A 72,089-nucleotide genomic window follows, 5' to 3' on the forward strand; every position below is an offset into this window, starting at 1 on the left:
AATCACAAAGGAAGTCAAGTCCAGCATGTCCCCTCTTAGTGGAAAGAGGAAACAGCAGGAGAAAGGTAGCAAATTCAGAAAAAGGATGACTAGCAACATCAGCAGAGTGCGTTGAGCCTTCTGAGACCTAACTGGGAGTAGGAAAACGTGGGAGAGAATGATGAGTTTGGTGACTAAAAGGAACTCCAAACTTCACTTGGTTATCCCCCAAAATACTCACTTAGGGTTATCACATGCAAACCATCACAAAAATCCATGCCTGGTGCATAACATCATAATCCTTACTAATATGCTTGATATCTCACAGTTATGATGGCTGTGACAGAAACTTCTTGTGGCTGAGTCTCAGTCTCCTGCTCATGAATGAAATATGTGCATTGTCTTCCAATTGCCCAGGCTCACACATCTTACCTGCCAAGCTTTAGACATGAATACTGTCTCATGACCAAAATAGCTTACAAACCCATGTCTCTTGCTTTCATCTCACTATTTCTTCCCCAACGTAACAGCGCTGTGGATAATGCCTCTAATCCCAGCACCTTGGGAGGCTAAGGCAGGCAGATCATGAGGTCAGGAGTCTGAGACCAGCCTGGCCAATATGGTGAAACCATGTCTCTGCTAAAAATACAAAAACTAGCCAGATGGGTGGTGCCTGCCTGCAGTCTCAGCTACTGGGGAGACTGAGGCAGGAGAATTGCTTGAACCCGGGAGGCGGAGGGTGCAGTGAGCCAAAATCCTACCACCACACTCCAGCCTGAGTGACAGAGCAAGTCTCCACCTCAAAAAAATAAAATAAATAAAAATAGAGATTTTGACATCATCTCTTAGCCTGAAATCCTTCAGTAGCTTCCCATTATCTTCAAGATCAAGTTCATATTCATTAGCATGTCAAACTAAGCCTTCCTTTAAGTCTAATCCCCACTCCCATCATCTCTGCTCCTTTTCTCTCAGGGAGAACAGGGTGCTTATAAACAGTATGGAATGATTTGCACTTTCTCAAACATTCCACAAGCCTATACCTTGACATGTCCTATTACATTTAGAATGCCCTTTAGAACTTCACTTTCAATGTCTTTTCACCCTGGAAACACTTCTTCACATCTTTCCACTGATGGCTGGGACATCTCTGTTAAACTCTCTTTGACACCTTTGGACTCCAAAAGCCATACCTTATTCGGATTTCTGATGCATGCTTTCGAAAGTCTTTTCCTCTCTCCCAGGTACTCTCCCCTTTACATGTCTGTCTTCCCTAGACACTCAATTTTCTTGAAGTTAGAGATTATATTCATAATCAAAATAAGATGCTTGACGCGTCATGTTAGTGTAGGCCTGGATGGTGTCCACGGTTTCCTGAAGGTGGGGTAACATTGGCTGGAATCGTGCAATTCTTAGTGGGGTCCAAGCTGTCAGCCCGGGCAGATGGGGAGCTTGCAGAGGCCATGGGAAAGGAAAGAATGGTGATGAGAAGTTAATACCAGGACAGGAAATATGGGGTGAGGACAGCAGGTTCAAAGGAAGGTTTTATGGCCTTTGGCTACACAGTGTTTAATGAAAAACATTTCTGTATTTTCTGATGACATTTTCAGTAAAATAGGCACTTCTTTTAAATGTGTGATAAGTTGGCTCTTCTCGGGAGAATGTGATAAGTATTTTGATATGGCTCCAAGGTCTACCTCAGGGTGCTCACTGGATCTCTATTGTTCTTATGACAATGGCCACGGTCCTGAGTGAGCTTTCGTGAGCATTCCCCATGTGCCGGGACATGCTAGGCACTAACTTTCCCTGTTTCACTTCCTACCTGCAGTAGCTCCTGGGAAGAGGTATTATTACTAATAAACCTTTGTGGTGAAGAACGTGAGAGAAAGACAGAATAAGAGATGTTCCCAGAGCCACATGCTAGGTGGGAAACTAGGCCTTGAACCAGGTCAGTATAGGAGGTGAACCCATGCTTGAAGCTATTCTGCCAGATCTCGCACTGGGACAGGACCCTGGTGCCTGGGCTTTTCTTAACGTCAGCAGGCCAGGGCTGGCAGGACAAGTGTTTATGGATTGTCTGGGGTGGGGCAGAGAGCAGGAGGCTGGGTTGAGTGTCTGGGTAGCTTCAGAATGCCTTAGAGGTATGCTCCTGCTTCCTGGTGGAGGACAGTGACTTAACAAAGCTCCCACTGAGATTTCTGATGCTGCAATAACAACCCGCCTAGTGTTTAATATTTTTCCTCATTTCCTCTTTTTGGAAAATGTGACGAAAATGACAGGGAGCTTTCCCTGCGAATGCCCAGGAGCCCAAATCAACCTAAGTATAAGAAAGAGATGGAGGAAATAAGCTATGTTTGAAATGTGCTTTTGTTTCAACCTAAGTAAGAAAGATGAAAGGCAGGCTGCAAAGGTTTTAATTGAAAGGGCAGGAGGTACCACAGAACGGAGGCCATCTACCTGGTGATGTAGCCATTCGCATCAATTCAGCAAATAACATCTGTTATGCATAGGAACAATTCAGAGTTCCAACATCTTTTCCTAGAATAACAAGCAAAGTGCCCTTACCTATTAGCCACAAGCCAGGGGATTGACTCACAGGTATGGGCTCCCATCTTGGCTCTGGGGCTTGCTGTGAATGTGAACTTCAATGTCATACCCAACATATGAGAACCACTGTGACTTTTGAGTCTGATTTCTAGCTCTGGAGTGGTTGTCCAGGTTGGAGATGACACATGCAGATACTTTTAAGAGACTATCATCATCTAGTCCAAACTATTATTTTGTAGGTGTTGATGCTCATCGTTCAAGAAGGGAAGGAGCTCCTCTATGACCACATAGCATCTCTTACGCTGGTCTCAGGACCACCAAAGCAGAGGTCTTATCCCCGTGACCTGTGGCCCTCCTCAAGGTCTGACTCTTGTCATGAAAAGCCCTTGTCCATATTTCCTCAAAGTCACTTACATACTAGACACAGGGACGTTGTAAAGACAGTGCTCAGGGTCCTGTGCTCTCCAGGACCAGGGTGACCAGCCCTGGCTATGGAGCACTGTCACTTGTCAACCTGAGTTGAGATAGGCCATGGGTGGAAAACAAAACTCAAGGTCCCATACTCAGCCTGTCATAACAAAGTAAAAGGTCTCATTGACAATTTTGTACAGTTTACTGATTGAAATAATATTTTGAATGAATTGGGTTAAGTCAAATACATCATTTAACTTAATTTCACCAGTTTCATTTTTTTTTCTTTTAAAGTGTGGCTAACAGAACATTTAAAATTACACTTGAGTCTCTCACTACGTTTTATTAGGCAGCACCATGGTGGTCCAGAATTTTTTTTTTCTCTGATTACTCTACTATCAGGAAATGTAATCCATCGCCCATTTCTTCTTCTGTGACAGAGCCTGTGCTTGCCTTGTCATTTTTATTCTGTGCACGGTTTCCTGTAGTAACAGTGGTAACTGTTCTCATAATGATGAAGGTTGTAAAACCCCACATCCTCGATGGTTTCTCCTTTACAAAACATGCCTATAGAGATTCGTGCTTCACCATGTCTTAGCCTATGTGGCCGAGGTGACTTGGCCCCACACAGGAGTTCCTCCAGAGCACATCACCTTCCCTAGGTCTAATTCAGTGGGGTGAACGGTCACATCCTCAGCCTCCTGCTCCCTCTGATCCTTCTAAAGAAGGAAGTGCCTGCCTCTGTCTCCTACCTTTCACCTGAGGTGATGTAGACACTGTTGGTTCAAGGAGGGGTTACTTCTTCTTGTTCTGTTCCCTCCAACCGTCCCACACTGTTTTCTTCTTTGTGACTCACTAAGCCCATATAACCGACGGAGGTCCTGGTTAACTTATGCGCTCCTTCGTGTGGCAAACATTCATTCTGCATCTCCTAAACATCGGATGCTGATCTGGTGGCTAGAGATGGAAAGATGAGCTTGAACATGGCCTTTGGTTGGCCTCAAGGAATCATAGGCAAGTTGATAAAACACAGTATTACAATATATAGAGGCATCAGCTGGGGTCACAAAGTGGGTTCCCTCACTCACCTGATGATGAAAGAGAAGACTCTCTAAAGATATGTTCAGGTGAGTGGAAAGGATGAATATAGCTTCCCTAGGGCTTATTGTATTATTAGAATCAGTATTGTTATTTTTGCTATCATCATCATTATTTTAAAGTTAACTGTGAAGGAATGGGTTTAAGGAAGAACGTGTAAAGTTTAGGGAACTGTTAATGCAAGAGATAGAGAACGAGGAAGCTGCTCCTGGAAGCCCCAAAATCTGAGTTTAGGGATTCAGGTTTAATCCTAAACTCGGTGAGAAGTCCCACGTGGTACTCAAAAAGATAAGTGAAACAGTCAGCCTAGCATTAGGAGTCCGTCACTTTGGTACCCGTGAGGTAAGGAATGGAATTGTTCTTACCCTATGTGTGGAGAGGAGAACAGCAATGAATCCAAAGAGTCCAACTGTTTTGTCTTAGAAGACACAGGCACAAGGTATTTGCAATTGTGTCTGCCTTCCTGTCATCTGAGGAAGGCCCCTCCTGGGGGTCCAGTGTTTGAGATAATATTTCCCACAGTCCCACCAAGCATAAAGGATTACATCGATGTTTCCTCCCATTGATGATGGGGGCAAAGGTGCTAGGTCCAGCAGGCGCCTTGAGGAACTGCAGCAGATTTGGGGATCTGTCCTTCCTGGCCCCAGAGAGACTGGTTTGGTTCAGGGACCCCTGCGGCCCTGTCTGAAAAGTGGCTTTTCTCATTTCCCTTTGATCAGGCAGTTCATGGCATATTTGGAAGGACAAGGAGTGATTTGTCTTCCACATGTGTTTTCATTTATTCCTTAAAGGCAGAGCTAAAGCATTAAGCAAGAATACAATAAAGTCCAGTGGGCAGACAAGCTTCAACCAGTCTCAAAGGGTGTATCTAAGATAAGCTCATTTGTTTATAATCCATGTGTTTTTAGTAGTTTATGAAAAATACAGATGATAAAATTACATGTGAGTGAATAGGGGTAGAGGTAAAATACAATGATGCCAGGCATAATGTCAATCCCGAAAAACTTTCATAAATTCCTGTGTAATTCACCAGTGGGAGCCATCATTTAGGCAGGAGCTTCCTAGTAGCCAATAAAATAAGGAACAGTGTTTCCTAGGTAGGGGATAAAAGAACACTTACTTCTGATACATAGAGCTAAGAGATATCACACTGGTAGTTCTTCACAAAGGGCACATTTTCTAATTAAGTAAATAATGTCTTTAGTAATATCCTGACTGCCATCAGACTATGGGTTTCAGAAAAATATTTAAAACGATGTAAATTGACTTGATTTTCTAGCATTTGTTGACAGCCTAATGTACAAGGATGGTAAACTGTGTTCAAATATTTGCCGCCCCTCTCTGGTGATGCTACACCCCTGCCTGTTGCCATGGGGTATATGGTGTAACATCCCCTGAAAGCATCTACTTCCCCTACCCCAGTGGCACCAAGTTTAACCACATCACGTGACACACACCGCTTCCCAGCGGAGAGTCTAAGAACCACTGCACCATTCTGCCATTAACTCCTTTCCCTCTGCCTCAGGAAGGTCAAGTGCAAGAGAGGAGCTATACATTTTCAGCCCGGATCTCAGTACAAAGGAGACACAAGGAGGAGAGCTGCCATTGACCCACGATTGACATACATGCAAGCAAACAAGAAACCTTTGTTGTAGTAAGCTCCTGAGATTTGAGAGCTGTTTGTTACTTCAGCATGACCTAGTAAAAGATCTCATCATACTGCTTTATCATGATGGATACAGCTTTATCAGTGCCTTGGGGAAACAGATATAAAAGACGCATTCTTACCCTCTGCAAACCTGCGATTTAGTAGAGTATACTATATGTTTAAAAATAGGCTGAAGGCTAAAAGTGCCACCTTAGATTCTCAAAAAGTATCATGGGAATCAAGTCCGGGTGTAAGAAGAAAATATACCTAAAAAGAAAATTACTTTCTTAAAGAGCAGATACTGAGAGAATGAGCAAGGTTGGAATGGAACAGGTAAACTTCTGGGGGTAGCACAGCAGGGTCTTTTGGGGGAAGACTGGATTTAGCAGTGTGTCCTGGGAATGGAGAGAGAAACATCTCAAATGGAGTACTCAATGAGAGGAAGACTATGGTAGGAAATAAGTTTGGAGATTAGAGAGCTGAGAGAGAAGAGAATTATTTTTAGTGCAGTTTGCACTTAGGGTAACAAAGTTTACTGAGTGCCTGCTTTGTGCTAGGCATCATCCTCAGTATTTTACCAGTCTCACTTTATTTAATCCTCACAATAGCCCTGGGAGACTATTAGAGGTTCTAATAGCCATTTTATGTAGAGATGGGAAAACTGAGGCTCAGTCGTAAAGCAAAGTAATTAGCAAATTGCAGAAATAAAATTTGAACTTCAGTCTTCCAGGCTCCAAAGCCCACCTGTCTTCGTTCTGCAGGCATACAGACGGACGACTGAGGGTCTTCCATATCACGTTAGTAATCGTATGCTTCTTTTAGTGTGCAGTGGAAATCTACTGAAGCCTTCTGAGGTTGGCAAAAGGGTGAAACAGATCTGGCCTGTGTTTCAGGAAGCGAATTTTGTCAGCCATGTTAAGGCCAGCCTGGATGTGGTTACCAGGAGCAAGTAACAGGTAAAATGCAGCAACAATAATTGCATATATTGGTCATCAATTGTCCATTTAGCTATCATATGGGGGAAGTTGACTTTGATAGGTCTTACACAGGCCTTCATAGAGAGTTCACAGGCCCTATGTCCCAAGAGATTTTTCAATTTTTGAGGTGTTTTAAAGAACAAAAACAGTAACAGTCAGTTTCACTAACCACCTTTCCTTCCTGTTCAGTGGAGTTTGTATGTATGTCTGAGACAGAGGGCTGAATTCTACAGACTCACAAGGCCCTTTATATCTTGTAGCCAACACCTCTTCACCTTCATTAGTCAAATAGGTAAAGCCTAGTTAATTTTCTTTCTCCAGATCTCTGAGCACCTACATACCAAGGGAAAAATGTTGGAATTACAATGAGAAATGTGAGTCTTAGCATTTAGTGGCTTTCTTTGGTATGCTTTTAAGACTTTTTCAAGGGAAGAAGAAATAAGCCTCCTATACCCTGTTCTGGGAATCTGAACTGTAACGAGCCCTCATAAGGGTACTAGCAGGGCAGAAAGTTTACCATAGTAACATAAGCAAGGGAGAGAAGATGGGGGAAAAGGGACATCTGGGCATTTGTAGGGAAGCATTTAGTGAAGCACAATAGAATAGGATAAAGCGAAGATTCCATTAGTTGATGGGCTTTGATAATGAATTATATAACTGATCTGCTACTGTTCCAGCAAAGACAGATTCTTTGGTTGGCATGGCCATGGCAGGAAGGATAAATGGCTTTTTCTAGCTTTAGGCAGAAATGATCCCTTGAATAAAGGGTTTTAAACACAGCCCCCTTGAAAGAACAGTGTGCTTGACACACAGCCAATACTTAATAAATCTTTGTTGTTGAATGAATAAATGATCTGGGCTCTAGAAGCCAACTTATTGCAAGAGGGTGATGCTATCCAGTGGCATTTTAAAGACCATCTCTTCAGGGCCACTCTGGACACTCTAAGGCAGCAACTCAATATTTCAAGAGCACCATTTCTCAAGGAAGCCAATTAGACTTCCCTTTGAACTTGGCTCAATTTCACCTTCAGGCACTTTCACAGCAAAAGGTCAAGCTTCTGACCTCTGAAACATATAATCACTCCTTCTACCAACACCCTCTTTGACTGTACAATTTGAACTTTAGCTAGAAAAGGAATTAGAAAAAGTAGAAAATACCACACACATGAAGACACCAACTAATTATGCCTTCTTCCATCTTCTTCTGTCTACGAACATCAAAGAGATGCTTATGGCTGTCAATGATTGATCTGGAAAGAAAATTGGCTTGTTATTTCAGATGTCTTACTTAGTTCAGGCTAAGGGATCAGTAATGGCAGAGATATTTGGCCAAGGACACATGAAAAGGGTACCCAGAGGGAGAAGGACACAGGTAGCCTCAAGGACTCATGCTTGATGACTCTTAGGAGACAAGAGTAGATCAGAATGAAAATCTTTAGGAATTTCTCTACATCTAGTCACTTGTGTGGGGCATTCTGAGAGATAAATGATATTTCTATTAGTAGAATGGGAAGAAAGCATCAGTGCTATTTTTGTGTGTAAATTTTGAATATTCTAAGGACAAATTTGCTCTATAATATTTTAAGAAGCTCTATTTTTGTGGAATAGATAATAAGTATTGCTGTTGGTGAAAAATCATCAATTCCTGCATTCTAGCCTCAGTGCCCATGTCAGGGAAGCTTCAGCACTTTACCAGACAGAGTAATGACACTTATCAGAGTTTTGACCATTCCACTTAGTGTAGCACTGGCTTTTTTTTCAGCATGAATTATTCCAAGGCACTGGACAGATGTAAGTGCTGAGACTTCATGAGATAAATAGTAACAGTCAAACGTTTTATAATTTAGAGAAACAACTAGCCTGGCACGACATTCAAGTGGACACATTCAGTGTATTTTCCCTACAAGACGCTGATTAACTCGGGATGACAGCAAAACAAACACGAATGCTCATGGGTTATAATTGGATTCTTTGTGTTGTGGCAAATAAGTATACTTTTGGTGTCTTCTTTAAAGATAAAACTGTCTCCTTTTGCCTCCTTTACATTCTGTAGAGTGTTTTCTGAACAATTCAGTATTTCCACAATTCAAAATGATTGCAAAAAAAATTTTATGCTAAAAAACAAAATTTTTCAATAAAGGCAGGAACTATAGGGAACATTATTGCGAAGCCAGGGAAGTGAGACAGGTGCAGGACTCCATCCTGACCTTATTTAAAATTTTGATTCTTTGTTTATCTAGATGTTCATTAATTTTAATTTTTAAAATATTATATTAAAATGCACTGATTTTGGCTCCGGAGTCTTTTTCATCCCTAAAGCCTGTTTCTTTGGAGGGTGCCTCACCTGAGTTCCACCTGCTGGATATGCCTTTTCAAGTGACTTTACTCAGGAGAACAAGTGATGATGTACTTGAAGCCCCACATTCTTTTGCTATTTGAACTCAAAGTCGTTTGCTGCATCAGTTAAAAGAACTCTGTGGGTCAGAGACGTCTGCCAATCAGATCCTTGGGTCTCTGGCTTGAGTTCTACCACTTTTCAGCATGGGGTTCTCACAGACGGAAAAGGAAAGAGGTGTCCTATTTGGTCTGTTGATGAGATGTGAAAGGTGTGTGCCCAGAATCCTCTTGGAGTCTTGTATGCCTCAGAGAACAACCTGGCAGTTGCTTGCCCTGGCTTGCAAAGGTGTTTTTGTCATCAGTTAATCCAGAAATGTGTTTTCTATTTACTAGATGCCCAGCTATTTACAGGGGGGAGATAGAGAACTGAAGGAGGTCCCGTGCACTGGACAGAAACCTGGAGGACCAGAAGATGTGGGCTGTTGATGGAGCATGGCCATGATTTCAGCATCTGAATTTCCTCTTCCATTTTCCTGCTGTTTAAAGGTGAAAGAAAGGTGCTCTTAGATCAGGGCTCTGCAAACTGCAGCCTGCATGGCAAATTCAGCCATCTCCTATTTTTGTATGGCCCCTGAGCTAAGAATAAACTTAAAAAAAAAAAGCAAAAGAAGAATAATATTTCATGACACATGGCAGAAACGATATGAAATTCAAATTTCATTGTCCATAAATTAAGTTTTATTGGAACACAGGCATGGTCATTCATTTGCATATTGTCTATGACTATTGCTGCTGTACAGCAATAAGATTTAGTAGTTATGATGAAGACCGTTTAAGGCCCACAAAGCCTGAAATACTTACTATCTGCCCCATTACAAAAAAAATAAAAAAAGGAAAAAGTTGTCGATGTCTGGCCAAAATTATTCTGAACCTTGTTTCAGCTTCAAAATATAGAATCCAGCACTGTTTGTTGGCATCCGTGTCGGGACCCATTACTCAAGTGCTTTCCTAATCATCCCCAACTGGCCATGCCTTTGGAGCAAGATTTCAGGCGTCTCTCTTTCTTAATTGTGAAAGAGATTTTGCTAAACTGTAAAAACAAAAACAAAACAACCCAGCAAAATTTTCTACTGTAAAGGATAGTAAATGATAAAAACATGATTGATTAATTGAGCAATTGATTGATTCTTATCTTTTCTCCTTCTAAGAGGAAGTCAATATAGCTGGTAGAAACACATATGCAACACATATAAGATTAAAATGACAAGGAAATGGCTAAATGTATGCCCTTGTATATGTCTCTGCATCCAAGGAGAAAACTCTCTGGCAGTTATCAAATTAATAATTCGGCCCACACATATTTATTAACTGCTTATTATGGCTAAAGCACAGCTCCATTCCCTGTATGTATGCAAGGAGGGTGGAAGACACTCTTTGTCCTCAGGAAGCTTACTGCCCCGATGAGAAGATTACATTTAATTGCCAAAATCATTAGGGATCCACTAGACAGTTATATGGCATGAAGGTGACTATTTGACTGGAGGCCAGTGGTCTGGGATCCAGGGCACAGCCACCAGCACAGAGCACTGTGACTCTGGGCAAGCCACACCCCTCTCCAGGCCTCAGTTTCAGCACATACGATGATGGTTTGAAGAGATGGTGTCTACTACATTAACATGAGAGGGATAGAGTATTGACAACATAAGCTATGGAAAATCTGATAAGCTAGCCCAGGGAGCACTGTTCTCTACACAAGGACCATGGAGATGAGTGAGCTCTAGTCAAGGACCTCAAGGAACAAAGGTCTCCTAAGGGGAATTGTGACACAGACAATCACAGTCCCGAGGAGCAAGTCTGCCAATAAATAACCAAACACAGGGCGCTGTGGACTCTCAGAGAAGAGACAGCTGAAGAGGTGGTTAGGAGGCCTTCTGAATCAGGCACCACCTGCTGTCTAATTCAAAGTTCAAAATGAGGGAGACAGGGAGGCACAGAAGAAGGAGGTTTTTGTTTGTTTTTTTTTTTTTTTTTTGGCAGAGGGTAATGATTTGAACAAATGCAAAGCAAGGAAGCAACAACAACAACACACAAAGGTAAAAAGACAAAATACAGCGTAGTCGATGTGAGGAGGTATTCATTGATTCCTATATTTCTGCACTCATTTATTGGAGGTCACAGTGTGCCAGGCCTGGTCCCACTCTCTGGGGGCACTGTGAAGTTCCTGACCTCTGGGAACTCATATTCTAGTAAAGAAGACAGCCAACAATTAGCATAATTTCAGGTACAAATAACTGTAGAGGAGAAAACTAAAGAATGTGATGGGGCAGAGTGTGGTCTGCTGTTTTAGATAAATGTCCAGAAAAATGGGAGGCCAAGGCAGATGGATCACCTGAGCTCAGGAGTTCAAGACCAGCCTAACCAATATGGTGAAACCCCGTCTCTACTGAAAATCCAAAAATTAGTCAGGTATGGTGGCGGGCGTCTGTAGTCCAAGCTACTTGGGAAGCTGAGACAGGAGAATCACTTGAACCTAAGAGGTGGAGGTTGCAGTGAGCTGAGATTGTGTGCCACTGTACTTCAACCTGGGCAACAGAGTGAGGCTCCGTCTCATAAAAAAACAAAAAATAAGAACAAAAACAAAGGCCTCTTCAGGAAGGCGAATTGTTATATATGAATTCAAACTCCAAAATAACAATTCGCAGCAAATGCCAGTTGCTGAAAGACAGAGGGAGAAGCCAGGAGTGGCCAGTGGAGCAGATCACAGAGGGTGTTGGTCCTGGAGTCGATTGGATGCTCATCACGTGGGTGTTCCATGGCTGGTTTTGAATGTTGAGAGCAGGGCTTGAGTAGCCACCTGGAAGATGGAAGAAGGGTTGTGTTTCAGTGGTACAGGAAGTCCATGCTGATCCCTGAACAGGAAAGGGAAAGGATGATGGGGAACAGCACAGACATATACTGTTCCTTAGAGGGTGAATCATCCCCTTGAGGTGGGATAATAGGAGAAATTGTCATCAAGGGCACACAGACTCACAGAAAAAGTTGAAAGCAAGACCCAGGGGGTGTGCAGTAGGCAATGAGTCTGGCAAAAGAGCTTGTGTCGGACGGAGCTTGAGGAAAGTAGACATAAATTGTAGAATCAAACTTGATGTCCCCAAGGACACGATCGTTTGGTTTCATTGACAGGATATAGTAGGACTTTTTGCAGAATCCTTTGGGGTCTAGCTAGCCTTGGCAAATCGTGGGGTCACCACCTGCTCTGGCTTACAAAGGCCAAAAATGGCAAAGATGTTGCTGGAAATGCTGACAGTCACCAGGCATCTCCAAAGACCGGTGAAGCCCTTCAGGGTTTTGCCACCTAAGCTTCTCATTTCCTAAGAATTCACTTCAAAGAGCATTTGCTGAGCACCTACTGAATACCACTGGCTATGCCTTAGATATTGAAATGGCTAAGATGGTGGTCTATATGTAGCTAGCCATTGGATTCATTAATGAATTCATTGCCCAGTCAATTTGTCTAGAATATTCTTTTATATATACCATCCATTTGTCTGCTTTCCAAATTGTGTAGATTTTCCAACAGTTAGGAACACAGCTTACCATTTATCTAGGTTCCCACAAGAAGGCATAATCTCAGATCATCTACTTTCCAGCTTTTACCAAAACCCATGTTTAGAGAAATGATAAAGAAGACTGTGAGGAGCACATGCTATTTATCTGCTTATATCAGTTACTATGTCTAGTTAAGTTCTTTCATCTTGATAGATACCTGGAAAGCTATAGACTTGGACCATCTCATGTAGCTCCTTGCCAAATCACCTCTTTGGAAGTAATGTTTTCTTACATTTTGGAGTTTTATTCTGAGTCATTGTGAAAAGCAATCCTACGAAATTAGGTGTGCATATATTCTAAAAGCGGGTGTTTTGGACTTTGTCCATGATGCTAACTAGATCTCCCAGAGGCTTTGTTTTGTGTCCCCTTTCTTAAAAACAAAACAGAAATAAAGGCGAACATTTGCAATTGACCGTATTTTTCCTTTGCTTTGGCTGCCAGGGAGCTCAAAAGCAAATTGGGGCTCAGACAGAGTAAGTGCGAAAAACCTGGTGGTTAGCTGATGCTGTGTGGTCTTCTTTTTATGATATTGAACTTCTATTCCTGCCCATTCGCTGTTTAAACGTATTGCATGTGAGTTTCTTAAACCCTTTCCCAAAAGGAGTCCAAGGAGATGAACTCTGTTTAAAATGAAAATAAATCAATCAATATTTTTGTATCTCCTTTGTAATTTCTGCACAAGTGGTAATCCCGTCTTTTGAGCTACAGTCTAAATTCTGGAGAGGAGCAGCAAGACTTTGTATTTTGTTCCTACTCCCTGCATTTTCTAGGACAATGTTGAGCATGTAGAAGAAGCATAAAGAACGTGGTACTATTAACTGCTGTTCATTTAATAGGTACCTCAATGGCAGGATGCTCTGGCCGTATTTCCATTGGGTATTTCCCATCCTTTACCCTCACACCACAGACGGAAACAGGACCCATCTTCCTTTCCCTCTGTTTGGGCAAAAACAATGAGGGTTTGGGATGCAGGCATCTTGCTTGTTTCAGTGTTGGCTCCTGCATCTGGTTTAGTGCTTGGCACAGAGTAGAAACTATAAATGTTGTTCATTAAACACTTTATTCTGGCTAAAGGTGAAGACAATTGATAATCTTATTGCCTTCTACCAATGTTAGAGAGAATCTATTTTTAATCCTGAAGTTTGTTTAGGGCTTTTTCCTTGTTATTTTATTTTTTCTTTTCCCCCACTTATCTCTTGTTTTATCCCTTGGCCTAAAGGGGTAAGACAAATTAATTTTCAGTCATTGTATGTATGATCGTCTTCCTTGGGTACCTAGTCATTGCCCATGTCTACAGCTTGCTTATGCTTTTAGACGGTGTCCAGAGGGCAGGGCTGTAGCGAAGTTTCTGGCTGCTATAGCACCAGTGGGGGAAATGAAAATAGCTTGCTCTGGAAATGCCAGCTAGTTTCTTGGCAAATCCCTTTGGTGCAGTTTTAAAGTCTGCACTAAGAAAGCCTAAGTGCCCTGGAATTTTGTTGCTCTGCATTCATTTAGCCCCAACTTCAAGACCCGCCTGGAGAAAAAAAAAAAAATGGGACAGTGATGTGTCATCAAGATGGCCCCGCCACTGAAAACAAACTCTCTGTTGGAAACTGATAGCTACACGATTGCTATGAGGCTTGCAGTGTTTCTGTGATAACTATGTCATTTTTACAGGTGAAAAGTTCAGAGAAATTAGCGACTGGCCCAAGATTTTATATGTGTTTTTGAAAGAGCTGATATTAAAACTCCTATATCTGCTTAATTCGAAATTACACGGTCTTCTCTGCACACCATACAATGGGCACAGATTTTCTCCTGTGGCCTCTCAGCCCCTTGCACCTCTGCAGAACACCCATCCTTCCTTATACCATTGCTCTTACTTGACGCTTTCCACCCTGTGGAAGGCAAGCAGATCAACAGTTGATTCACTTGTCTATACTCCACCTGTCTGTACCTCCTTGCAACCCCACCATTCCATCTTCATCACTGGAGTGATTCTAATAACACAGAGGATTTCTATTCTGCTACACTACTTGACATTTGGCCATATTTTCATTGGATATTTCCCATCTTGGCTTTCATTTCCACAGATGAGGAATGATCCAGGACTGCAAAGAATAGAGTTAAACAAAATATTATATTTGCGCATATGGGTTTTATTATCTGTAGGTTGAACTGTATGAAATTGCCAACCCTTGGTTATTTCTGACAATTCTATAAGATTCAAGCTAATAGTAAAACGAGAAGAGAGTAATCATTTAGTGGGTGCATGCTGTAAATCACAGGCCCTGTGTAGGCTGATTTCCATACACCCAGTAGTTTATTTTTCACAGCAGCACCACAAGCATCCCCACTAAAGACCTGAGGTTCAGGAGGTCATGTTGTTGCCCAGGGTCACACTTTTGGGAAGCATCAGAGATGTCATTTAAACTCCTATCTCCTTCACCCTGAAACCTGTATCCACATCACAATTCCAGCAGTGCTGGGACCCTGTCCTGAGAATTTTGAGGGTTCTGAGGGGAAGTTCATTGGTGCTGGTATTGGAGGCCCTAGGAAGTTGGCTGGTATTGCTATAGAAACTGACAGTCCAGGGTGATAGTCAAGATATTTTAAAGGGCACTGATCAAGCAAAATGGAAACTTGACGAGTCAGAATGGATGCTGGCTATCATCTGCTAGAGATGCCCTAACGCGAATTAGCATTCTGCTGATAAACAAGGTAAGGGGGTCGCTGCTATGCTGGTTTTCTGTATGCTGTTGTGTGCAGGGTATTCAATTGTTTTGTGTTATTTTTCAGCTATACTTCACTCCCATCTTCCTCAATAATACTGTGTAGAGTTTCCTTCTCCATTTCCTGAGATTGGGCTTGGCCACGTGGCTTGACCTAACCATTGGCATGCGTGTGCACAAGATGTAGACCTTAGATGTGCTTGCTCTTCTCTGCATTTAGACTGTAATGTGCCTGAGGTAGCTGCCACACCTTAGGCTGGGAACCCAGAACAAGCACACATTAAGTGGTTGAGAACCCAATCTATAGCTTAAAACCATGCCCAGGAGACATGCAACCTGCAGCAGAGCCAATCAGCTGAGCCAAGTCTAGCTCAACAGAACCACAGTAAACCTAGAGACCAATGAGCATGAGAAGAAGTACTTAGTGTTTCACGCATCTGAGCTGGGATGATTTGTTATGCAGCATTATTGTTGCAATTGCTGACTCAGGCAGGATTGTGAAGCTCAGGGTATGGCCTTTGGAACTGCCTAATTCCAATCCTTGGTTCCCTCAACTTTAGGCTCCCCAAGTGTAATGAATGTAGCTGTTTATTTTTTCCTGCATGACTTTTGCTTTAACCAAGAGCTTCAAGCCTGATTGTCATGACTGTGTTAAATGCATAATGTTATCAACAATTAATGCAAAATCCCCTAAAAATGAAGTGATACGAATAGTTATAGTCACTTCTCTGGAAGTGAGCCTGTCTGTTTCCTCTGGACCCCATGGAAGGTACTATTGCATATGGTCACACTCCCTGTGATCTTCATTGACTCGTGTCAGCATTGATGGTAAAGAGATGCAAACAGCAGTACAGAGAACATTGGCGATGCAAAGCTCTAAGCCAGCATTTTAGGCAACACTGTCTGGGTGGTATTAACAAATAATAATATCAAATAATAAATAATGGTATCACCCACCACTATGGCTATTGCGTTTTTTGAGTGCCTCTCTTGGCAAGGTACTGTGTGCACATTACCTAACCTATTATTTAGAATCACACACTAGGGAAAGCATTTTTAACCCCCATTTTTCAAATGTAGAAAATAACACTCAGAGTGGTTAAGAGATTTATACAAAGCCACATAGCTACTGGGTGGCAGAGTGAGTAGAATTTCCATCTGACTCCTTCTCCTTCCAAAAGTACGAAAATGCTTTTATTATGGATTGAAATTTCTATCCCTTCAAATGTATACACTGAAGCTCTAACCCCCAGTATGGCTATATTTTGAGATGGGTGCTCTAAGGAAGTAAGACTGACTGCGGTCATAAAAGTAGATTCTGGTATGATAGAATGAGTGTCTTTATAAGAGACACCAGAATGCTATCTTCTCAGGCACACACACCAAGGGAGGGCCATGTGGCTGTCTACAAGCCAGGAGGTGAGCCCTCACCAGAAACCAAGCAAGCCAGAAATCATCTTGGACTTGCCAGCCTCCAGAATACTGAGAAAATACATTTCTGGGATTTAAGTCACTCAGTCTGTGGTATTTTGTTATAGCAGCTCAAGCAGACTAATACATTTCAGTCCTGAGTTAGTAAAACTTCCCAGAAAGTGTCAGAGCACTATCAGGGAATGTCTTTAAATACATAAGGTGCATGTATTCATTCCCAGCCCACCTCCTTCATCTTCCATAAAATGCAGGAAGGGCCAGGGAGTCACAGGGCCCATTTCTTTCAATGTGTCTATGGGGAGGCCACATACAGGCAGCCCACGACGGCTCAGAGAATGGGACTGGTTTCAGCATGACCCTTTTTGCTCTAGGAGAGCATGACATGGATCATACCTACTTTACTCTCATAGAAATGTGCTGCTTCCTCTCGTATACATAACTAATAATGAGTGGCAGTGCGCTCCCCGTCGTCAGAGCCTGATCAGGACCAGGGAGGTAGGTGGGACTCAGCCTGGGTCTTCGTGGCTGTGGGAGCCATCACTGCTCTCTCTATTCTGGGTGGAACAGTCCTGGTGTAAGCGTCCTGCTTCAGTGTCTGTGAGCACAAATGGGTGTGTGTGTGTGTGCCCATGTGCATAAGAAGCTTGTATCCTTTCTTCTCCTAGTGAAAGGCAATTCCCTGTACCTGGGGTTTGGGGAAGAAAGTGAGGTGTCGGGGAGCAAAAGGAACTACAGGAAAAGATGAGGATGCCTAAGCCCGCCAATCTGTTTGTCCTCAGCCTCTCCATCTGCTGAAAGATGCTCATTGGGGGTAGAATTGTCTCAGCCCATTTCATTGGAACAGGTCAGCCCAGTTAGCCTGACTGTCCTGTTTGCAGGTCAAGCTCAGAGGGAATTTTGCCACGGTAAAACATGCCCTACTTTCAAGTCATATGTGGGAAAAAAAAATAAATGAAGGAAGAATGGGGAAAAGGCCAAATGCTGCCAAAGTGTCCATGACAAACTCTGGGTTTCTGCAGGGGCAACTGGAGGGTGTACAACAAGTTCACCATAAGCCAAGGACACAAGTGTGTGTGTGTGTGTGTGTGTGTACACGTGTGTGTGTGAGTGTGTGTGTGTGCGTGTGCGTGTGTGTGTGTGTGCACAGCTCGTGTCTGATGCTTCTGATGGTTCTATTTATAAACTTTGTGCTCTCAGATGGGACAACCAGAGACACTTCTTTCCTGCATTTCAAGTGTTTCATTTCCTTTTTAACATGTCTTTAAAATTAAGGGCATGTACACCAATGCATGGGTTCACTTTCATCTTATAGCAAATTGATCAGACTAGGGTGAGTGGTCTGAGAAGCATGGGTGGTCTTTGTCACAAACAAGAGGATAAGCAGGACAGAGAAGAATACTAAAAACTAACGCTGTTGTTTTGGTGGCATTGTTTGTTAGCTGACTGTGCAAAAGGCACATGTTCTGTCATGTGCATTCCCAATAGTAATAATAAGCAGGCGTTGGGTGCTGACTGTGTTATGAGCCTTGTGCATATGAAATAAACCTCAGAGCCACTGTATGAGGCCAGAACTGCTTTGGGATCTTTCAGATGAAGGAACCAATGTGATGGCTTTGAAATCCTATGTCCAAAGCCACACAGTGAAACCAGAGCGAAGCCCGGGATTATTTGAATCAAGATTTGAATCTTCTTTCCTCCCCGGTGGGAGAATCACCCAGGGGCTGAGTGCAGATGAATGGCTGACTCTGGCACGGGGACAAGAAGCAGAGCATATTGTGGCACAGGACTTAGAAACATTCAGAAGCATCGGCAATTGTTTTCCAGGGGAGACACCCCAAAAACAAACCAGAGAAGGAAATACAACAAGGAAAATAGTAAAGCAACATGGAACATACAAGTTGCTGCATTTAGGGCGAAGCAGAGAACATCGCTGCTCCGTGGCAGTGCTGTCCCCAAGAAAGGGAGCTGGGAGTGGCCTGAGGGATGACTCCTCCAGCTCTGCGCCCTGCGAGCTCAGGGCTGCACAGGGCTGAGCCGGTGCCAAGAATGCCCTCTTCTGGCGATATTCTCAAAGCCCAGGATGAAAGCAAGGCAGCCGAGACCTGTGTTTTCCCAATCCAAGGTAGATTCCCTTGTCAGACATGGTTCTACTTAAGCAAATATCACTACCCTTTCTTTTTCCTCCTCAGCCCTCAAACTAGTGATAGGGAAATTATTTCAATAAGGTAAGCTGTACCTTGGTAGAGTTTGCTTCCTTTTTTTTTTTTTAACCCCGAATAATACTCTCTATGTCATCTGTATATTTATGATAGCTCAAAGACATGGGTGTGTGGATCTAATTAAAAATGTGAAAGGGTTTAGCAGCCTGCTGCTTCCCTGCAACTCTCTGGTTGCCAAATCTTGGCAGCCGCGTTGAACTTGAGCCAAGCATTTAGTCCTCAGCTGAACTGCTGCCAGCCTGCGCACGGCATTGTGGGGCAAGAGCTGGAGGGGCTGCACTGCACCAAGCTTGCACAGGGCGAGGCGGGGGCAGGACACGGGACCCCGCCACCCCAGAGGAAACTGGAGAGGAAGCCAGTTCAGTCTTGCTCTCTGCCTGGGCCCAATCCCCAGCTCTTACCAAATGCAGGTAGGACCAGCTAGGCCAATTTGGTGGCCAGGTAGGGCTCCAAGCTACTGGGTGGGAAACTGTCCTCACAGTTCTGCTTCCATTTGATTGAAATCAGGCCTGCCCAGAGAAGAAACAGTTCTCCATGCTCTTGCAGTAGCTAGGGCCTGAGCTGACAGCAGTTGGATGGTGCATTTCTACTGCGTTCTCTGCTGTCAGTCCAAGCTTTCCTTGATAACTTGGCAATTGTTCTGTGTCTTCCCTCTGAAGCAGCTGAGTCCATCACAGGGTTTCTCAAACCCTGTTGTGCACACATGTCACTTGGGGAATCTTGTGAAAATGCAGGTTTCTGAGTCTCCCTGGGGAAAGGGGAGAATTCACATTGCCAAGATCAGAACTGACAAGAACTGCTTACGTTCTACAATATAACTCCAGCCTGGAACTTTGGTGAGTTCATGGATGTTAGGCGCTGGAAAGGTACATCTTGGTGATTTGCTGTCGGAGAGAAAAGGGGAAGAACGATCCAAATAACTCAGCATTTTCCACAATATGTTGACAAAAATAAAGGAAAATAAAAAACATCAAAGACAAGGGTCACTTTTTTTTCGAAATGTACCAGCTACAAACAAATGGAAGAAAGGGTCGTATTCTTCGTGTGCTAAACACCCTCCTGCAGAGTGAAAATTCAACTCTGAAAAGATCTTCTAACATACTTGAGGGGCCGAGAGAGGGGATGAGGGGGGACTTTGCCTTTTAACTTTATGTCTTGTGTATGGTTGGTTTTCATGATGATGCATTTTTTTTTTTTTTTTTTTGTAATTAAAAGAAGAAGAGGCAGCAGCAGTAAGACAGCCCTGGAGCCTTCTTGGCTGTGACCTTCCCCAGAGCAGGCTGCCGTGATGCGGAAAGTATGGACTTTGAAGCCACTTCATCCCGAAGTGGAAGTGGGCTCTGGCATTAAGCTTGGGGAAGTCGCTTGGCATTGCTGGGCCTCTGCAGCTTCATCTGTGGAATGGAGCAATGGGGCCTTCATTGCAGCACAATTGTGGGTGCTGGAGACGTGTTTGTGGGGGGTTCATAACCAGGGGTCCTTAACAGGTGTTTTACAAATCCAGAGCCTCTCTCTGATGGGGCCAGGGCACCATTCCAGATAGAATTTCATCCCAACAGACTGCTTCCAAGCACAGATATATTCCAAAACCTAGTCACTTCAGAAGTCACAAAGCCTCTGTTCGTGATATGAGAGGAGCCCCCCAAAAATGAGGCCTTGGAGAATAGCAGTGAATTTTCTCTTTCTTTTCAAATGGAAAATTGATACATATGAAAAGTTTAAAATGACATGCCAAATAAATCACAAGTAGTCATAATTCAGCCGGCCACTTTTCTTATGAAACGATAAAATGGATGCAGTCAGGGCGACGGAGGGAGGTGCAGGCTGTGTGGCCCCGGTGCAATTAGGGGGCTGGTATTTCCTTCATATCCTAAGTTGGGGTGGCATGCCTCTTGCTTTGTGGTTTGGAATAATGCAGAACTGGCTGTTTCTATCACAGAAAGAGGGAGAGGGCATGTGCTGCTAAGAATCAGGATATTTCCAGGAAAATTTCACTCCAAGAGGCTTTCTCGAATCTCACTCCTAACATGTGGGCAGATGATTGTCTAAATCACTGAGGGATGATGCTGGAGGTAAACATCTAATTAATTAAAGAAAACCTCCCTCTGCACCCCAACTCTGAAAATGCCCTGCAGTTGAGAAACACCGACACACACACACCCACACTCACCCACACTCTCTCTTACACGTGTATTTGTTTAAAAAAAAAGCTTCCTGGGGACTGAGCCCTTCAGTCCACCTGCCTTTGTTAATTCCAGGTCACAAACACCTTAATCCCCATCACCCTTCCTTCCAAGTCTGTGTGACCACAACCCCTTCGCTCTTCCAAGTAACATTTGCTCCAAATTAATATTCTGGTGCTTTCGGGAACAACATTTAAAAATAAACCATTTTGGCACCTTGTCAAAGCCTTGTCTAAATTCCTTCATGACAACCACCCTCAGTGAGATTTTCAAAACCAAAGGGAATTAGGGGCAGGGGAGAAAAGGAGTCCGCTGTTTAGAGTCCTAATTTCAAACAATATCAAATAAGAATGTGTTTATTTCTCCTACCCCCTCTCTAATTCCCTCGTGGGCCCACAGGGTATCCTCAGCCCACCTCTATCTTTTAGTCCACATCTCTTTTGTCCCCTCCATGGGGTCTGGTCACCTGGGTCAGTGGGGAAGGGGCACTGGCCACTAGACAAAGAAGGGCTGGGCAGAGATGGGGCCTCGGGCAGGTGTTGAAATGTAGTTCCTGGTCTTTGGTAGTAATCACTGCAAAACAATCCTGTCTGCTCCATTTCAATCAACAACCTGCTCTCGTTGGTCTGTTGCTAAGAGACCAGCCTGTTGTTTACAAGATCCTTGGTGGCGTAGACTTCCATAATTTATAATTTATTATCTTAGTGTCAAAACTTGTGTTGGTTTTTATTTTATTTCACCATAGATCCAATTATGGTTAGATACAACAAAGGTCATGCACCTGTCAGTGGTAGAGTGGCTGCACCAGCAGTACCCCTCACCACCCCTAAGTTAAGGTGCTGCAGAAGAAAATGCTATTATAAACTGAAGATGAATATCATTTTTTGTCCAGTAACTTCATGCATTATATAGCTGTTCAGGTCAATGGATTTCCTCAAGACTTGCTCACTGCTAAAAACATGTTTCTGTCCAACCAGATGTAAATGAATTGAAATTATTTCCATTATCACAAGAAGGGAGTTGAGTCTTCTTGCTATACACTTCAACACCTATTGGCTCAACTCATCAATCCTCTCCCCACAAAGTTCAGGGCCATAGACACTTATCCAGCACTCCACGTGACTCTGGAACGACTGTTGGGCTTTGTGGGTCCACAAAACCACCGTGTGAGGACCTTTGCCACTTGGAATAATTTGATGAATTCAGAAAGGAAGTTATGACACCAAAGAAAGGGTCATTGAAGTAAAACAGCCCAGTCTCCACATATCAGCTTGGAGAAGAAGAGAAACAGAAAAAGTGTTACAGTCATTGCCAACATTTATTGTGCCAGGCACATGCTAAGTGTTTAACCTGGAATAACTTATAAAAAGGTCCTGACAGATCTATGAGGAAAATTCTAGCATCAGCCTTACTTTTACAGACAAGAAAATCAGAGCTTTATACCTTAAGTAAGGTACTCAAGGATGCATAGCTATTAAGTGACAGGATGGGACTCAGGCTAAGTGACTCCAGAGCCATTTGTTATGCTCATAGACATTTTTAAAATGTATGTCAGCCTGGGCTTTGCAGTTTTTCGTCCATTTAAGAAGAGTCCCATGTACATTTGATGAAACAGGGAAATCAGCATAGATTCCCAAGTCATATCACCACACTGTCTTTCTCTACAGAGTCTTCCTCATCTCGTAGAAACCACAGAGCATGAGAAATTTCTAGGAAGGGCATTTTATCTTCCCCATCAGAGGGCCTGGAAAATTCTAATGACATTTGACTGGGAATTAAGTTTGTTGTTTTCCAGAAAGCAATTATGGCAATGTTTCATACTAGCATTTTTCATCACTTAATTCCTGCCTGCTCCCTAGTGGGGTCACAGCAGGGACAGAATACCATACACAGATCTCCTGAATCCTCTCTGGCTGGGGTTGGCAGACTCTCTTGTAGTGCAGTGATGGAAAGAGGTGAAGAAACAAGCTAGAAACCATGGACTATCAAAGAAGCAGTCATGACATTAACAATGACTGAACCATTTCTCAGGCCTATTTGCTTTTCCTCCCCCAAGGAGGACATTGTTCCTGTTCTGAAATGCAAACCCATGGATTGGAGCTCACAGGCCGATCCCAAGCAATAAAGGAGTGGAGTGCACATCCCTCTGTTTATTTTCTGACATCACTTCTCTGAGACTAGAACCTTCCTGAAGGTACAGATGGGGTCCCATTCATCTCGGTAGCTGTGCACATCCATTTAAGATTCAAAATCAGAAGTTTGGAGTTCAAGTCCTCGTCTACCACTTACCAGCCTCATGAACCAAGGCAGGTTTTAAATTCTTAGGTTCCTAGTTACTACATTTGCAAAAATGGTGATAATAATACTATCTTCTTCACAAGGAAGAGAGGATTAAAATTCACAACAAATGCAACACGAAATTGGAGGTGAAACTAGATAAAAGTGATTAACATCATTACTCAAATGCCAGGACCAGTAAAATGCCTGACAAACAATAGCCTCACATTCAGCAGCATGCCTAGCCATGAGCTCCTGGTCAGCCTCTGTGTGCCAACACTATGAAGCATTGGGGTCCGGAATTGGAAGCCAGACTTTTTCTGCCAATTGTCCACAGCATATGGGGGAGAGGAATGTGCAATTACCCAGAAGTATACATAGACTTCTATGGAGATCCAGATTGAGATGTGATCTTTAATGCATTAACTTTCAGCTCTTATGCCACATTTTCTTCATCTGAGAAATGGTTCAGTCATTAAGTCATAACGACTTCTTTGATGGTCCATGGTTTCTAGCTCCTATTTATTCATCTGTTTCCATCACAGCAGTGAAAAAGAGGCTGCCAATCCAAGTGGAGAGGGTTTAGGAGATCCATGCATGATTCTGTCCTGGTCATGACCCTGCCAGTGACATAACTGCCTTGTCACCTGGAGAATTGAGAGAAGAATGTCACATGCTGTGTGTCACTTAGGAAGCGCTCAATGCGTATGGGGGATGGGAAGTGAAGAATGTCTGGGACCCCTGTCCCAATGATGCTTCTTCACTGGCTTTTAATGGGGGCTTCTAGAAAGAGAAGCACTTATTCATTGATACAAATAAAAAGTAATTAGACATAGCCTCCTCTGCCCCTCACCTCATGGGGTTTTCAGCAATGTCAACAAGAATCACTGTACTGATAATGCAAATCCTGATTCCTCCCTCCCCATTTCACTCGCTTATAGTCTCAGTTTTGGTTCATAGCAATTCAGCAAGCTAAGACATCAGGAAACAGTAAGGTCAGTCAGCTGGTTCCAGGGTGATGCCGGATAATGCCAGACAGGGTGATCAGTGGATAAAGAGACGCAGATATAAAGAAGGAAGAAGCCCCTCGGGAACCAGAATAAGTTGGGCTAGAAATTGAACTCAGCCGCTTTTAAAGTCTGACCCAAGACAAGGCAAGCTTCCTAAGGGTGACTTCATAGTGTTGGTACTAGCACTGATTAGAGCGTGTAGGTTAAGGTCTTAGAACAGAGGCGATGTTCCGCAGAAGGCAGCTGCTCTCTCTACCAAAGACCCTGAAAGACATGATGCTGTGAGAGGTGGTGCCATGGTCCTGATCATCATCTCTGATTCAACTTCAGAAAGTCAAAGAGAATTCATCCCCAAGATTTGGTTAGACCTTCATCTCCTCTCAAATTCCTGACATCTAGTCAATAATGCTGCCCCTGCTTCTGGTCTTTTGATTATTATTATTATGGAAACAATCAGTGACAATGGCCAGGATTAGGTTTATTGTAACTAAACTATCCCTTGCTGGACTCTAAAACTGTCCCCCTCTCATCTTCTTAGAAAAACAGAATCGTCCTCTCTGATACCCAAGACAAGCCCCAAAATACTCACCCCCGAATCCCCTGCACTAATGACTAAAGCATATCCAGTCTCTTTTTTAAATATGCCTCCTCTCCACACAGCTCTATAGTCTCCAGGGCTATCACCACTAAAGACATCTTTCTGAACAAGGATGAACATGCTCTTTACCTTTTTTTTTTGAGATGGAGGTTCATTCTTGTTGCCCAGGCTGGACTACAATGGCATTATCTTGGCTCACCGCAAACTCCGCGTCCTGGGATCAAGCGATTCTCCTGTCTCAGCCTCCCAAACAGCTGCAATTACAGGCGTGTGCTATCACACCCACTAAATTCATATTTTTAGTAGAGATGGCATTTCTCCATGTTGGTCAGGCTGGTCTGGAACTCCTGACCTTAGGTGATCCACCTGCCTCAGCCTCCCAAATTGCTGGGGTTACAGGTGTGAGCCACTGTGCCTGGCCGCTCTTTACCATCTTATAAAGCCCTAAGGTTCCCCACATTTGGTAAGACAAGAGTCAAGCATCCCAGCACAAGCTTCTACTCCACTACAAATCCCCATGTGCCCATATCCTCCCAGGCACCCCTCCACCACAAACCCCTTGAACCTGCGTATGGAATTGCTTCCTGTTCTTCAAGCACATTCTGTTTGGCCACAACTTAGACTTTGCGTATTCAGGTCCTCGTGCTTGGCATGACTTCTTTCCCAGAAAATTCCTGTTCTGCCTTCAAGGCACGGCCCTAGTGTTTCTTTTTCTAAAAGCCTCCTGGCATCTGTGGGCAGTTCGGCCAGATATGTTTCTCTTATTCATCTTTGTATCAAAAAAGCTGAACCCATAATAGAGTCTTAGTACTTGTGCCCTGACCCATCCCATCATCCTGAAGAACATTCCTGGGTCCTGCTTGGAACTTCCTTAATGGCCCCTAGATCCGGGTTTCCTTTTGGCCTCTTACAGTGTTCTTCTCATTCTCCTTTCCAGGACTGTCTTTCTCTACCAGCCATTAGCTGTTGATGTTCCTCAAAGTTTGCCATAAGCCATTTAAAATATCATAAATAATTTTATATCATCTCATTTACATTATCTCCTGACACCCTTCTGCTTCTCAGGCTGCATGAACCACTCATGATGATGACTCCCGCAGCTGCATTTGCAGCCGTGATTCTCCTTAGACCCCAGATCTTTGCATTTATATATGTGATGACTGTCTTGAGACTTGGCCATATCACAGAGGCTGCAAACTAGTATATTTAGTCAGATGCAGTGGCTCACGTCTATAATCCCAGCACTTTGGGAGGCTGAGGCAGGCGGCTCACTTAAGGTCAGGAGTTCAAGACCAGCCTGGCCAACATGGTGAAACCCCGTCTCTACTAAAAATAGAAAAATTAGCCAGGCATGGTGGTGGGCACCTGTAATACCAGCTACTTGAGAGCCTGAGGCAGAAGAATTGCTTGAACCCCGGAGGTGGAGGTTGCAGTGAGCCGAGATCACACCACTGCACTCCAGCCAGGGTGACAGAGCAGGATTCCATCAAAAAAAATAACAAAAAAAACAAAAACAACTAATATGCTCAAGTTGGCTTTACTTTAGCTTCCCTATGACATCCTCCTCCCCAGAGCTTTACTTCACTATCAGTGTCCTCTGATTAATGGCATTACCTCAAACTTGATGCCCACTTGAGAAATCGAGATGTCTCTTTACCTACCCTTCCTCAACACCAACCCGCCCATCTCATTAAGCAACGAGGCCTGTGGATTCTATCTTTCCAATAGTTTTCAATTTTTTTTTTTCAGTCTCTTTAACTGACTACCATTTTCCACCATTTTCTCAGTCCAGGCCTCATTATCTTTTTTTTTTCTGGGCTTCTACATCAAACTCCGAATTCACCTCCTTACCTCTGTTATCTCACTCTTCCTGTCTATTCTCCGTTTCAGGGCCAGGATGATCTTTACACAATGATCAAAGCACAAACTTTATGGTGTCATTTTTATATGTGTGATTTCCCAGTGGTCCTCTTTGCTGACTTGGGGTAATTCTCACAAACCTCTGCATGAATCACAGAAAGTTTGGCCTGGGTTCTAAACAGCTTGGGCTCTCTGTACCTTGCACCTCTGAGCCTTGCAGCCATATTGGATTCTTCTTAGTTCTTGCATTAGGCTTTTCTCTCTCAAGACCTTTACCTTCCATCAAATACAATGAAATATATGTTTTTGAATTGATTATTAATGTCCTCCTTTTTCTTGAGGCTAACTACAGGATTAAACTTAGCAGCACTTGTCTTCAAAAAATGGTAGCTCGGTCTCTTTCCCCAAAAGTCTGATTTTGCATCCTCTCTTCTTTGGTATCTCTGAGTTCACATCTTCTGAATGGTACTTGTTTATTTTTGAAGCTTATGTAGGGGCTTGTTTCAAAAGAGATACTCTATATTCTATCATGGCTGTAAGAAACTTAGGGGTCCTGTTCTATGCCCAAGGTTCTGCTTGTCGAATGCACATGTAATTGAGCAACACCACTGGGGCTTCCTATTTTATGTCACATTGCCATAGTGGCCAATCATGAACTATCCTAGCAGATCCTCTAAACTATTCGTTCATTGACTGCACATGGTTCCTCTCCTCCAAATGTACTTTTGACAGTTTATGAGGGTAGGTTTTGAATCACCCCCGAAATCTGAGTTCTTCCACGAAAAGTGATTTCCCTATGTTTTTGTTTAAGATTTTCTGACAGGCAAACTGCATGTTAGCATCATACATTTACTCTGTTTTTTTCTTTTTTTTCCCTTGCAATTCTAGACCGTTGTGCCAGAGAGGGCAAATCCTCTAGCCCTTTGATCTACGCAGTCCTTCAATTATCTTTCTGGTCTCCTCCTGTTGTCATTTAGAGTAAATACATACAGTTGGTCTTTGTGTCCGTCCATGAAAGGTAATCTCACTCTTCTTTTAATTATTTGTAGATCCCTTGGCTGAATGCCTTTTAGTCTGCATACATGCGTCTCATACCACATAGCCCAAATCTCTACAGCTTCGTCCAGGTGCAGTCTCCTCAGAACTACAAAGTAAGGAAAGATCACCTTTGGACTCAAGTACTCACAGTCCTTCTCCCTCTCCCACAAAGCACAATGACCAGGACAGTACCGAGCTTTGCAGTCATATTGGATTCACCTCCAGCTCAGCACATTCAACTCGAATCATTCAAATCACCCTTTCCTGCTGGTAAATGACACAAGTGCCAACTGTCAGCCTTTCTTATCTGGAGTCTTCTTCCCAAGTTTCTATTTTATGGGAAGGCATTGTGTTCTCCACAGTTATTTTAGTCTCCACATTTTATAGCCAACTCCTTTGATTTAAAATACTACAGAAGGCTCTGCTCCATCCCTGTTCCTTCCTAAACTGCTTTTTTGCAAAACGCTTAATCTGGGCTTGAAGGAAACACAATATTTTGCTGCATAATTTTACTTCTTAAATGAAGAGAAAGAATGAGAAATGCATGTGAGCCTCACTCCATCAAAACAACACACTTTCCCATGCCTCAGTCCACTCAAATGAATGAGTTTTCAGACTCCCTGTCCATGGTCTTAGGTAAATGCAGTAGTATCTACTTTTTTGATTTTATAAGACAAGGGCCAGGCCAGGCTCAGTGCCTCATGCCTATAATCCTAGCACTTTAGGAGGCAGAGGTGGGTGGATCACCTGAAGTCAGGGGTTCGAGACCAGCCCAACATGGCAAAATCCTTTCTCTACTAAACATACAAAAATTAGCTGGGCATGGTGGCACATGCCTTTAATCCCAGCTACTCGGGAGGCTGAGCCAGGAGAATTGCCTGAACCAGAAGGCAGACGTTGCAGTGAGCCAAGATGGCGCCACTGCACTCCAGCCTCAGCAACAGAGTCAGACTCTGTCTCTCAAAAAAAAAGCTGGGGGGTAGTGTCTTAAAATGAGCAGAAAGGCCGGGCGCGGTGGCTCAAGCCTGTAATCCCAGCACTTTGGGAGGCCGAGGCGGGTGGATCATGAGGTCAAGAGATCGAGACCATCCTGGTCAACATGGTGAAACCCCGTCTCTACTAAAAATACAAAAAATTAGCTGGGCGTGGTGGTGCGTGCGTGTAATCCCAGCTACTCAGGAGGCTGAGGCAGGAGAATTGCCTGAACCCGGGAGGCGAAGGTTGTGGTGAGCCGAGATCGCGCCATTGCACTCCAGCCTGGGTAACATGAGTGAAACTCTGTCTCAAAAAAAAAAAAAAAAAAAAGAGCAGAAAATTTTCTGTCAGGTAGCTCTAGATGCCTTTCCTCTGCTGCAGCATATTGGGCTCACCTTTGCCCATTCCCTCATACCTTAGTTTCTTCATCTGTCAAATGGGTAGAAAATACTCTTTCAGTCTTGTGTGCAGGAAAAACGTGATAATGGCTCCAGAAGTTTCCTGTCACCTGTAAAGCACTATGTAAACAAATCCGACTGCCACCAGTAATCAAAAAAGGAAGGCCTAATACCTGAGGCTTATAACTTTTAAAATAGTACTGCTAATCTGTAGTAAACTTCTAATTACTTTAATTGTTCAACTAAAAAAGGGGAGGACATTTGGCTAGGCAAAAATGAGATTTCAAACACATTATGGTCAAGTTTAAATGTTATCATTTGTTTCATTTTGTTAATAGAAGAAACTCAAGTGTTTTTCAAGAGTTAGTCATTGGGAACCAGCCCTTAACTGCAGAGTGTTATGGACAGAAACAGATTCATAGCATCTCGGGTCTGTTGGGGAATTCAAGGAACTCTATAGCAAGATTATTGTGCTCCAAGAGTGCACAGTGGACCAGGGGCTATCACACTCCCATAAAGCAGATAAAACAGATGGGACTCAGAGCACAGCTGTATTAGTCAATTCTCATGCTGCTGTAAGGATATACCTGAGACTGGGTAATTTATAAAGGAAAGAGGTTTAACTGACTCACCATTCTGCAGGGCTGGAGAAGCTTCAGAAAACTTACAATCATGGTGGAAGGAGAAGCAAACACGTTCTTCTTCACGTGGTAGCAGCAAGGAGAAGTGTGAGTGAACTGAGGGAAAGCCCCTTAAGAAACCATCAGCTCTTGTGAGAATCACTATCACAAGAACAGCATGGGGGTAACTGCTCCTATGATTCAATTACCTCCCACCAGGTCCCTCTCATGACACAACATGTGGGGATTATGGGAACTACAATTCAAGATGAGATTTGGGTAGGGACATAGCCAACCCGTCAACAGCGTTGTTAGAATCCAGAGAAAGCTGAAAGAGGAAAAAGAGAAAGATGTGGGGCCAGCACAGAAGACTTCCTGGAGTGACTGTGGCTCCATCTGGGTCCACAGGGGTCACAGCAGTCAGGGAGCACAGCAGAGAGAAGGCGCTCCTGTGTGAGACCTCCAGGTGAAACTGGGGAGGGGGTGGAAAGGGTGTTTATAAGAGATGAATAAACAGATTAACAAGGAATGATATTTACTGGGCTTTGAAAGTGGCATGTCACAGCAGCTTGAATCTGATCATTTGACCTGTAGGGAAAATGGGAAGTAGGGGACATTGGAAGGTGAAACTGCCTGAAAAGCCTCACCTTGAAAATCCATCAAGACATTCTTTAAATTTAAATATAAAACTATCACTACACCACTACTTATGACCCCTCTTCTTAGAAAGCCCTCCCCATGTCTCTGCCCCGCTAACTCCTGGCCGTCTTTGTAGCCTTAGAAAGGCACTGTTTTCTCCACCAGCCCCACCCCAAAGGCTCTCCTTCTCAACCAGGTGGGCCACCCAGAGTAGTCCAAAATTCCTTCATCCAAGCAGCCTTTATACATCCTGTGGCTTACAATTTCTTCCTACCCTTGGGACCCTCCTCTTCTTTCCCTTCTTAGCATTATGAAAATTATCATCAGTTTGCATTCAATGACTCCTTACCTATGCTGTGCACCTTGTCCCACAAGCCTCCCCCGATGGTAGACCCTCCACAGAAGTCTTGGATGACCCCTTGCAAATCACCAGACAGTGGGGAGACTCCTCTTTTTCCTCATCAGTGTCTTTACCCAGTGAGGTTAAGAAAGCCAGGGCAGGCTGAACTAAGAATTCCCTTGGTTCTAACACAAAATATGGTCATTTTAAATGACCTAATTGTCCTGGCTAAACACCTCTCTCCTGGGATAATCGAAAATGCTCTTTTAGTCTGCTCACAATTCCTAGCCTCCAGGCCCCCAGGGTTCCAGTGGGCGGGTGGTGGGTGTCCATTAGCCACTCACCTTCTGCCCTTTCTGGTCTCAGCTGGGCTCTTATCACCTGTACCTGGGCCTCTTGGTCTCAAGAGGTCCATGACTGCCTCTCTGTAAGCTCCAGCAAAAGATGGTGAGGTTCAGGCAATTGCCTTTCTTATTCTAATGAGCCTTGCTTCTAACAGAACATGAGAAAGGTTAGTGTGAGCACTCCAGAAGGAAAGAAATTAAAGGAGAAAAACAATAAAGAAATGTAATAGAGTGGGCAGAAAAAAAAACAAATGCTTAGATCTGAGGCATTCCTGGTTTAACGGCATGACTTTCACATGTGATATGATCTATCACACTTTGAGCCTCCTTATGTGTAGAATGGAGATAGATACCAGTTCACACTCTGCTGTGAGACTGGAATCTGTGTGTGATGCACCTGGCATAGGGCCTCAGACACAGGCCCAAACATTGGTACCTAGCGCAATGGTGGTTGTCATTATGCCAAAGAGTACCAAGGACTTTAAAAGCAGAGATTTCTAGCCTTATCAGGAACCCACATCTAGAGAGGGCAGAATTGCATGTTCCACACCTACCAGAAGTAGAGTCCTCCAGTGTCTGCCTCTTGGGAACTTTATAGAATTGAATGGTTTGACCCTCCCACCCCATTCAGGTTAAGCATACACTGTGTAACAAAGAAAGAAATCCACCTAAAACAGAATAGGTGAGCCTGCTTACAACAGCCACCCTTAGAAAATATGAAGTCCCTTCGCTGGATAATAAAGGAACAGCAGGAGAAGTAAACAGATTTATGGTAGATTCTCATCCTAAGACAGTAGCATCCTAAGACAGTAGCACCCTCTTTCTCCTGCTGTCAATGGCTCTTCAATTTAAAGAACGAACGGCACCTCGTAAGAACCGAATTTGCTCATTGATTAATCTATATATAAGTAGCACTTGATACCATATGCTGTCACAGTGGAATACAATGTGCTCCAAACTATAGGTGCCTAGTCATTTTAAATATAAAAATTAGAGGTATTCATTAAAATTTGAAAGTAAATAAATAAAAGGGAACATTGATATCTAGTCATTATACTTCTACAAATAAAATGTGAAAAGAGAAAAAAAAAAAACAAAATCCTTCCTATTATCTTCCCTGAAAATTCCTTTTTTTTTTTTCTTATGAATCAGATACCACATCTCCAGGGAAGAGTTATTTCTTTCCTCTATGCATGAAGCAGAGCACGTTGTGGGGGAGGTGATGTCCACTCGGTAATGGGGGAGGTCCCTGAAGCAGAAGGAGCCTCCATCACCTGCAATTCCCATCAGAAACCTACCTCAAAGGCTGTAGATCAGACATTGTTTATGGGGTAGGGAGAAGGGCAGGGCTAGGGGAAACCCACAGTGTGTGATTCTCAAAAAGTTGAAAAGGCCAGAGCACAAATACATCTCCACAATTACACTTTGACTTTCCATAAGTGCTGTCTGGAGTCGGAGGAAGTCAGAGAGAGAGGGTGGGGGCTGAGCCTGTGCTCGCAGATTCTTCGGTGAAATGGGGAAAGACAGGTTAATGGTTAGCTGTCTCCGTGTGGGTGGGTGTGGGTGGAAGGGCAGAGCTGGGAGATGGTAGATTTTCAACATCGCTGGAAAAAAAACAGGCCAAGCGCACTCCCCCCAGACCAACTGATTTTCCTCCAGTGAATTCACCAGGGAAAAGGGATTTGGAGGCAAGATCTCATTACTAGTTTTGTTAAAAACCCACCTGCGAACACAGGGAAATGAATAGTCCCTGGGATTTGGGGGTTTGGGCTGTGTGCTCAGGTGTGGACAGACCTTAACCTCATCAGCTGCTTGACTTCGGGGCTCCTGATAAAATATGAGGTGTTCTTCCGTATAAAGGAAATATGGATACAGCTAGAAACCTGGCCCTGGGCTTGTGGATGGCCACCCCAGCCCAGCTCACAGTATCCATGTGGATCATCTGTGAGCAAATGATCATGAATGACAAAAAAAGGCTTGTATCCAGAAGCAAAATAACCTCAGGAGGTTATTTTCTCTACCTTGCCCATATTTATATGTGGGGTCATGCATCTATTAGGACTTTCTGTCCACGGCATTTATTATCTCATGTTAAATCTAAACATTTCAGAGGTTTCGGCCTTCAGAGGAGGCCGATCAAGAGGCTTAGTCATGTCATCAAGGGCCTGGTTCTTCTGAGTCTGCACTTTCTGCATCCCTTGCTGTTGGCCCTGTGCTCAGGCTCCATGCCGTGCCTTCCTCCAAATCCCCAGCCCTCCTTTCGCTGCAGCAGAATGATTGCCATAGCTCTGTTCCTCACATCTTCCCATCACTCCATCCACAGACAAAGAGGGTCTACTTTTGTGGCTCTGTCTAGTAGCCAGTCTCTAAGATGGTGCACTGGGATCCTTGCTTATTGGTATTCACATTCTTGTGTAATCTCTTCCTCTTGTGTGTGGGACAGGCTTGGTGGCCTCATGATTGAGATGCCATGTCCCAGATTATGTGACGGTGGGTGGTGACTTGCTTTTGTTCTTCTACCCCTTCTCCGGCTGAGTGAGCAGGCTGCCCTGTGGAGACCCCTAGTCTGACTCACAATTCCTACCCTCCAGGCCCCCAGGGTTCCAGTGGGCAGGTGGTGGGAGTCCACTAGCCACTCACCTTCTGCCCTTTCTGGTCTCTCTGGGCTTTTATCACCTGTACCTGGGCCTACTGGTCTCAAGAGGTCTATGACTGCCCCTCTGTAAGCTCCAGCAAAAGATGGTGAGCTTCAGGCATAAAACTGTTATTGAATAGAGACTGAGGACGGTCTCTACTCAATAACAAACAAGGACCTGAGATCCTCCATCTAACAGCCCAGGGGAAGAACCAAGCCCTCCACCAGCCCCACAAATGGGCCTGGAAGCAGACTGTTTCCTGGTCAAGCCTTGGCATGGCAGCAGGTTTAGCTGATAACTTTGGCCTGGGGTCACCATCCCAAAGTCCCAGCTAAGCCACCTGGAACTGCTGATGCACAAAACCTGTGAGATAAAGCATGTTTGTTGTTTTAATCCAAAACATCTTGGGGTAGTTGTTATGTAGCAAGATATAATAGGCACACTGCCGTGGAAAATGAAAGGTGTTTCTTTTTCGGAGCTCCTTGATTCTCCTTGGCTCTGAATGTTATATGTACATCTCTGAACCAAGGGTTGTATTCCGAGATAATGACTGAAGCCTGGAGACAGGAGGGGCCTGGACTTGTGACAGAAGGAGCCAGTCTTCTGTCTTAAAGCCCCCTTACTTCCTAGCTCTGTGCTGGGAGGAGTCACTGAGCCTCGTGAAAACTCCTCTTACTCATCTATGCAATAGCAGGTTGAATGATGTCCCTCGAAGAGACATGGACAAGTCCTGATCTCCATGCCTGTGAATGTGACTTTATTTGGAAATAGTGTCTTTGCAGAAGTAATTGTGGTCATCTGGATTTAGGATGGGATCCTAAGCCCAACCACTGGTGTCCTTGTAAGAGAAAGGAAAGGAAGATGGGACAGACACAGACACAGAAGAGACCCAAAAAGAGATGGTTACGTGAGGACTGAGGCAGAAATGGGAGTGTGGCAGCTGTAAGCCAATGAATACCCAGGACTGCCAGCAGACACCCAAGGCCAGGAGCAAGGCATGGCTGGGGCTCTTCCTCACAGCCCCCAAAGGAAGCAACCCTGCTCTCACCTTGATTTCAGACTTCTGCCTTCATACTATGAGAGAGCAGGTTTCTATGGGTTTAAGACACCTTGCTTTGGAACTTTGTTGTAACAGCCTTAGGAAGCTATTAACAACACAGTTGGGTCACAATAATTGATGCTGCTGTGAGATCATGGATGCAGAAGTCTACATAGAATAATTTTAGTGACCTGATAGCCAGTACACACCCAGCCTATCCCTCTCCACAATGGGATTCAGTGTGCCAAGAAATGACCTCTTTGGCAGAGGCTGGAAGAGTTCAGATTGGATGAACAGAGGTGGATAGTAAGTTTGAAAGCAGTTCAAATAGAAAGCACCGGATGTGGGGCCCGATGACCTGGGCTCACTTTCTTCTGGCATTAGGTAAAATTGCTTCATGGCACTCAGCCTCGGTTTGTCAGTGGTAGCATGGGAATAATAAACCAAACTTGAGACATTGTTATGGGGGGTGGGGCAGGAAGGAGAGCACGAGGGACGGAGAAAGAAAGAAGAAAGAGAAAGAGGGAGAGAGAAAGCAAGAGAACTGCAGCTTTCTGGCACTTTGTAGGTGTCCAGTAAATGCTTCTGTTTTCACGGAGCTATACTTTTGGTGTTTGTTTATTGGCTGTCAGATGGTCTGCCCCATGATTCCTGGGCACTCTTGATGAAAAATATTCACAGACTAGACATTAAAAAGTGTACTTGATCATGTTACTTCCCACTGACTGTGCTTGGAAGAGGAGCAGGGGAAGGAGGCAAAGCTGAGGGTTTAAATCCACAGCTTCTTGGTGGCAGTGAGCAATAATTGTGGCCATCTTATGCTTGTGCTTGAGTTATTTTAAACTTTCCCCATTGTCTTAAGGACAAAATCTAGGTTTCTGTGGCCCGGTCCACTTGCTTCCTGGCCTCATCCCCCTTATTCCTGTCTCGTATTTAAGTTTCTGCAACACAGCAGAAGCTAAAATACACGATCTGTCCTGATTGAATCAGGCTCTGCATTTTCACAGTATTGCGCCTTGGCTTCTGTTATTGTCACCAACGGGAATGTCCTTTCTCCCTGACTGCCTTTGTGCTCTGCCTGCCTGTCTTCCCTCTCTCTTTCACACTCTCTCTCTTTCTAACCCTTCCTCCTTGCCACCAAACCCCTAAGAGCCACTATTTTTTTTTCACTTTCTCCATAGTTTAGCCTTTTCCAGAATGTCACATTGTTAGAATCAGACAGTATATAGATTTTTCAACCTCCTACTACTTAATTATATGCATGTAAGTTTCCTCCACACCAGTATTATTGCTGAATAATATTCCATGGTACAGTTGTACCACAGTTTGTTCATTCCTTTACCTATTGAAGGACATCTTGATTGCCTCTAAGTTTTAGCCATTATCAATACAATCTCCTGTGAATATTTTTGTGCAGCTTTGTATGTGGACATGAGTTTTCAACTGCCTGTCTTTTACAATTTCGCACAAATGCCACTTCCTCCAGGAAGCACTGCCTGATTCTCTGGGGTCTGCAACATTGGTCTCCCTCCTGTTTCCATGCTGCATTGCACTTGCTCCACCATGGCACTTAGGAAACTGTGCTACACGGACTCTTCCCTGCCCGTCGCCACAGTGAGACTGTGGGCTCTGGGACGAGAGAGTCCATGCACCTTCCACAATACCTAGATTAGGCGGTCAAAACATATTTGTTTACCTGAACTTTGAACTGGGTTTTCTTTCCTAGAGCCCGGTCCTTCATTTTTATCCAGTGCCTTTGAAGAGGCAATTCCTGGAGTTAGGTATCAAGTAAGATGCAAGGTCCAAGTGGCCTCTTGTGGGCCGTGACTTCTGGATCACGATCTAAGTGTGGTATCAATGTTTGGTGAGAAAAGGCAGATCTATGAACCCTGAACTGTTTCAGAACTGGGGAAAGTGGGGAGAATAGCGTTAGTCGTCTTCTGAGCATACTCACTGGTGTTAGTTACCTGGAGAACAGGTCAGCTCACTAGAGTTCTGGGAAGAATCCAGGAGCAGCAGAGAAGATAAAGTTACAAAGAACAAATCAAACATATTAACATAAAAAATCAGAAAAGCTTTGTACAGATGTTAGGAATACAACACAAATTTGGCTCTGATTTTCCTGGCAGCCCAAGTGCAGAAGGAAACAAGATGGATTCCAATGCATGATGCTCACTAGATTTAAAGGGGAAAATGTCCTTAAGAAGCATTTCTGTCCCCTCTATTGAGCCTGGAGATTTATTTTTCCTCCAGTGGGGGTTCATAAAAGGAACACTAGGTCCATGACACGGAATTCTTATCTTAACAGTAACAGGTCATAGAACACTATTATTTTTTTCTATTACTCTATATCTATGCGAAGATGGGATGGTAGGCACAAAGTCTGTCTCTGGAGGCACGGGCACTGTGTAAGAACACAAATTGATCATAACACAAGCGGACCCAGCAGAACGACCTCCATGCTGAATCCTCAGCTCCCCCTGCAGTTGGACAGTGGCCTGATGAACATTCCGAGAAACCCTGTGACCATGTTGCAGCACAAGGGCAGCTTGGCCAGGCCACCCGCTGGGCCTTATTTTTCTCGCTGGCCAAAGGGGTCAGCCTATTCCGGCACTGTCTCCTCTCTGGGCTCCAGAATAATCAAAGACACCTGTTTGGTGCTCCACTAATCAGGGAATGAAATAAAGCTAGATGTTTCCATATGTTGATTCAATTTATAGGCAAAAATATGTGTCAGGTGGGGGGGCATGAGAGTGTGGGGTGGGCAGTGAAGAAATGGTTCCATGATGATGTTTTGTAAGGAGCAAAAAGATGAGAAAGAAAGGGGGAGACACATCGCTGAAGGCCAGGCCTTGTGCCCATGTATATTTACCTATGTATCTGTATCTCTACCTGCCTTATCTGATTAAATACCAACAGCAACCTGAGGACGGTTCTATCTTCTGTCATAGATAAAGAGACTGATCTCAGAGTACACAGATCTACAACCACGTGAAGAACTGGATTTATATCTGTCTGACTCTAGAAAGTTCCTGAGATTCCTCTGCTTCATCCTCTTGCCCTTGCCCTTTAAAATACGTTTTCAAATAGCAACAGGCGGTGCAATCACTAGGCAAGTGATTCTCAGCCTTTTTCTTTGTCATTAGTACATCCTGAAGGAGACGTGTTGGACGTATTTTCCTGGTGATCACTCCATGAACTTTCTATAACACAGGTGTACTGTGTATCCGGTTATGTACCATCTGTACATCTGTTTCTAAAACATAGAAACAGTAAGCGCCCTTCTCCAAGAATCCATTTTCACCCCCTTGGGTGTGATGTTAAAAATGTGTGTGCTCGAAATTCAGTCACAAACACATTACAAATGCATAATCGCTTAAGAATGTTACCAAAGTTTATGAGTTCGAGATGATAAATCTATGTTATTTAGTTCATCTTAGAGAACCAGAGATTCTGGGAACCAGAGAACCAGAGATTCCAGGGAAGTAGACCAAGCTGACAGAGCAAGGAAAGGCAGAACCAAACATGCAGGCAAAGAGTCTGGATTCCCATTCTAGTGCTCCAGCTTAACCAGGATGATCAGTAAAGGGTTGCGTTTCAATGTGCTCCCGGCACTTGCCTCATGCCTCCTTGCATTAGTAAAGAAATGGCATTTTGGGAGAAACCAGAATCTGCCTGGGGGCCACGGAAAGGCAGCAAGGCAACCTGATCCAAGTTTTCAGGGGATTTTTCAGAAAGCAGAGTGTATTAGTCTCCTATTGCTACTGTAACAAATTACTGTAAACTTAGTGACTTAAAAGAACACACATTTGTTGTCTTAAAGTTCTGGAGGTCAGAGCCCAAAATGGGTCTCCTGGAGCTAAAATCCAGATGTCAGGAGGGCTGTGTTCCTTTGGGAGGTCTTGGCGGGGAATCCGTTCGGTGTCTTTTCCAGCTCCTGGAGGTCACCTGCTTGCTTTGGCTGTGGCACACTTCCAGCAACTGCGTCACTCTAATCTCTACTTCCATAGCACGTCACCCTTTCTGACTCCTGCCCTCTTCCTTCTTTCCTTTATAAGCACACTTGCAGTCCAGGATAATCTCCCCATTTCAAAGTCCTTTATGTAATCACATCTGCAAAGTCCCTCTTGCCATGTAAGGCAACACACTCGCAGATTCCAGAAATTAGAATTTGGACATCTTTGGGTGCCTGTTATAATGCCTACCACGCAGACCAATGCATGCTTAATGTGACCAACCCGTCTTTGTTTGTCTGAGACTGTATTGACTTTAACGTGGAGAGTTCTGCATCCTAGGAATTCCTACAGTCCCAGGCAATTTAGGACAGTTCATCGTCACCCCATGCGCCCTTCCTAGGTGCTCCTTCAACTTAGAGATTTGGTGTTTTCCCTCCCCTTGAGAGAACTATTCACCTAAGACTACACAGAGGCTGGGTGTAGTGGCTTATGCCTGTAATCGCAATGCATTTGGAACACTGAGGCAGGAGGTTCCCTCGAGCCCAGGAGTGTGAGACCATTCTGGGTAACATGGTGAGACCCCTCCTCTACAAATTTTTTTAAAAAGTTAGCTGGGTATGATGGCACATGCCTGCAGTCACAGCTAGTTGGGAGGCTGAGGAGAAAGGATCCTTTGGGACTGGAGTTCAAGGTTTCAGTGAGCTATGATAGTGCCACTGCACTGCAGCCTGGGCAACAAAATGAGGGCCTGACTCTAAAAATACAAAAAAATAAAGACTGCACAGAATAGATGGATGGACTCTGGGCTCTGCCCTTATGCAACATTTACTAAGCAATAATTACAAGTTTGCCTCCTAGACTGGGTGATTTCTCTAATTCCAAGTCAAGGTCATATTTATCTCTGTTGCCATAGAGTGTTATGGGTCACTGGCACTGACATGTGATTCAGGAAATGCCTGCTGATGTGAATTGAAGAGAAAGACAGATAAATGCTTGGCTGAGAGAACGGCAGGAGACAGTGATGGGTACAAGGGTGGGTAGACGAAAACATGAATGGATGGCTAAAAATGATGGGTCAGCTGGGAGAGCATCTCAGATCTCAACAGTATCTAGGCACAGAGCAATTTATTTTTAATTTGCATCCTCGTATGTCAGCCCAGATGGGGGGAAAGACAAAGAAAAGAAAAGAGAGAAGAGAAGGAAGGAAAAGAGAAGGGATGGGAAGAAATGGAAGAGAAGAGAAAAGAAGGGAGAAGAAAGACAAAAGGAAATGAATGAGATGAGTAGAGAAAAATAAAGACTAGAAAAGGAAGAGCATAGAGAGGAGAGGAGAGGAAAGAAAACACATGGGTGGTCCCCAGCTTGGACCACATGCCCACAAACAGCTCTGCATCCCAGAGGTGGGACCGTGCTGGAATTCCAGAAGAAGAGGCATGCAGGCCAAGCACAGACCATTCCATTAGTTCTTCTGAATTATTTCTGCAGCCTAGACCCACATCAGGGAGAGAATGTCTGTCGTGCATTTTAATCTGAGTTCTGGGCTGGTATTTGTCAGCCCCAGAGGAAAAGCCACTTTTTTTTTTTTTTTTTTTTTTTTTTTTTTTTGCCCTTCTCACATGCTGGGCAGGCGTGTTACATTTTTCTTTGGCTGTGAAGGCACTAAGTGTTTCTTGGCAGCTTGTACGTCTGGAGCTCAGCCTCTTCCCAAGTCAGAAAGACCAGAGATTCAAGATCAATGGGTGTAGCTGTCAGGTGGGTTCCCTCTCCAATGCCATCTTGGAGAAAGGCAGGAGGACTTTTGATCTTCCTCTCGTCTGGCTGAGACCGAGCTCTCTCTCCTGAATGTGCACACCTGAATACCTCATTCTGTTTCTATGAGCTTTCTCTTTTCATTACTGCTTCACCTCCAATGGAGAAAGATCAGTAGAATATAATATTGAAGACACAGAGTCCTTGGAACTCTTTGGCATTGACAAATCGTGTTATAACAACCTCCTTTGCGTCTTAAACACCCTGGCATTCTCATATTCAGCTTGGCAGCCTCATCAATATTCTGGAGAGATTTGAGCTCAAGGCCATCAAATATGACACTTCGGTTGTTTCATTGGGAGTGAATCTACTGACTGTGGCCTTAGTGACACCAAGGCTGGCATGTTAGGTTTTCTCTCAATTTATGGACTTTTCTGATGTGTCCCTCAAATCTAGCCCTGGTGACAGGAAGGAACAGCACCCAGCCCCAGCTCTGTTCTATAGGAGCTGCATGCTTTTGAGGGATTCGCTTCTCCTTTCTGAGCCTCAGTTCCTCCACTGGTGTGGTGAGCTGCAGTTTAGACCAGGTAGTCTGTAAGGTTTTCTATATTTCGGCATGCCCAGCTTTGCTTAGGATTGCTCTGAATGAATGAGTGCCCAGCCATGTCCAGGCTAATACACAGGGTCAGAAAATACAGTTGGCCACATATGCACTTAAGCATTGATATAAATTGTCTGCCTGAATCCTGGCTTTGGTAGTTCGTGGATCAAACCACGCCCCCTCTGTGCAGAGTAATGATCAGTTATGGCGGCCATATGTCCTAGGTTTCCTCGGACAGCCTGGATTTCAAAAATTCTGTCCCCTCGTCAAACCTCGTGTCAGATCATGTATCTTGATTTTTGATTCAGAAAATATGGTCACCATATGGCAAATGCATCTCCACCACTGTGACATAGACGGCTTGTCTTCATCCTCCTGCAAAGCTCTTATTCTCTCAGGCAGACAAGGATGCATCCCCTCTCTGTTCCCACTGCTGTCACCACAAAACCTTCAATCCATCACTTGCACGCCGGTGTCCTGTGCTGGACATCAGGCTCCCGAAAGGCAGGAACAACATTTGGTTCATCTTTATATTCTTAGCACCAGCTCTGAATAAACTAAAAGCAATGTTTCAGGAGTCTGTCACATTATACAGTCGAAATCTTCCTGAAAAGATGGGGGCGTACATTTTTAAATTACAATCTCTTAAATAGAACCAGGGAACTTAGTACTCAAGGAAGAAATCATATATTTTATTATTTCCTTCCTTTCCTTTCCTTTTCTTTTTCTTTCTTTTCTCCAAATAATTATTTCAGACCTTCTCAAAGATCTGGACTTGCATATGCCATTTGCTAGGAGTGAGTAAATCTTGGAAGCAGATTCTCCTGGCTGTATGGGATTCAGTCCACTCATGGCCAACAAACTGAGACATCAAAAGAGAGAATTCACTATTTTAAATCTGCAGTCCTCTAAAACTCAGTCCTGTAGTTGTAGAATTTCTTGTAAATGTGTTTCATGAACTAAAGAAGGCAAAGGATTTTGAAGGGGTACAAGAGGGATAAAGTCCATTTTATGGCCTTTGGAGGAAAACCTTAGTCACCTTTCCTATATTTCCTCTTCCTTGGCTGCTTTTAGTGCTAGCCCCCTTCTTTAAGTACCTTCTCCTTCCTGAATGCTCTAGACATACGTACCTCCAAGCTCCTCTCTAGCCCAGATTTCATTCTGGCAGCCGTGCTAAACTTTGATCCAATGTTGTCCCTAACTTCTACTTATTTTCAGAGTAATAATTATATTTCACAGCATAACATTTAATACCTCTTATGGTGTGACCACCATCTATCATTTTACACCTTAGATCCTCAAAAGACCCATACGCCAACACGTTTTACCCCAGAAAAATCAAGAATCCAGTCATTTCTGCTATTGCCAATCCCAGAAAAATATCCCAGCTCACTCTCATTGTTCTGAGTGTTTTTACCAACGGTTGCTTTTCTCTGGGATGAGTCCCTGCCATCAGGTGCCCTGGCAAACCCTGGCTGTGTTTCAAAACCTTGTTTGAGTATCTATTTTATTGTGAAGGCTTCTCTCATTCAGTAAATACAGATGATGATAATGATGATGGTGATGATGGTGAATAATAATAATAATGACAAAGCCCACATATATTCAGCAGGAATTATGTGCTGGGTGGGGAGCTAGGTGCTTTTCAGACTTTACCTGATCTTACATTTTATAGCAGAAGAGAAAAGTCAAACCCAGAAATATTTGCATAGCAAAAACTAAGTCTAAAGACATATAGTTTAAAAAGGGCAGAGCTGAGGTTGGGACCCATTTTCTGTCTGATCTCAAAGTAGAGTTCATAACTGGTACATCCCCCTTAGGCTCAGTCAAGTTCTACCTTGGACCCCTTCAGCAGGTACCCACAGCAGGTGCCTCTTGCGTGATCATCCTCATGCTGACCAGCCACTCTCGAGGATCTGGAGGACAGAGGCTCTGCTCTATAAATCTATTCTTCATGAGCCCTTCCTATGGTCCCTGACACATGATCAATATACAAGTAGAACTGGCTGAAGAAATGGACACAAAACCACTCCTTCATATTGCTTTATTTTTGCCAGGAGGAACACTTCAAGGAGAATATATAGACACCTTCCTCTGGATCTGTGCACATATTCAAGCTCACACTTCAAAAGGGCCACAATAATCTCCAAGAAGCAAAGTTATCCTAGGCTTCTTCTACCTGGAGCATAAGCGGAGCCCACCGAGACCCTTCACTGGCACAGCAACTATGTGCTCACTAGTGCCTAAGCTGATAAAGAAGCCTGCAAACCTAACCTTTCAAAAGAGCCAGTTCCCAGAGGATGACAATATTAAGTCTGAATTCAGCAAAAACAAACAAAGAAACAAAGAATCAAAAAAGTAAACACAAAAGAAATAAAAACAAATGCCCAAGTCATGACTGATAGAATAGGTTTCACTGTTTGACTTGATTTTAGGGACAGTTGCACTGGCACAGAATTTTGTCTGGTCCTTTGCTTGAGATTGGCATTTGAAAGTTCCCTAAGAAGCCAAGCTGAGTCCACGTGAAACCTCATGCAGTGAGTGAACTGACAAAACACACACATCAATCAACAACCAGCAAGGTGGATCTGCCTTCAGTCAATCCATATCAGCAAAGGAAATACAATCATTTTACCATCTAGACAGAGGAGATTGCAGCTAACTTTCTGACTGGCTCAGCTTTGGCAGCACTGTCCCAGCTCCCTATGCTGATCTACTAATATAGAAAGGTCCCGCTAATAGACATACTCTGTTCTAACACACTGAGACCTTTCTCTCACCTCTCACATTTCTCCTGACTGAGTAAGCTTCATCAAAAGTCCTGGAGGCTGTCTTGGATCTGTTCTGTTGTCCATCAAATTTCCGCAGTCCCTTCAGGGAAATAGGTTATTCAAGAACTCCACATTCTGACTGGTGAGGATCCTCCACACCAGCCCTGTCTGTCTGGGATTACGTGTATCTCCGTCCTGTTCTACTTTGAGAAGGTTTCAAAGATGGCAAATCACAGCTTTCCCACTAACTGACTACTGTGCACCTACGGTGTGCCTACTGTGAGGACTGTGCGGAGAAAAGTGAAAATTGTGAGCTTGTAGACCTTCAGCTACAAGTAGAACCACGAATATTAGCCAAGATTAAGATAAGGAACAACTATAGGAGCAAAGTGGCAATTGTAGGGCAAGTAATGGGACCTCGTTAGAATGTCAGAGAGAACAGAAGGGCTTCAGTCAGTCATAAATAAGCAGAGAAGCTGTAGGAGAAAGGTTAAAGTGGATATGGAAGTTCAAGGCTTTGTCCAAACAGAGATATTAGAGACTAGCAAACAATCGAGACCAGGAGAAAAAATAAAGTGGTTGGGGTGGAGAGGGAGGGAAAAGGGAGAGGGGAGGGAAGGTTGCATATTCAGCACTGTTCTCCTAATCCTTTGAAATAAGAAAGGAAGGGTTCATTCAGTTCTATACCCCAGCACCCACCACAGGCCCTGACTCATAGGAGTCCAGTAACCTTTAAAGGCAAGAATAAAGGAATGATGGGATAGATACATGAAGCATCTGATCCAGGCTCATGTCTTCTCCTGGAATCCTCTACAGTCCCATGAGAGAAAGGATGAGCATGAAGAGATGTGCACAGCACCTTCCCTGCCATGTGCATAAGCAGGGGCAGGTCATTCCTTCAAACTCCAGGCATTACTCAATGGGTTGTTGAGTTAGGGAAACTGCATTTACACTGACACATCGTAGGTACTCAATAAGCAGGTACAGCTCTGTTTTCCCCTTTTCAGGCACCTCACCTGGGCTGTGATAGTCACCTATGGGAGAAGTCACCAAAACCAATCATAGGTTAGAATTAGATGCTCCAGTGTCAAATGGACCCTTTTATTGATTACAGTGAATGATAATAGCTTGATCGCCCCTAGAATTGCTCTTCAGTCAGCACCTAATGTACGCAAGTAAAATGCAGAGTGCTTTAGTCCACGATGACATTGACTTCTCACAACAGCCTCACCAGGCATGGAGACCGGAGCCAACACTGGGCCCTACTGTACAGATCACAACATGGAGGAGTTGAGATAGGAAAGGCTTTGTCCAAGGCCATCCAGCTAAGAAGCAGCTCCAAACCCCATGCCTGTCTCTAACATTCTGGGATTTAATGACTATTCTTTAAGATAGATGAGATTTTATTCCAATGTCTAAATAGAGATAAGGATCCTCTGCCCTTTATAGTTCTGCTTTAGCTGCCTGTCACTTATAGTCACTTCTACTTGGTAATATCTATTAACATCATAGCAGTTTCTCCTATTTTTTTTTACTGATTCATGGCTACAAAGCTCCTGGATGCAGGCCTGGGACATAACTTGTCTTTGGATTTGAGAATCGCTTCACTTGGCATGGTGTGTTATGCAAAGGAGGGACTCATGGATAAAGTGAACTGTTGTGTAACTCCACAAATATGGGCATATCTACACGTTGGCAAATTGAATGCTGAATCCAGAATATTTAAAAAAATTTTCCATGCAAAATAAAATAAAGGTCAGATGCTATAACAGGATTCAGTTTGCTTCTTACGCCACAATTCCACACCTCCTATATACTCATATTCCAAAACTCACACCTGTTCAACAAAAAAAGGGAAAAAATATGCCTGTCTCCTTTTGACCTGATCAATTGATCTCACTAAACTTTCATCCAGGTCTGGTTTGAATGTGTTTACTTTGGTTCAGAAACATCATGCTTCCTTAAAGTTGGATGATAAGATTATCTCTTACCTGCCGATTTCCAGAATCCTGGAATAAATAAATAAACATGATAGCAAAATTGCTAATCAAAAGTAAAGTACAAAGCAAGAGTGAAACATCCAGGCAGCCTAGCCGCTGAGTTTTCAGGAGCAGTGCCTTAGAGAAGCTCTCTGTCTTGCTTCAGTCTCTGAGCTGCTTTAGTGGCTTTGTGGAAATGGAATCCATTGTCTTTCTGAGTACTACATTTCCCTTTTATAAGCAGGAATTCAACCATCACTTAGCTTAGGGTAGTTCATTTTCTTTCACAGAGTTGTCCAGTATTTTGGGGATTGATGGCAGGTGCTTTTATTCTTTTTGATGCAAACTACATATAGGCTGTAGAAATCCAGGGAATAACCAAATATCAACAGCTGAAGTAACTAAAATTACCTCAAGGATTCTGTTGTCACTCTATCAAATAAAATGAAAATTTATTTTGATTAGGCAAAATCAAACCTAGCCTAAAACAGAATTACCTTCCCGAGGAAGGGGTAATACTACTTACAATACAATATTAATTGAAGAAAACAGGATGCGAAATTGTTTATTCAGTGGGATCTCAAATGTGTAAAATAATATTTGCTGAAAGAATGAATTACAGCAAGATGTTAATAGTTTTTAGCTCTGGGTGATGCAATCACGGACAATTTGTATTTCCTTATCTATTCCGTGTTTGTCAACTCTTCTACATCTTTTATGATTCTAAAATCTTTTATGATTTAAGAATTATATATGTCCACTCTTTAATTTTTTTAATTGATACATAATAATTATAGATATTTACAGGGTACACCAGTGATGTTTTAATACATATAATCTGTGATGATCAGATCAGGGTAATTAGCATATCCATCATCTCAAACATTCATCATTTCTTTGTGTTGGGAACATTCAATATCCTCCTCCTGGCTATCTGAAGCTATATAATATATTATTGTTAACAACAGCCCTCTTGACTTGTGCGTGCACACACAGAAACACACAGGTAATAGGATGGCAGACACTGTGAATGTTATCAGAAGTTCACTTGACAACCTTGCCTTAGGAATCACGCCAGCATTGTAAAAACAAAGTAAAAGACACAAATAGAAAAGTAGAAAAGTGAGCTACTGGTCAGCCATCCACTTATCATGCGTTTAGTGTCAAATGTATTGCCAGCCCCTGAAGACCCTAACTGTGCTGAGCCTCCACTTCCCTCAGCTCCTGAGACCTAGTTATGACTCGGACAGCACTGGGGTTTCCTTCTTGACCCCTACTCCCGCCCTGCCCACCTTGACATCCCTTGACCGGAACAATTTCATTGGCTGGGGAAACACAGCTTTCCAATGGTGGCACAGCAATCAGCAGTCGTCACTGTTTTGGGGGGCAGAGAGGCTGGACGTTGTGCTTCCCAATGGCAAGGACTCTGATTCCCTCTGGATGTGGCAGCTCCAAGGTGGCATGCATGTGGGATGCAGCATGGAGCAAAATGGACCCTGATGGTATCTCGTGCCTCTTAGCAGAAGTCAGAGCCGATGAGAGGCATCAGGACCACAGCCTCGCTGAAATCCACCCTCCCTGTTCATTTGCTCTTCTGAGGCTCTCTACCACAGTAGATTGATGGCATCTAATTAACTTGCTATGGGTGTTTCATTTGAGTGATCACCCTGGAGGTCAGCATCCATGCCTGCTTCCTTCTGGTCCATGAGTCATGCCTGGAGGTCTACAGACTTTAACATGCTGCGTGGTGACACAGCCGAGTGCAGGAAGCCTTTGCCCAGTGCCTGTTCCACCCCATTCAGGCCCCTCCCTGAGCACAACAGGACCCCTGCAAGCATAGGCCTGAAGAACAGATTAGAGACCTCCAATCCATGGACAGATTCTGGCTGAGGCACATGAGGAGCTAGGGTTTCATCGACAGGTTACCTCCAGGAACCAGGGCAGGGAGGGGTTTCTGGCAGTCAGCCACTTGGACAAAGGCATCCGGAAAGCACTGGAACCTGAGCCCCATCCCCTTGCCAACCCATAGGCCTGGAGCGCCCCAGGCTGAGCTGTGGTGAAGCGTGACTTACCCAGGCCTCACACAGCTGAGCAGAGCTGGATGCCTCCAGACACATTCCTGGTCTCAACTTCACTTTCCCTGCCTGGTTCCTATTAATGCTGTGGGTTTCCAATCCCTAATAGCAGAGCTCTGGCTGCAGAGGAGGGCTGCCCAGGGCTGTTGGCTGCCAACCAGGTCACTCACAAATGAGATCTTTTGGAGTCACCCTTGATGGCCTGGACACTGGATTATTTATAAACCTCTTGAAAACAAATAAACAAAAGCAAAACTGAAAACCTTGGAAGACACCAGTCTGGACGTATGTTTCTTTATTCAGGGACAGAAGTCAGGCAGATTGGAAGACGTGTTTGTTGGTAAATGCTGGCCTCCCTAACTCCATGCTGTTGATGTTGCGTTCTGTGAAGGCCTTTCCTTGGAAGCTTCATCATTGGCATAGTCACTAGGCTGCTGGAGATGCCCTACAAGTAATGAGGCACACACCTGGAGGGTGTGGGTCAGAGAGGTTGCTCTCGTCTCATGGAGCAGAATAGAAGGCATGGAATGTTCTGAAGTTGCAGCCAAGGAGAAGTCAGCTCAGTACACTGAGGTCTTTGGCCAGGTAAGTTCTTGGCCAGCGCTGCTGGAAGAAAGTGCAGGCTTCCCTCCCTTTCTTGGGCCCTCCAGCCCCTTCCAGGGGTGAGCATTCTCATGACACACTCACCTCCTGGAGGATCCCTCCAGCATCTTCAGGGTGAGGCCACCAGGTGCAGCAGCAGAGGCTTCCCTGCCTAGGTGGGAATGAAGGGTAAAGTCTGAGGATGAGGGACCAGGGGAATGACGTTACCTTGGCAGGACCCCTGAAGTTTCCCCTCTCACCACCCACGGAGTCTGCGGCGTTCTGTGATCTAACTCTTTGGCAGTAAGTTTAGATCATTTTGTGATGGGTCTCTAACAGGTAGAAGAGGCTGACACAGAGCCTTTAGAGTGGTTACATACCTGTCCATTTTCATGATCTAATTCAGTCATTTGTGTATCCATTTGTTTATTTGAAAATCCCTATGCAGTATCTAACACATCCTAGGAAATGTGTTTGATGTTGTACAGAGAGAGGTAACAAAAACATGATTCTAAAGGAGACAGTTTTGCAAACCTGTGAAAGACACAGCCCAGCTCTCCTGACAACTGAATTTTAATGAGGTGGACACTAATTAAATAGGCAAACAATCACGTAAAGTGGCAGTTGCTATGGTATAGAAGTGTAGGATGCTAAGGACATAGGGAAGAAAGTCCTAACCCTCTTTTGGGAATTCAGGAATGGAATCAGAGCTGATTTTGAAGAATAAGTAGGTGTTTTCCAGGTGGGAAAATGGCAGCAGAATATCTCTGGTCAAGAGAATAGCATATGCAAAAGCCGTGGAGGGTGGGCAGAACAAACACACGCAGAACTTGGCTGGGGCATGGAGTGTGGGGCATGCTCATGGCGAGGAAGTTGGAAAGGAAGGCAGGGGTTTGACTGTGAAAAACCCTCAAAGTCATGCTAAAGAGATGGCCCATGGATGAGATGTTCAAGTTAGAATTCTCCCTCTGGCAGCAATGGGGAACAGGGGATGGAATGGCAGGTGGCAGGTGCAGCAAGATCACTGAGAAGCTGCTGTAGGAGCCCAAGTGCTCAGTGATGGGGTGGCCTGGATGTGGCTGGGCAAGGGAGGCACTCAAGAGACACAAAAGAGTCCCCATCGGTGGTACCTGGGGGACTGATCTTGAGAAAGGTAAGAGAGACAGGTAGTTGAAGATGCCTCCTGGTCTTGAACACTGACAGCATGGCAGTGCCATCCAGGGAGTGATAGAAAGATTAACATCCAGGTTATGTGATAAATGAAACATGGTCTTCCTTCATGTGAGGATGCTCCTCTCTCCCTCATCCGCTCTGCCCCAAGATTCGGCTGTCAGTCACACTGCCAGCGGGGCTCAAGAAGTCATTTGCACACTCCTCGGTAATCTGGATCACTTCCATTGCTGCTTTCCCTTCACTTTGAGAATAAATGAAAAAATCGACTCCTCCGGATGCCAGATTTGTGTTCCTGTGTTAGGAGATTGTTTTTTCTTTTTTGCATCTGTGTGTACGTTAAACAGCAAGAAGAAAGTCGTGAAACTCAAGGAGTTTCCCCAAAAGTAAATCAATTTGCGGTTGAATGTGCTGTGGAATTTGTTTGCAAACCTACGAGAGCGAAGCGAGCTTAAAAAAGATGCAGTTGGATGAGACTGCAAAGTTTTGGAAAGTTCTTTGAACACATGTAAACATGATATGTGTAAGCAAATGTTTAACTTGCCTTTTTTACTTCTACAAATTATATTATGAAATCAGACGTCTGTGACTCCTTAAGAATGTCAAATCAGTGTATTCCTTCAAAACAGATAATTGCTTAGTGCTGCTCAGCTTCCAGGCTCCAGGCCTTGGGAAGACTGTGTTTCCAGCCTGACAATGAATGGGGGCTTGTCTGAGAAGTTGATTTGCATCACGCAGGTGGCAGGGCAGGGGCGTTCCTTGGGCTCTCCGCAAGGTGGGCTTGCTGGACACAGACCATCTGCCCTCCGGAGAAGGAGGCAAATCCACATCGCTGTTTACTTCCTCTTCCTGAGGATGCCAGCACCATGTAATGGTTTCATCCCCTGCTCTGCCTTGTGATGAGAGAGACCAGCACTTTAATCCATTCTAGGGAAGGATGGTGCAAAACGTATTAGATCTGATAGTCATATCAGCACTGCTTAATACTCTGCTCTCTGAGAACCAAGGTTGAAACATCTAGAATGAAACTGCCCTTCTGGCGCCAAAGGAGATGGAATTGGCCAGATTAGTATTTATGAGCACCGCTAATGTGGGGCGAGGTCATCTGATATGGAGATGTTCCTATTGTTCCTAGCAGAGGGCATCCCTGTGGTTTGGAGGCAAAGATGGGGAAGATATACTGTATATGTCAATATTACACGCTCACGCATATAATTAGGCTGTTATTACTAGACACATCTATTAACATTGCAGCCAGGCCTGGAGAGATATCCTCTGGAACCATTACAGGGCTTTTCAGAGAACACACAGTCCCACTGAAATTAGCAGAATATTGCCTGCCCTCTCTACGGCACCCCAGGGGTGTGTTTAGGCTCCTCAAAGCCCAGGCCTGACTCCTGTTAATGCTAATAGCAACACATGTGCACGTCCAAGGAAGAGAGGACCACACAGTGCTTAGTATGCTAGCAGGCATTAATTTGATTCCTTGGGTGCAAAACAATGTCGATGGGACCATTATGATGCATATGCTACTGCTCACAAGCCCAATTAAACCGAAGGCTTATTGTTATGTCGCATAATCCATAGGAGATGCATGTATGATAGATTATTGGGGATGCAATTCGCAGTGTATTGTTTATTCCTCGTTTATTGGGTGTTTGTTGTTGTTGCTTTGGAGAGGTTGTTTACATTGAAAGTAAACTCACATTAAAAAAAAATTACGTATGTCTAGTCTCGATTTGGAAATTGTAAAACCACAGCTGTCACTTTCCAAAAGTCTAAGAGGAGTTTTACAGCATTGCTGGAACTGGAATAAATGTGACAGTCACCTATTAATTGTCTGGGTGGCAATTTTTGTTCCAGGTACTTGACTCGCTCATTCATCAAATAGGAGACAGTCGTAGTGCTGATAAATCCTCAAGATTTGAGCCTATTAAACAAAAGCTCTGTTCTCAAGGAGCTTACACTCATTATCTGAATCATTTCTCTGTGTCTGTCTCTCTCCTGTGTCTCTCTTTGTATGTATCTGTCTCCATCTCTCTCATTGGCTCTTTCTCTCTCCCTCACATACACACAGATACACATACAGAGAAACACAATGAGTCAATGAGGAATTTATGAATGTCCTTGGCATATAGATGAGGCTTTTTTGATACTCTGAGAAGAGAAGTGACTCAACCAAGGGCACCTGTCATGTAAATAGAAGCAATAGGGGGAAAATCCAGGATTCTGTAACTTCAAGTTTGTGACCTCTGTACATGAGCTCCCTGAGAAGTAAAACATAAATCAATTAATGATATGACTAGCTGTTCTTTGTAGTTCCCAGAAAGCAAACAACCTTGTGTTCAAAGAATGCAGGTCATGACGTAACATCTCTTGCATACAACCTAGCAATTTTTAATTGATGGGAGGAGAAAAAAATGGCATTTGGATGGCATAGCATTAGGGGGTGTTAGCCACCTTCCTCTCTTGAGGAGGTGTGTTACAATTTCAGGATGGAAGGGGATCTTCCCCTGTCTCTAATGAAATATATTCATTATATTTTAGGTTTTAGGTTTCTCCAGTTTAAAACCTAAAATCATTAAGGATCTCATGGGGGTGAAGTGAGTAGGTTTTGTAGATAGGCAGACTTGAGCTGGTGTCTTTTACAGGGATGAGGAGGAGAGGTTATTCACCACTCTAAGACTCAGTTTTATTGCTGTGAGATAGAGAAGACACCACTCACGTTGGTAGGCACGACACGATGAAATGAGATCCATCCTCTGCGTGAGCCTGAAAAGCTCATGGCACAGTGCATTCCCCTCCTGTGTTAGTTAGTGGTGAAGACAAAGTTGTTCGTGCTGGGGAAAATGACCCCAACTGTGTTCTCATTTGATCCTCTTCAAAACCCTGCTAGAAAGTACACATTCTGCTATGTTTCAGACATGCTCACAGAGGAGCCAAAGTAACTTATCTAAACCGGGAAAGATCATATCTGGAAAATCCAACCCACGTCTCTGGTCCCCAAGTTCCGTGCTTGCTCCTTCCACTTTCACAGTCTATAGCACACTTGTGCTGGACTCGTCCTGGCTGGAGAGGACCAATTGCAGGCACCTCTTCCCCTCTCCAAACTCAGAGGTGCCATGCTGGTAGTTTGGCACTGGCCATAGTGGAAAGAATTTACACCACAGAAAGAGGCTAATGCCACAGCTTAAGGTAGTGTTTCACGAAGAGCCAGTTCATAAACATTACTGGCATATCACTGTCTCTCTGCTTTTAGCCTTCGTGTGTTCTCAAGTAAAATTTGATTTCTGAATGTCCTTGTTATAATTTGGGTCTTTAAAGGGAAGAATTCTTGACTCTTTTGGTGAGTTTGAGCAGGCATTGCCAAGTAAGTAGGTTCAGGTTTTTTAAATGATTTACCTCCCAAGGCTCTTCAAAAGGATGAGCCTCTTTAGCAAGCCCTGACTTTAGGATCGTGGCCAGCAACACAATGCCTGTCATCAGCGTAGGCTGTTCTTGAAATTCTGAGAAACAAAGACCCCTTGGGTAGGGCTAACAAGCATCACTGCCAAGAGAAATCGTTAATGGGAGTGTTCAGGAATGTATTCCTTGCTGGAAACAGGCCACATCCTCCATAGCAGGGAAAGAAAGAGGCTATTTCTAGATGACCTTTTGCAGGCACATAAGCTGATAGCAGAAGACCCTTCTGCCTTGGAATCAAAGGATGAGAAGATGGAGACATAGGAAAGAATGGAATTGTTGCTGATAGCAGATTCATGGAATACATTGTTTAACCATTGAAATAATTCACAGCTGCTCCAGAGATATAAGGATGGGGTCACTGTTTGTTGTCCATATCAGATCTATAGTCTCTAAGTCAAGCAAAAAGCATCAAACATGAACCTGGAACAAAAATTCACAGAAAAGGTTTACATTCACCTATGGTATACTCATGATATGTGAAGAAGAAATAACAGTAAAAAATAAACTAATCCTAGCCATTTAGGTTTGAGTGTTTGGAGCTAGACCAGAAATTTTAGGTGGTTGCTGTGTCTTCTAAAAAGAATCACAAGCAGGAACCAGAAGATAAATTAGAATGTGTTTTTCTCCTCTGGTAGAGAACTCTTTCTCTATGTGTGCACATACACAAACACACACACACACACACACACACACACATATGCACACATTTTCTCTAAATGAAAACATCACTACATCCTCTGGACCAAAAGAAAAATTCTAGCTATGTGGTCTGAAGAAAACAATTCTTAGAATATTTCTATGTCAAAAGGCATTGTAAGGGGTACAATTTTTATCCTGTGGTTAGCAGAATTGTAGAACCTTTTTTGCTTCATTGAGACAGTGGGATAGAAGTTCTGACATTAAACTTTCCTGAAAACAAAGAAGCAAATAAGACAATTGGGACAGATGTACACAGCTCTCGAACTTCCATTGCTTCGGTCTGAGTGTTTACGTCCCCCAGACTCACATGTTGAAATCCTGATCTCCGAAGTGACTGTATTGGGAGGTGATTAGGTCGTGAGGACTTCACCTTCATGAATGAGGTTAGTGGCCTTACAAAAGAGACTCAAGAGCTGCCTTCTCCCTTCAACCAAGCAAGGACATGTGGAGAAGATGCCATCTGTGAAACAGAGGGAGAACCCTCATTGCATGCCGAGTCTGCTGGTGCCTTGACCTTGGACTTCCCAGCCTCCAGAACTGTAAGAAACTAACTCTTGTTCTGTACAAGCCACCTAGTTTATGGCCATTTATTATGGCTGCCTAAATGGACTGAGACACTCACAGAAGTACTAAATGAATGGAATCAAGTCAAATAATCATCTTCTCTTTCCCTTCCTCTTCTTGCTCCTTCTCTTTCTTGTCCTCCTTCTGAACATCGGCCCTTTCCTTCCTCTTTTTCCTCCTCTTCTTCTTTTTCTAAGGATAATAAGAATTTTACCTTAAGAACTGTATAAAGAGACATTTCTTCATACAGACCACAGTGAAAGAGGTTCCTTTCCTCATTTCATTAGCCACAACTCCTGGCTATCCTGGATTGGATTTCCCTTCTGGAGAACTAGCAAAAAGAAACCACTTCTACTCATACTACCAAAGGCCAAACTGGAAAGAGAGCACATTTCCAAAACATTGCCAAAATCTCTAAAGTGAGGAAAGAAACCTTTTCTTCAACTCCAAGAAAATTACATCTCATTTATCCCCTTCACATCTTTCTCCTGAGCCATTTAAGCCAGTCCTCTAAATACGTATTAACATACATGCCTTCAAACACAAACCCCTTGCCCAAAGTGCTTTAATGGCTACAATGGAGAATTAACATCATGGATAGAGCTCAGGCGTTTTCAATGCAGTTAAAAAAAGAACACTGTGGTTTGGTTCTGCTGAGGCAATATTGCTCAACAGTTAATGTAATCATATTACAAGCGCTTGTATTAAAATCATATGCCAGACGAAAATTGGTCTGAACGGCAGCAACTAAGGAAAGACAAAGAAAGATCTGTGAGTTGTCACAATCCGTTAAAGAAATGTTAGTATGAGAAATTACTGACATACACACTCACACCCACGTAGACAGCTGGAAGAACCAGTAAGAGCCCATAAGGGCATTTGCAAAAACACAAATGGATTTCTGGGAAAGCTTCTCTTTATAGGCACCCCTTCTGGAGGACGTCAAACTTCTTGGCCATGATAAGCAGCGTGTTCAGCAGTGATGGTCACCCCAGACATCGTATAGACCCACTGCAAAGCCAAGTCCAGCTTGATACATTGGGACTTTGTGCATTTATTCATTAGCTGAGGTTTTGCCAGACAGGACCTGGCAGGTAGCTCCTTGAAAGCTGATGACTTTCCTAGTGTGGTCCTGGTTTTTGTTGGCAGTTGACCTCTGCTATTTTATACATTCCTGTGGTAGGGATTAAGTCTATCAAAACTATAAAGTTTCTTATAATATTAGACATGAGGACACAAAGTCAGCCTCAAGCAATGGTCTCCTTCTCCTTTTTCTATGCAAAGAAAAGTCAGACTCAAAAAAATGTTGCTTATTTTTGAATGTGTAGTACCTGGAATCTACTTCAAACACTTTTTCATGGAACCAGAAGCATCAAATATAAGATTTTCCCAGCAGGACTTTACACAAACTTGAAACCCTGCCTGGATTTTCTGTTTCCCCTCAAAGAAAGAGTTTGTAAAGGAGCCAGTGGAGGATCAGTAGCCAAGAACAGGAGGTATCCAGTGGTGAGAATCTTAAGGCTTCAAGATGACAAGGCCTAACCTGCAAGGTAACACCAGTAGTGGTAGAAACTCATCAGTGGATGACGTTTTGTTTCTCAGTTTGTGGAACAGTTTTATTTGCACTGTTCATCCTATTCGTCTTGATTTCAACTTACTTCCTCCAGCCTGGCTTTAAAGGGGAAGATTCATGTTAAAACAAATTGCCCTAGTATGCCTTTATTCCTGTACTAAGTAGCCAACCTCTGAAGGAAGAGATTGGCCCCATGTCATAAGCCTGAAAATGTTTTTCAACATAGCAAATTTTAGAGAGAATCCTTACTCCCTGACAAATGCCTTTCTTTATTTTTTGACTTTTTAAAAAGAGATGAATGGACCAAGAAAATGTGGTGCATGTACGTGATGGAATACTATTCAGCCATGAAAAAGAATGAGATTCTGCCATTTGCAGCAACATGAATGGAACTGGAGGGCATTATGTTATGTGAAATAAGCCAGGGACAGAAAGACAAATAACTGCACGATGTTACACGTTTCTGGAATCTACAAAAGTTGATTGCATAGAAGTAGACAGAGAAGTAGAGAGGAGAAGAATGGTTGACAGAAGCTGAGGAGGGATTGAGGGAGAGAGGATAAGGAGATATTGGTCAATGAATACAAAGAAAGCTCTTTCTTTTTTAACATTGAAGAGAATGAAAACATTTCTGTTAACGTACCACAATAAACTTTCAGCCACTTGAAAAGTTTATTTTCTTTTTTTGTGTGTGTGTGATTTATTAGTCTAAAAAAGTTTACCCAGTAGTTAGAAGAGTATTTCTACCTATGTTTTGTTTTTCACTTGATGTAAATTACTATTATCTTGTTTTTAGAATTCTTATAACAGACCAATTAGCATGGTTAATCTTACAAACTTTACCCCTCTGGTCAACATAGATTTAGAAATGGTTTTAATTAATGACTTCAGCCACCATAGATCCAGCAAAAACAGACTCTTTTTTGGCGTGTATGTGTGTGTACAGGAGTATATATCATATTTGTGGCCACTGCTTTCTGAATTTTATTATTTTTTTCTCCTGTTATATACTTCTCAGTGTTTGGTCTGGCTTGTCTTTTAAAAATTATGGTGATTTCCTCTTAAATGATGTAATTTTATGAAAGACTAAAGCTTTGCAAACTTGAGTTTAGCAGTGAGAATTTCCAGTATTTACATGCATGTTAACGTGAACATAAAAAGGGCTTAGATTAGTCAGACAACTGCAGCTCACGTTTTTGTTTTATGTTTTATTCTTTCCTGCCTTTCCTCTTTCCTCTCTCTTTCTTTCTCCCTACAAACATGTTAAAGGACTTTCTAAGTGCTAAAGTCTGTGTTGGGAATGGTAAAGTGGAGGTTGATCAGACAGTCCTTGACCTTCTAACACGGGGTGATAGATGATCATCCAAGAGGTGACTATGAAAGCGCACGTTCAGGTCGGAAGAGGCACACACTGGGCCCCTGCAGGGTCCAATGAGAGCCTGTATTTTGTCTGTGGAGGGTAGAAATGCTGTAGTGGGTTTCCTAGAGAAGCTGACTTCCTTCCTGTCTGGAACAATCAATTGCTGATGCCCAGACAGTTTGGATGGCGAGGGTGAGCTGGGTGCTGTAAAGACTCCTGCATAAGCAAAGTTCATAGAAAGAGAAAGTGTGCTGGATTCCTGGATTTGCAAACAAGGTGCCAGGTTTGCAGTATGTAGGAAAGGGAGACAGAATGAGCAGAGGCCAGAGACAAAATGCTCTATGCGCTTGCTAGACAGCTTGAACTTGACTCTTGAAGTGATGACATGCCCTCATGGACCTCTAAGGAAGAAAGAGAGAGGATGGTGCATAGTCCAGTGGGGAAGCATACACCTTCTGCGCCTGTTTTTCTGGGTTCAAATTCCAGTTCTATCATTGTTGAATGGCGGGATCGTAATCAAGTCATAACATCATGTGAATGAAGCTCTCCTGAGCTGCTAATCTGTCAAATGGTGATGTTAAGTAGGGTTCCTAGCTCCAAGTGTTGATGTAGCCAAGCAATAAATGTGTCCTCCGGAAATCTGTTGTAATAACAAGGGAAGATCATAGAACAGTGAGAAGGTGTGGGAGGGAAGTGGCTAGACATTTCTCTGCCATTTGCTTTGGCCACTGGACAGTCATGGAATCCAAGCAGGTGACCTCACCTTGCAAGCCTTGGCCCCTTCAACTGTTTAAAATGGTTGAGGAGATTCCCCACAGGTGATTGAAAGAACCAGAAAATAAAAATGTAAGCACGTTGCCTAGGGTGCATGTTGGCACATAGTAAGACCTCAGTGCCCCTGTCTGCTCCTCTTTGCAGTAGATTGATGCCAGGGAAATACGACAGAGTTTTCAGACTCTTGAGAAGGTTTGATGCCATGTGTGGTGACTATGACACACACACCCTGAAATAAAGTGTTGGGAATAGAGTCTTTCCTTGAAAAAAAAAAAAAAGGCAAAAATAAAATCCCTAGGTTTTGTCTCAGAATGAATTCTCAGAGTCTCTCAGGAACCTCAAAAATTGGAGATCTTTAAAAAAATAACCTCAGTGATGATTTTCTTGTGGCCAAACATTCACAGAGATGTTTATTTGATTTTTCCTAAAATACCAGTCCACATTGTGTATCAACTCCCTACCACCATGGATGATAACCCAAGATATAAATATTCATTACATCATGTCCACCAGACAAATGGTCATTCTAAAATGTAGCCATGACTGTATAATTCCCCTACTCTAAAATCTCTCATGGCTGCCTGCAACCTCCAAAGAAAATCAGCCTCTCAGCATGGCAAGCCAGCCTGCCTGTCCTAGCCCTCTCATGGCTCCATATCTCCCCCTGGCCCCTGCCTAACATCATGCCTTCCTACTTCTAGTTATCCAAACAGATTCTTCCGCTGTTTTAATTTTTCTCCCCAAGTTGGCCATCACTCTTAGATGTTCTTCCTTTATTTATCCATCTGGAAAACTTCTATTTGCTCTTCGAAACATAAAAGTAATCCTATTCTCCAGGAAGCCAACCTTGACCCCTATCAATAATGTTATCTTTCATTTTAATGGTAATTTACTCACAATTTTCTTAGTGAACTCATTATATGATTATGCACTTTATTTGCTTGCATATGTCTTCCCTACTAGAACATAAGCTCCTTGGAGGCAGAGAAAACACCACCAGGTGAGAAATGACCACAAACCTATGGAAGATGAAAAATTAATTGACAAATGGTAATTGAAGTAGCTTTGCTGAAAATCTTCATTCTATGGTCTGCAGGCATCTCTAGTAAGAAGCAAGAGGACTGGTGCCAAAGAACCTGGAGAATGCTCAAAAATTGGAGGTACCTGGTATTTCTGAGAACCAGGGTGCAAGATGGAACACAAAATAGGAGATCTAGTTTAAATTCTGTTTAAGGGAGATTGAAACCTCCAGAGATCCCCCCGTATGCAGCAGAAGATAGGGTTACTATCAAAATATCTCTCACTTAGAGAAGCCAGGCCCAGCTGAAACCAGCATTCATGCTATAGAAAGCAATCAGGGTGGTTAACTGCCTTTCTGTAGCACTGGACACTGACCTCCAGCCCTACTCTGCTGCTGGACTCCCAGCATGCTGGCATCACATATTGTGTCTAGCCATCCTTTTGGGAGAAACTCACTGGACCAGAAGAGAAGACTACAGGCACTGGTACGTGAGGGTCTTCCATGTAAGCAACCATAAGGCTCAGCAGTGGATAAGCCCCACCCATGAACACAATTCTATTTAGATATTTACTTCCTCACTCCCAAATGAGAATTGACAGCCAAGTATCTTCAGACATTTAGTAAAGCTTTCAGCATAAAATAGTCACTAAAACAAACAAACAAACAAATAAAATTAAGGGAGATAGAGACTGTACTGGCCAGAAGAAAACTGCAAATAACTATAATTACTTCCCTAAATTATTTTCTCAGGGAAATAAGAAAAAATATTACACCCAGGAAATATTAAAGTGCAATAAAACAATATTCAGAGTTCAATAAATAACTCTTGGTTTCTAATAAGTAAAGTAGAAAAAAAAATTCCAACAGAAGAACTAATAGTTAAAATTAGAAAAATCTCCTTTGAAAATGAACCAAAAAGTCAAGTATATAGAAAATTGGGTTATAAAAATAAATTGTTAAATCTAAGAAACCAAATATTTGGCCCAAATCAGACCCAAGAAAAGAGAACAGAGGAGGAAAAAAGGAGAAAATTTTTCAAGATATAATGCAAGAAAATTTCTTAGAAATGAAACACACAAGTTTTCATTTGAAACACATTTCATCTTCCCAAAGTTACCAGTAGAGTTAAAATGAAATCATCCACATCAGGGCACATCAGTAAGGGGCTTCAGAGTAAACACAGCATCCTATACACTTACAGAACAAAAGTAAACATTCAAATGACAGAAAACTGTAGGGCACTGGACTTCTAATGACTGGCACTGGGAAGCAGTGTTTGTCTGAAAGCAGACTAACAATGTTTTTCTTATTGTGAGAGAGAATGACTTCCAACCTAAAATTACACCCAATCTAAACTCTAATGAAGAGTAAAGATAAAAAAAAGGTATTTTAAAAATCATAAACTTTAATAAAAGTATGTATTGCCTTCTTAGGAAACTTATAGACTATATTTTCTGATGCAATAAGACATTAAGCCAGAAATAAAGATGACACAGAATTAATGAGAGGAAACATAAACAAAGGGGGAAAAGAATACCAAGATGAAAATAAGGAAAAGTCCAAGCTTAAATTTAAGCTGCCAGCCTAGGAAATAATCAGTCCAATTGGAGCAGGGCAGAGGAATCAAGAATGAGCGTCTCTGAAAAAAAAAAAAAAGTAGTAATAAATTACTAGTGTTTGCATTGTGAGTTGCCTTACAGTAATTTTAAAGGTAAAAACTGGATAAGTAATAACTATCTAGAAAATTAAACAAACCAAATAAGAATAATAAATAGTGATTTACTCCAGGGGAAATAGCTTCACCATGAAGAATGTGTAATTATAGTGTACTATGAGACTCAGTATACTATGTGATTTAGTATTTAACTGATCCAAACACTTCTGACTTATCAAAAAATTAAAATATAACTACATGGGAAGGGTGTGTGTGTGTGTGTGTGTGTGTGTGTGTGTGTGTGTGTGTATTTTAAGAGAGCTAGATCAGCTTCCCTCCACATGAAGTAAATAATATTTTAAAAAGAAAATCAATAAGTTTCAGTCTCATAAGGATATTGTTTAGGAAATTGAAAGTAAATATTTTAAAAACCAGCTAATACTCTTGCCTCTGCAAAGCAGAAATCTGGAAGATGGATTGTGTTGAAGAGGAAACTCTCATTTCATGTTCTAATCTTTGTATTATCATTTGACTCTAAAACGTATTCATCTGTTATTTTAATAAATATTTTAAAAATTCATAAAAGGAAATATGGTTTGAATGCCTTGCTAATTGTCACTTAAAACTTATAAGAGGTACTTGAATGGCTTGTTTTTCATATTGGAAACAAAAGAAGCCATGATCTAAAGGGAAATACTAAAATAATAAAATTTATTGAGCATCTCCTAGGTTCTAGTGGCAACATTCAGGTTATAGACAGGTTGATTACTTATCTTGTGAAATTCTCAAACCAACCAAAAGTTATGTTCTTAAATTAAGCTGAGCAAGGTTGTGGGAGACCATGCAGGTAGTGAGTGTATAAAGCAGAACTTGACCCCAGGCTTGTCTGACTATGTTTCATGAGTGTTTTCTTACCCCACGCCACCTTTTGGAATCCAGTGCTGGCAGGTTAAACCTGTGGCATAATAGGGATAGGTGTTCCCTGGGCCCAACCACAAAGAGTCAGCTCATGTCTGTCCCTCGACCGCCTCCTTTCACTGCTCCCTTCTGGCAAGTTTCTGTCTGGGTCAAGGGCATTGTGGACCACATCCCATACGGTCCTAGGTGGCCACGGCTATGGTGGGCCTTCTACTGTTTTACGTGTGTGTTGGTTTGCTTGCAGGATAAGCCTCAGAAGAAATGTCTGTATGAGTCTTCTCTTATTGTTGTAACAAATGTCACCAACTGGGTGACTTAAAGCAATATGCATTTATTTTCTTCCAGCTCTGTAGGACAGACATCAAACATGGGTCTCGTTGGGCTCACATCAAGATGCCAGAAGGTTGCATTCCTTTCTGGAAGCTCTAGTTGGAAAATGTCTCCTTGCCTTTTTAAGGTCAACAGATGCCTCCCACATCCCTTGGCTCATGGGCCCCTTCCTCTTTCTTCAAAGTCAGCCACATCGCTTCTTTCCGACCCTTCTTCATGGTCCTCTCTCCCTCTGACTCTGAACTTACCCAGGAATGGTTTATGGATTTCAAGGACGCTTGTAACTATATTTAGGATCCTCCCAGCCTTACCAGGATCATCTCCCCATTTTAAGGTCTTTAACTTTACTACTTCTGCACAGTCTCTTTATCCATATAAGGGCATATATTCATGGGTCCTGGGGACTAACACAGGGCATCTTTAGGGTGCCATGATTCTGCCTATTGCAATATCTCATCACAGAGACTGGGTGGCTCCCCACACACCTGCTGCCACCCAGGCCAGCACCTCTCTTTCTCCTCGTCGTTGTACAGCTGGACAGAATACACAGTGAGCAACATCTTACTCCTTGTCGAAAGGCTGCTTCGTGATGGCTCAAATGCGGGATAAAAACCACACACTCACAGCAAATTCTCTGCTGCCCCTTGGCTCAGGGATGACACTATTGCTCCTATGACATTCAAACACGTGCATTTGGAAGATTTTCCAGATCCTTTATTGTCAGGGAACATGAATTCCCAAGTGCAGGAGAAATTCAGTTCTGCCAAGTCTATTAGCCCTTTATGTGCATTTAAGGTGCTTGATGTGTGAGGGTTGACACAAATGAACTCCAAGGACACTGCTCAAAATGGTCCCTCCAACTGGGCACAGCTCTTACCAGGAACAGTGCCAACAAGCGTGTGTATTTGTGTGTTTTTACACCCAAGTGCTGTAAAAGAAGGCTGTCTGCTTAAAGACTTATAGTTCCAAAGAGGCAAATGTAAGGGCAAGATTTGTGATGCTCTGTCACCTTGAGCCTCAGCTTCCTGCCTGTCAATGAGGAAAATGATCCCTACTAAGATGGGTGCTATAAATAGTCGGTGATATCATAAAACCCCTAGCAAGATACACTTCATACAGGGCAAGGCAGAAACAGTGACTACTTTAGATTCGCTTTTGTGTATTCTCTGATCTGTGCAATTATTTGTATCAAATATACTTGAAATATGAAGTTAGTGGGTATTGTCCCAAAGGCAACAAAACCTGCTCTTAGGAGACTTAGGTTTTATCGAAGGTTACACGTAGATGAAGTGAGACCCAGTAGACTTTTCACCATGAAGGCAGACTTTGTCCTGGGCTCTGAAAGGTTGCAAGGGGAGGAAGAAAGGAAAAGATTCTCCTTACAGTGGGAAAAGTTCATGCAAAGTTGGAGAGGAAGAGCAGAGCCCAAGATGTTTAAGACAAAACTGGTATGTAGGAAGCAAGTGAGGTATACACACACAGCCTCTTTCCCTCCTGGTTTCCCAGGTAAAATCAAAAGGCCCTCATGCCAGCTCTCACCACCTCCAAACACCTCAGTTGAAGGTAGAATGTTCTGGCCCTGAATCAGGAGAGCTATTGCACAGCACCTGTTGTACAAGAAGCAAACATCTCAGACTTCAGCAACAAAAAGTCTCCCTGCCCTTTTAAATAGTGCTTGTGATGGTATTAAGTATCAACTTGATTGGATTGAAGTATACAAAGTATTGTTTCTGGGCATACCTGGGTGTTTCTGGTTGTTGCCAAAAGAGATAAACATTTGAGTCAGTGGACTGGGAGAGGAAGACCCACCCTTAGGAAGACCCGCCCACAATGTGGGTGGGCATCATCCAGTTGGCTGCTAGCGTGGCTAGAGAAAGCAGGCATGGTTGGGCTCGATGGCTCACGCCTGTGATCCCAGCGCTTTGGGAGGTCAGGAATTCAAGACCAGCCTGGCTAACATGGTGAAAGCCCATCTCTACAAAAATACAAAAGTTAGCTGGGCATGATGCTGGGTACATGTAACCCCAGCTACTTGGGAGGCTAGAGAGAAGAATCGCTTAAACCCAGGAGGCAAAAGTTGCTGTGAGCCAAGATTGCACCACTGCACTCCAGCCTGGGTGACAGAGAAAGACTCTGTCTTGGAAAAAAAAAAAAAAAGCAGCAGAAGAAGGTGGGAGGAGATGACTTGCTGAGTCTTCCGACCTTCATCTTTCTCCCGTGCTGGATGCTTCCTGCCCTCAAACATCAGACTGCAAGTTCTTCCGCATTTGGACTCTTGGACCTACACCAGTGATTTTCCGGGGGTCTTGGGCCTTTGACCTCGGCCACAGACTGAAGGCTGTGCTGTTGGCTTCCCTGCTTTTGAGGTTTGGGACTCCAATTGAGCTACTACTGGCTTCCTTGCTCCTCAACTTGCAGACAGCCTGTGGTGAGACTTCACCTTGCGATCGTGTGAGTCATTTCTCCCTAATAAACTCCACTTCATATGTGCATATATCTTATTAGTTCTGTCCCTCTAGATAACCCCGTCTAATACAGTCCTCATATATCCCCAACATGGACTGCACGTGTCATATGTGCCACCATCTCCTGTCATCTGGGTCACATGTGCACATCATTGTATGGTGCCCATCGCTGGCCTAATGTTAGAGGACAAAGCTCAGGTTCAGAGAGGCTGAGGACCCACACAGCTGGAGGTGTATTTTTCAGCAAGGTCAGCCTGACTCTCAGCTTTGCATACTTTCCAGCCTTCTGATCTACGCATTTCTATCCACTGGACTTCCGTCCCCAGCTTTGTATCCAGGCCCTCTGCACCCACCTGGTTCCAAAAGCACACACTTCCCTGTGCTTCCGTAACATTATTGTTTCCCCATTTTTAAACCAAATTTAAACCATCGGAGACTCACATGTAACATTTTTTCAGACAAAGGATTTGGAATGTTAGCAAGAGTGGTGGGGGTCATAAACCTTCGGGTCATGTTTGGCACCCCCTCAGCCAGCCTGATCCTTCCCTTTGAGTGATGTCTCCTCTGCTTTTTGACCCATGTGGCTCTCATCCCACACTGAGTCATTCTACATTTCTAGATTCACTCTGTACTCTCCTGCCTCAGGCCTTCGTTCACCCTAGTCTCTTTTTTGTTAACATCCACCCCTTTTCCCAGTTCCATATTCCAAATTCCACCCATCATTGAGGCCTACCTTAAATGGCACCTCCTCCAAGAAGGCTTTCCTGATTTACTTAAATGCAGGAAGAATACTTCTAAGTCAGACATTGGCTAACGATGGCTTGTGGGCCAAGTCCAACCCATTATCACATGTGTTTATAGGTAAATGTTTCTGGAACATGGAGCCAGGCTCATGTATTATCTAGAGGTGCTTTCCCGCCACAGTGACAAAGGTGTGTAGTCAAGACAGAGACCGAGTGACTGGCAAAGCAGAAACTAAGAAACTACTTAACAGTTTCTGTCTCTTTACAGAAAAAAATTGCTAATCTTTACTATAAGCCATAAACATAAAATGATTTTGTGACCATGAGAAATTTTTATGGCATGATTTGAATGCTGCTGTTGATGATGGCTCTCTGTGTGTGTGTGTGTGTGCGTTCACCATGGGTAGAAAGCTTCCAGGCTGGGTAGAAAGCTTCCATTCCACACTGGAGGGAGCCCAGTATCATCTGTCAGTAGTGGAAAGACTACAGATTCCGGAATCAGAGAGGCATATTCCTGTGCAACCTGGGCACATTACTCAACCTCTCTTTTCCTCAGCTTCCTCATCTGCACCAGTGAGGACAACATGACAGGCTTCAGAGCTGCTGTGCGGGTGAAATGAAATAATGTGTTCTCTGTTCTAGCACAATGCCAGGCACACATAGTAGGTGCTCAAACAACATGTGTTCCCTTGTCCTGGCAAATAAATTTATTCTGCTTTTTTCTGCCTTTCAGCCATACCAACCCTGTCATGTGGGCTCAGTCCTGAGGCCCAGGGCCTCCTCGACATAATGTGGAAATCCTTGACATTAACCCTGAAAGGGAATGGGGTGGGGAAGGTGGAGCTGGAGCCCCCTTGGCCTCAGCCCACCAGCTCATTTCACAGTGAGCCTCCCGATCCGCTAGCTGGAGACTTCCCGTCATTAAGAGCCTGGGCTGGGTTCCAGCTGGTGCCCTGGAGAGGAGAGGTTTCTTATCCCATTACCAGCCTCCTAAGCCAGCCCGTCCCCCCCAGGATTAAGATCTTATAAACATCAGCCAGTCCTCAGGGGTGATCTGCTGAGGGCTCCCCCCCCATTGATTCCAGATGGAGAAGAGACTTGTTTTGAGGAACAAATGTTAACTTTCTCCTTTCAGCAAGGAAAAATGCAACAACACAACCACAAAGAACAACGCAACCTGAATGCCTCACGCAAACTGAGTTATTTTCTTCTTCCCAAGACTCAAAGAATGAGTAGTTATTTTTAGGGGGCCATGGGCTGGGAGCACCGTGACTGTGTGCTTTTTGTCCTTTGGAGCCTCCACCAGGGCCAGCGTGCAGACAAGGGGCGGGGCGGGCTCTGGTGGTTTCGGGTGAAAACCTGCCATCGCGGAGAGGTGCCAGCAAGCAACCAAGTGGCAATCTTTATATGGAAGCTCTGCTCTCCAAGAAAGGTTTTAGTCTGCTTAATTTTTCTCCTATGGGCTGTGAGGCAACTCTCACCTCTATCTGGGCTTTGTAAAACCCCAGCAGGCCCTGATACGATGCTGTTCTTTTCAGTGAGAGGCTGATTAGCCCATCTGCTGAAGCTTCCAGCATCTTCTCTTTCTGATGGAGACTCTTCTAGTGCATAAGCCCGGACCACTGTTTAGCACATCAGGAATGGTAGTAATAGTTCTCATCTGCGTCAAGGGCAGCTTGGATTACCACCTGCACAGAGCCCCGTCTCTGAGCTAAGTTATGGTTGATTTCAATTACATGTCACATCGATAGGGATTTGTTTTCACCTCCACATACATAAATACCCCAAGTCACAAATATAAGTCACCTGGAATTTCTAATTTTAGAAGCACTTTGAAATATTTAAAACAGCGGCCGGGCGTGGTGGCTCACGCCTGTAATCCCAGCACTTTAGGAGGCTGAGGTGGGCAGATCACGAGGTCAAGAGATCGAGACCATGTTGAAACCCTGTCTCTACTAAAAAATACAAAAATTAGCTGGGCGTGGTGGCGTGCGCCTGTAGTCCTAGCTACTTGGGAGGCTGAGGCAGGAGAATCACTTGAACCCAGGAGGAGGAGGCTGCAGTGAGCCGAGATCGCGCCACTGCACTCCAGCCTGGTGTCTGGAGACACAGTGAGACTATCTCAAAAAAATAATAAAAATAAATAAATAAATAAATAAAACAGCATGGATTGTGCATTTAGACAACATAAACTTATGTACCTTCCAGTCGCTTTCTAGCTCTGTGACTTTAAGTAGGGCATACAGCCTCTCTGAGCCACAGTTCCATCAATAGCAAGTGGAATTATCAATGCTAGCCTCATGTGATTGTTGTCAGAATGTATAAAAGTGTTCACAAGATCCAGAAAGCTGTCCAGAGGGTCCCTATAATTGTTGCTTTGCTAATGAAATGAGCCATCCTATTCCCTTGGTCCCCCATAAAAGGACAAAGGAGAGATTTTGTTTTTAAATCCATGCAGAGTTCAGAAAAAGGGTCATCGAATTAGAAGGAGAAATACAAATTTCAGACGTGTGAATCTCTATTTCTGTACGAGACCCAACAGTCATTATATGAAAACAAAATCAAGCAGGTGTGGACCACAGTGGCTGCGAAAGTGCTCTGCGCCTCAGGGCTGATCAGAACCTTGCATGCTCTGAAGCGCATTGTAATCTCAAGCCGCCCCTTCTTCAGAGGGATTAAGACACTGGGCTGTCCGGCTAAATGTCCTCGGGGGCTAGTTGCTGCTTCACACAAATCTCAGAGACAGGTGTAGAGTTTGTTGGTAGGAAACCAAAATGATAAGGGCAATAACAATGTTAATACTAGGTTTTAGAGGTTCCTGTGTACCAGGTCCTGATTCGAAAACTGTTCACCAACTAACTCACATAACTTCACAGGCATGGGTGTCAGGGGCACCCAAAGTACTGTCAGCTACAAGGCTCCAGTCTTTAGCTGGAACTGCCAATGGGCACAGCTCCCAAATCTACTAAAGTGTGGCCATTGTGAGGACAGAGGCCTGCCCCAGTTCTCTTCTGCATCCTCTGTTCTGGCTCAGGGCTGGGCCTAGGGCAGGATGCAGAAAATGCTGACATTGTTCTGGAAGTAGGGGTGAGGGGGATACCTCCTCTTTGGTATTTGCTGCGGTGGAACCCCAGTGGAGGGAAGCCTCACTGGAAGGACACCAATTCTAATTCCTCCACTGAACATTCTGCTCTGATCTCTTTCCTGAACAAGAACTTTTGTGGCATCCCACTGCTAATTCCAGCCAGCAAAGTACCTTTCTTGGGTTTTTAAAATGTATATAGTATGGTCCTACTCACTGTCTGTCCCCATTGTCATTGAACACTCTTTTTTCTTTCTTTCTTTCTTTCTTTATTTTTTGAGATGGAGCCTCACTCTGTAACCTAGGCTGGAGTGCAATGGTATGATCTCCACTCACTGCAATCTCCACCTCCGGGGTTTAAGCAATTCTCCTGCTTCAGCCACCCGAGTAGCTGGGATTACAGGTGCCTGCTGCCATGCCCAGCTAATTTTTGTATTTTTAGTAGAGGCAGAGTTTCACCATGTTGGTCAGGATGGTCTCAAACTCCTGACCTCTGGTGATCCGCCTGCCTCAGCCTCCCAAAGTGCTGGGATCACAGGCATGAGCCACTGCGCCAGGCCTGTCATTGAACACTCTTATTGCTCATCTTCATCAGTCTCAGAAAAAAAAAAAGAAAATCTAACTTCAGACTTTGGTCTAGTATCCCTTCCCTACCACCCATTTTGTCCATCCTCATAACTTTGGTCAAACCCACCTCCCATTCTTCAGTTAGTGAGGAAAACATGTAATGCACCAGCAAGGAGAGGTGCCCTCGTGTAATGCACCAGCAAGGAGAGGTGCCCTCGTGGAGTCCTGTTTTAACAGCCACGATCATCCTACATGTGTGAACGCAGCTGACCAGAAGTGAGTGGATTTTGATAATGTGAATTCTTTATATTAGGATAATTGGGTTTTAAATGGGAATTTCACAAAATAGAAAAAAAAAAGTCAGTAACATCCCCTCCTCTGGGCACACAGGGAGGTGGAGATCAATGCAATTGGAATCTCTGAATCTCACTCTGGCTCACTCTGTGTCTGGAGTCTGCTGGAGGTTTTCTTCACATTGTGTTCTTGACCAATTACGCTTAATCTACCTCTTGAAACTAGCATTCACGTGTTCCATGCTGCAGATGGGAAAATTAAGTCCAAAGACAAATATTTCTAGGAGGCAGGATGAGAAACCAATAGAGACGTGAGGTCAGAATTTCTATTATTCATTTATTTTCTGTCAGTATAGGAGGTTAATGCATCCCCCTCCCTTTCAACCACTTCCCCCAACATGTGTACACACGAGTGCACATAAATACACACACATCCTTTTGTCAAGCAGGATGCACACAGTAAATATTAGTTCTGCTCCTCCTCCAAGACTCAACTGCTGATCATGAAGGGCAGCCTAATTAATACAATCATTCCGGGGTTCCCCCTGAGCTTGGAGCTTGTGTTGATTAGAGAATCTCCCTGTGGGGTGTTTGCCACACCTCTAACCTTATGCTTCTCCCCCTGAGAGCTGGCCTCCTTCAGTGGTCTCCGCCCTCAACTCTAGCTCTGGAGCTGTCTTTGCAATCATTGTAACCAAAAGCAAAAAGATGTGTGCACCTCCCCTGATCCATCCCTGCCTCCCCCAGCCAAGGCCTAGACTAACTCCAACTCCAGACTGCTAGAGTTCCCTCGCGTCACCACAAACATAGCAACACAAAACAACACCCACTTATTAGCTCGGTGTTCTGTAGGTCAAAAATCCCACAGGGTATGACTGGGTCCTCTGCTCAAGGCTCACAGGGCTAGATGTCCACCTGCTGAGGCCTTGAGTCCCAGTAATGATCATGACTCAAACAAATGAATAAGTCATACATAATGAGTATTCGTTATGCCAGGAATGTTCCCCAAACTATCTCTGATTTTCCTAAAATCCTACAAAATTGTATTGTTACTGTTTTTTTTATCTTCCAGACAAGGAAGCTGAGCCTTCACAAGGTCAAAAGACACATTTGGTGCCACGCAGTTCAGAAGCGGTTGAAGCTGGATTTGAACAGCTGCAAGCAGACTTTGCAGCCTCTGTGTGTACCCTCTGTGGGATGCTATTGCATTGAGTAAAATCCAGTGCCCTCAATGCGGAGTCTATGTGAGCACATACTTAGCATGATATTGGGACGGGCAAGTTCTCAGTAGGCAAAACACTTTCCAGAATGGGGACTTGGGAATTTCTCTGACTAAATTCATCTCTTGGCCCATTTGAGGCAGAGCAGAAGAGAGGGGGAAGAGGTGCTAGCAGTGACGGACTCTGAGGTACGAGCCCCCACAATGGCCAAGCCTAATAAAGATCTAGACATGCTTGAGGACCGAGGCTTTCTCCAAAGCCTTCCAGCTGTGGTTTTGTGGAACGTGTCTCACTACATCTACCTAATTATCACTCATTGATCTTTCTGTTCATTCATTCATTCAACCAGACATCATGAACACCTGTCCATGCTGGGCCCTGGATTTTGTGTTAGGATTGCAGAGATGAGTGAGGGATTATCCATCATCTCCAGGAATTCATGAGCATGTGCAGAAGACAGCTCAGAGACAGTCACAGTAATAGGGGGAGATAAGGGCTGAGAAAAAAGTCTACTACAGCGGACAGGACAGCAGATCCACTCCTGTGGGTTAAAGGCGGGCTGTGGTGGGGGATGTGACATCGTCAGAGAAATTCTAGGCACAATGAACAGATGGGCAATGGCACAGAAGCCTACAACCAGCATGACTCAATTAGGGAATTGTAAGGAAAAACATACTTCTTCCAGAAAAGATGGTGAGGCGTGGCGAAGCGATGAGACCAAAAGATAAATAGACTAGACCGCAGTGGTTTTTATCACTACTTAAGTGAATTTGAGGGATAGGACTCTGTGCAGAGCTACCACCTTGTAAACATTTCATCATGGAGGAGCCTGGCTTCTGGCAGCAATGCCTTGGCCCAGTGTACATGCCTGACTGTGTTCTTGAAAAACCTATCTTGGCTAATAAAGACATAACAAAAGACGGGGACATGGAGCCAAGTCACACCAGTGCCCTGAAAATCCTGTGCTTCATCATCTTTCCCCAGTGAGTAACATGGGGAGATCTGCATGAAACCAGACCCTGGGTACCACAAAAATAAGATAACGGGGGAGGCTTTGGGTAACCAGGGGATGGCATACCAAAATAGCAGCATCATGAAGGATGTAATGAAGCCAGATCAAGCCAACATGTTGCATCTTTCTTTCAACACCTCTGTGTTGTCCGTCTCTGTGTGCTCACAATGGTAAATGGACGTTCCAGCCCAGGCGCTCTCTAGAATGACCTGCAGCTTTACAGAAGTGATTCTGGACTCATGCACTCATCTTTCTCCCAGGCACCAAAGGTGGCCATTTCAAAGCAATGCTGCCCAGTGAGACCAGCACATGCTACAGGCTCTGAGTGGAGACCCAGCTTTGCCTCTTTTGCTGAGCAAGATTGGCATGGTGCTAACGTCTGCATCTGTCACACAGCCACACTAACAATTTCCAACTTGGCCACCTGGAGATGTTGATGAGAATATTTACAATGTGTGTGTGTGCGTGTTACATAGTCAAAGACAGTCAGCTAAGAACACTGACTTGCGGCTCACTTCCCACTACAACATGGCATTGGAAAA

The 72,089-nt window shown here is 43.6% G+C and overlaps 1 long non-coding RNA gene across 1 annotated transcript; it reads left to right on the top strand.

Moving 5' to 3' along the window:
- The first annotated feature begins 19,229 nt into the window (after positions 1-19,229).
- On the top strand, positions 19,230-39,643 carry LOC116557679. The gene is made up of 4 exons (XR_004271646.1): positions 19,230-19,377; positions 27,945-28,216; positions 31,469-31,472; positions 37,876-39,643. It is a non-coding gene; the product is annotated as an uncharacterized LOC116557679 (long non-coding RNA).
- Positions 39,644-72,089: the final 32,446 nt, after the last annotated feature.

This window comes from Sapajus apella, unplaced genomic scaffold (assembly GCF_009761245.1).
Source record: "Sapajus apella isolate SASKATOON/1434 unplaced genomic scaffold, GSC_monkey_1.0 scaffold20, whole genome shotgun sequence".
Lineage (NCBI taxonomy): Eukaryota > Metazoa > Chordata > Mammalia > Primates > Cebidae > Sapajus > Sapajus apella.